General features: G+C 37.4%; 4 protein-coding genes and 1 long non-coding RNA gene across 13 annotated transcripts; 3 read left to right on the top strand and 2 right to left on the bottom strand.

Annotated features, from left to right (window-relative positions):
• Positions 1-27713: 27713 nt before the first annotated feature.
• Positions 27714-32163, top strand: LOC112702760 (uncharacterized). Of its 3 annotated transcripts, XR_011863815.1 has the most exons (4): positions 27714-28518; positions 29079-29228; positions 29380-30974; positions 31457-32163. XR_011863815.1 is itself a non-coding variant. In XM_025753929.3 (3 exons), exons 1-3 carry the CDS (start codon positions 27919-27921, stop codon positions 29401-29403), a joined length of 774 nt encoding a protein of 257 aa, XP_025609714.1. In that variant the 5' UTR covers positions 27714-27918; the 3' UTR covers positions 29404-32163. The 3 variants fall into 3 exon arrangements, 1 of the variants encoding a protein (XP_025609714.1); XR_011863816.1 differs by lacking the exon at positions 31457-32163 and having other exon boundaries at positions 29058-29228; positions 29380-29603; XM_025753929.3 differs by having other exon boundaries at positions 29380-32163.
• A 705-nt stretch (positions 32164-32868) lies between these two features.
• LOC112704029 (uncharacterized) lies at positions 32869-38581 on the top strand. 6 transcript variants are annotated; one of them, XR_011863810.1, is made up of 7 exons: positions 32869-33036; positions 33133-33223; positions 33674-33739; positions 34149-34264; positions 34621-34705; positions 35365-35572; positions 35685-36457. It is a non-coding gene; the product is annotated as an uncharacterized lncRNA (long non-coding RNA). The 6 variants fall into 6 exon arrangements; XR_011863812.1 differs by lacking the exon at positions 33674-33739 and having other exon boundaries at positions 32955-33036; positions 33133-33207; XR_011863814.1 differs by lacking the exons at positions 32869-33036; positions 33674-33739 and adding an exon at positions 37382-38581 and having other exon boundaries at positions 33064-33223; positions 35685-36203.
• A 14519-nt stretch (positions 38582-53100) lies between these two features.
• On the bottom strand, positions 53101-54608 carry LOC112701270 (uncharacterized). Its single transcript, XM_025752049.2, has 2 exons — positions 53567-54608; positions 53101-53347 (listed from the first exon to the last, which is right to left on the bottom strand). The coding sequence occupies exons 1-2, from the start codon at positions 54186-54188 to the stop codon at positions 53196-53198; spliced, it is 774 nt and encodes a 257-aa protein (XP_025607834.1). The 5' UTR covers positions 54189-54608; the 3' UTR covers positions 53101-53195.
• On the bottom strand, positions 54201-55555 carry LOC112701269 (serine/threonine-protein phosphatase 7 long form homolog). The gene is made up of 5 exons (XM_025752048.1): positions 55529-55555; positions 55097-55483; positions 54870-55045; positions 54709-54786; positions 54201-54471 (listed from the first exon to the last, which is right to left on the bottom strand). The coding sequence occupies exons 1-5, from the start codon at positions 55553-55555 to the stop codon at positions 54201-54203; spliced, it is 939 nt and encodes a 312-aa protein (XP_025607833.1).
• Positions 55556-56864: 1309 nt separating this feature from the next.
• On the top strand, positions 56865-59768 carry LOC112702759 (UDP-glycosyltransferase 87A1). 2 transcript variants are annotated; one of them, XM_025753926.3, is made up of 2 exons: positions 56865-57731; positions 58663-59768. In XM_025753926.3, the coding sequence occupies exons 1-2, from the start codon at positions 57227-57229 to the stop codon at positions 59541-59543; spliced, it is 1386 nt and encodes a 461-aa protein (XP_025609711.1). In that variant the 5' UTR covers positions 56865-57226; the 3' UTR covers positions 59544-59768. The 2 variants fall into 2 exon arrangements, with proteins under 2 accessions (XP_025609711.1, XP_025609712.1); XM_025753927.3 differs by having other exon boundaries at positions 56878-57731; positions 58669-59768.
• Positions 59769-71899: the final 12131 nt, after the last annotated feature.

The raw sequence follows: 71899 nt of genomic DNA, 5'->3' as shown, positions 1-71899 counted from the left end.
GTTTGAACAGTGCATATTTTTTATCTTGTTGTTTATGAATATTAAAATTGTTGGCTCTTGAAAGAATGATAAACAAAGAGAAATGTTATTGATAATCTAAAAAATCATGAAATTGATTCTTGAAGCAAGAAAAAGCAGTGAAAAAGTAAAAGCTTGAAAAAAAATTAGAAAGAAAAAGAAAAAACAAGCAGAAAAAGCCAATAGCCCTTAAAACTAAAAGGCAAGGGTAAAAAGGATCCAAGGGTTTGAGCATCAATGGATAGGAGGGCCCAAGGAAATAAAATCCAGGCCTAAGCGGCTAAATCAAGCTGTCCCTAACCATGTGCTTGTGGCATGCAGGTCCAAGTGAAAAGCTTGAGACTGAGTGGTTAAAGTCGTGATCCAAAGCAAAAAGAGTGTGCTTAAGAGCTCTAGACACCTCTAACTGGGGACTCTAGCAAAGCTGAGTCACAATCTGAAAAGGTTCACCCAGTCATGTGTCTGTGGCATTTATGTATCCGGTGGTAATACTGGAAAACAAAATGCTTAGGGCTACGGCCAAGACTCATAAAAGTAGATGTGTTCAAGAATCAACAAACTTAACTAGGAGAATCAATAACACTATCTGAAATTCTAAGTTCCTATAGAAGCCAATCATTCTAGACTTCAAAGGAAAAAGTGAGATGCCAAAACTGTTCAGAAGCAAAAAGCTACAAGTCCCGCTCATCTAATTAGAATTAATATTCATTGATATTTTGTAATTTATAGTATATTCTCTTCTTTTTATCCTAACGGATTTTCAGTTTCTTGGGGACAAGTAACAATTTAAGTTTGGTGTTGTGATGAGCGGATAATTTATACGCTTTTTGGCATTGTTTTTAGGTAGTTTTTAGCATGATCTAGTTACTTTTAGGGATATTTTCATTAGTTTTTAAGCTAAATTCACATTTTTGGACTTTACTATGAGTTTGTGTGTTTTTCTGTGATTTCAGGTATTTTCTGGCTGAAATTGAGGGATCTGAGCAAAACTCTGATAAGAGGCTGACAAAGGACTGCTGATGCTGTTGGAATCTGACCTCCTTGCACTCAAAATAAATTTTTTGGAGCTAAAAAACTCCAAATGGCGCTCTCTCAACGGCGTTGGAAAGTAGACATCCAGAGCTTTCCAGAAATATATAATACTTCATACTTTATTCGGAATTGACAACGTAAACTGGCGCTCAACGCCAGTTCTATGCTGCATTCTGGAGTCAAACGCCAGAAACACGTCACGAACCAGAGTTGAACGCCCAAAACACATTACAACTTGGCGTTCAACTCCAAGAGAAGCCTCAGCTCGTGGATAGATCAAGCTCAGCCCAACCACATACTAAGTGGGCCCCGGAAGTGGATTTATGCATCAATTACTTACCCCTGTAAACCATAGTAGCTAGTTTAGTATAAATAGAACTTTTTACTAGTCTATTAGATATCTTGGATTGTATTATTCAATCTTTGAACGTTTAGTTCTTAGATCTGGGGGCTGGCCATTCGGCCATGCCTGGACCTTTCACTTATGTATTTTCAACGGTGGAGTTTCTACACACCATAGATTAAGGGTGTGGGGCTCTGCTGTACCTCAAGTTTTAATGCAATTACTACTATCTTCTATCCAATTCGATTTATTCCTGTTCTAAGATATTCGTTGCACTTCAACTTGATGAATGTGATGATCCGTGACACTCATCATCATTCTCACCTATGAATGCGCGTGACTGACAACTATTTCCGTTCTACCTTAGACTGGGCGCATATCTCTTGGATTCCTTAATCAGAATCTTCGTGGTATAAGCTAGAATTGATGGCGGCATTCATGGGAATCCAGAAAGTCTAACCTTGTCTGTGGTATTCCGAGTAGGATTCCGGGATTGAATGATTGTGACGAGTTTCAAACTCCTGAAGGCTGGGCATTAGTGACAGACGCAAAAGAATCACTGGATTCTATTCCAACCTGATTGAGAACCGACAGATGATTAGCCGTGCTGTGACAGAGCATTTGGACCATTTTCACTGAGAGGATGGGATGTAGCCATTGACAATGGTGATGCCCTACATACAGCTTGCCATAGAAAGGAGTGATGAAAAACTAGAAGGAAGAAGTAGGAAAGCAGAGATTCAGAAGGAACACAGCACCTCCTTACACCTATCTGAAATTCCCACCATTGAATTACATGAGTAACTTTATCTTTATTTTCTATTTATTTTATTATCTTTATTTAAACCAATAATCTCTTAATCCAGTTAAATCCGCTTGACTGGGATTTACAAGATGACCATAGCTTGCTTCATACCAACAATCTCTGTGGGATCGACCCTTACTCACGTAAGGTATTACTTGGACGACCCAGTACACTTGCTGGTTAGTTGTGTGGAGTTGTGACAAAGTGTGATTTATGTTTGAGAGCACCAAGTCTTTGGAGGCATTGTTGATGATCACAATTTTGTCCACCACACTCCAACAAGCATAACTTGAGCTACAAACGTTTAATTGATGCGTCTTTAGTGGCATTAAAAAGCTAACTTTTAGAGCTTTCGAATGATATATAATAGTATACACTTTTTTTCCAAACCATATGGCCTTAGTGGTGCCCAGGGTGAAGGAAAGCCTCCATGCATGCTGCCTTAGTGGCGCCTAACTTGGGATTCTCCAAGTTAGGCGCCTGGATCATTGCAAGCCTCCAAACCACGTTGCCATAGTGGCACCTAACTTGGGATTCTTCAAGTTAGGCGCCTACCTTGAAGAATTGGATGGTCCCCACGCCCAATTGAAGCCAGCAATGAGATCTTTTATTAATTTTGATTAAAACTTTATTTTATTCAAAAATAGGAAAAGATATTATTTAGGTTTAGAGAATATATTTTACATTAATTAGGATTTGATATAAAAGGTAAAAGATCAGCCCTTCGGGCACTCTTCTCTCTTACGGACCTTATTCTGCACTTTACAAGTTTTAGAATCCTAGTTTTCTCTCGGAGCCATAAGTAACTAAACCTTCATTGTTAAGGTTAGGAGTTTTGTTTATTCTATGGATTGATACTATTACTCTTCTATTTTAATTAACGTATTGATTTCAATTTCAAGAATTTTTTTTTCATTCTTTATTTTAAGGATTTGGGTAGATCGGAAGAATAACCTTTATTCTAATTGAGTTCTTGTAAACCTTAGAAAAGCAATTTATTTGAACAACAGCTTGAAAATAATTTCTCCGAAATCACTAATTATCTGGACTTAACGAGATACGTGACATATAATCCTCTTATATTTGGGTAATTAGGGTTTTTGTGGCTAATAAACTAGAATTGGACTTAAACCTCTAATTGACATTAAGTGACCAAGGAACATTAAGTGACCAAGGAATTGGCAGTTAACTAGGTTAGAAAAGACTAAATTACTAAGGAATTAGGGTTTAGTCAAATATAGTTTGCCATAAATTGAATCTTGCATGATTAAAATAGTTGGTAAGAAATAGAAATCCGAAAGATAAACAACTCTGAAACCTTAATAGTTTTCTTCCATATTCCTCACGTCAATTTATTGTTTGCCTTTAATTCTCTAAATTTACTATTTAATGCTATTAAACTCGCAACACCATTTTCTCCTTGTCTGACTAAGTAAATCACTCAACTATTGTTGCTTGATCCATTAATCCTCGTGGGATCGACCCTCACTCACCTGAGGTATTACTTGGTACGACCCAGTGCACTTGTCATTTAGATTGTGAACTTTAAAATCCACACCAAAAGCTATCACTTGACTCACTCTCCTCAGGTTCTACTTTTGATTTTAAAGCTATTCATTTTTTCTTTGTGTCTTAGCTTGTGTGTGTGGTTTCATGGGCTAGAAGTTTTCCTCTTAACTCATCATATGTTACTGGACTCAGGTTGTTACTCTCAGCTAGGACAGTGGCTTTTGTGTCCCATTATTTTATAAGGCTTCTAATGACTTTTCTCACTAGAGTTTGTTTAGTGTGTGTCAAACCCATAGCATCAAGGTTGTTGATGATGATTGAGAATCTCTCAACCATCTCATCAATGCTTTCTCCATCCTTCATGGTGAATATTTCATACTCTTTTCGTAGCATATCAATCCTCGTTTCTTTGACTTGTTTGGTGCCTTCGTGTATGACTTGGAGTTTCTCCCAGATTTTTTTTGCTGTCTTGCATCTAGACACCTTTCGGTACTCTTCAAAGCTGATAGAACAGTGTAGCAAGTTTATAGCTTTAGCATTCAGTTCCACCTTCTTTTTGTCATCATCATTTCATTCGGCCTCTTCCTTTAAAATCACCACTCCATCAACACTTGTCTTTGTAAGAATTTTAGGACCATTCATAACTATCTTTCATATGTTGTAATCAATTGATTGAATGAAGATTCTCATCCTTTCTTTCCAGTAGGCATAGTTATTCCCATTAAAGAAAGAATGGCATGTTGTTCGATTGACCCTCTGTTAGGGTATAGGCCACTGTGGTTGTACCCAAGTTATTTGCCATTGGACCTTTCCTCCAAGCTGTGAAGCTTGATTCTTGAGGCAGGGCTCTTGATACCAATTGAAGGATCTAAAAGGCTTAGAGAATGGAGGGTTGAATTTATGGTCTTCTTTAACTTTGAATAATTTACCCTTAAAATCAGAAATTAGAACTTGGCTTCTGATTTGTTTGCACAGTGGATAATGCAGGAGACAATTTTGTTTTGTCTCATAAAACCAGATAAACAGAATAGAGCAGGGAAGAAGAATGTGACACAGCCATATATCCTAGTTCAGTTGCCTTGTGCAATGCAACATACATCCAGTCTCCACCACAACGTTGGTGGAATTTTCACTATCATTTAAGTATTACATACACCAATTCTCTAGGACTCAACATAATCCTATCTGAGACTCATCAAGCTTTAACGTAAAATTGATTTGGTAATACAACTACCTAAACTGGACATACTAAGTGCTTACCCAACTTAGCAAGGGATACCTCACAGGAATTTGATACAAAATAGAAAAATAACCAAAAGAAATCTGAAATCACTCTTGGCTTTTCTCTCAAGTGTTTCTCTTAGCCTTTTTTACTCTATGACTTTTTCTCAATACCTCTCTTTCTTGCCTTTTACCTCAGAATACAAAAAAAGATATACATTGAAACAGAAATACAAACAGTAAACAATGAAGGAGATGATAATTCACAGCCTTTGTGCTATAAGTTGAATAGGATTCAACTCTTTCTGAAGAAGCTCTTCATCCTGACAGAATGTTTCTTTGATGCAGAAATACTATTCAAAATGTTGAACTCTTTCAGTGAAGCTTTCAAAACAAACTCAGATTCTGGTTCTCTCTACTTAATTCTCTAATTAGAATCATTTTTCCCTTTTGTACCTTGCTCTAAACCAATGCTAAGGTTCCTTCAGAGGTCAATTTCTTGGTTCTTGAATCACATGTCATATTTTTCTTCTCTTTCTTTAATTAACCTAAAAAATTAGGGATTTTAACTCTGATTATTTGCTTGACCGAGGAGGACAGAATAGCAGAAATTTGTTTCTCAGTGATAAACCCAAATACAAACCTTTGAAATTGTGTTTTGGCTCTAAGTAATAATGTAAACCATTGATTTACAGTAGAGAAAATTCAACCACCACTTTTTTTTGTTACCCGAAATGGTGGTGCAGAGAGTTGGAGAAGAAGTGAAAAAACTAACTTGCATGCAAATGGAAACAAATTATCTTTAACCTCTGAATTAGCTTAACATGCTTTTGATTTGCTTGATTGGACATTGCTTTTTTGTTTTACTTTCTCTTTCCTTCTTCTTTAGTGTTTAAGTTCGAAGGCTCTCTCTCTCTCTCTCTCTCTCTCTCTCTCTCTCTCTCTCTCTCTCTTCTCTCTCTCTCTCTCTCTCTCTCTCTCTCTCTCTCTTCTCTCTCTCTCTCTCTCTCTCTCTCTCTCTCTCTCTCTCTCTCTCTCTCTCTTCTATATATATATATATATATATATATATATATATGGTGTTTGCCCAAAGTGAACTTGTGAAGCTTAGCTTCAGGTAGCTTGTCTTTGCTTGATTGATATTGGACTTAGTTTTTATTTCACTTGGATCACTTTGCTTTATTGGTTTGGACTGCAACAAAAACCAAATGGGCCTGCACACTTGAACCAATCCATCAAAAACTATTTGGGTTAACAACCCAACTTAATCATGTTTTTCATCTTCAAATTGTTAATTATTTTTCTAATTCAACATGTTTAATTTTTATTTGGAAATAAAAAATATTTTTATTTTATAATAGAAAAAATCCCCCTTAATTATGGTAAAAAGATAACACATCACTTCATACGTTTTTTATACCTAGATTTCGAATGTTTGACATTTAAATGTTTTATTTTTTTGGAAATATACAATAAAAATTAAATGAAAGCAAACAATACCTCTGTTAAGTTTTGGATATTTTTTTAAATAATTTTAGATATTTTTTCTCATTCAACATTTTATTTTATAGTTAATTTGTTAAAATGTTACCTAGATTTCTAATGTTAAGTATTTCAATTGTTATTTTGAAGACAAACTACAACATACAACTCCGATAACTCGGCCCATCTCATGGTTTTAAATGTTTCTTCCATTAAGTTGAATGTTTGTTGTTGGGAATTAAAAAAACAAAAAGAAATGACAAAAAAAAATGCGACATATATTACGAATGTTCTGTATTTGTTATTTTAAATACATCATATGCAACTAAACATAAAAAAATCAAAAAACAATATGCATAACCCCTACTTACAATATACTAAGAATTTCCAAAATAGTTTTAATAAAGACATGAATCCACCATATTGTTGGGGTCATTTATTATAATAGGTCCATTAAAGCATTCATTTACAATAGCTTGTGGAATGTTATTTTCTTCTATGTCAACTGCATCCTGAAAAAATTATGGAAAATTGAAAGAACATCCACAAGTTACATCGAGTAAGATTCAAAAACTGTAGAAAACATAAACATTCGAAATAACTAACGTAGACGCAAATCACGGATGCATTTTTCTTCTTTTTTTTCCATGGCTTTCTTGATTGATTAGTCCAAACCTGAAGGTTGTTGTAAGTCGTCTACCTGACAAGGATGCATTTTTCTTCTTTTTTGTTGCATTCATACGGAATATTATGAGTCACAGAATCAAACACAACTCCATAAGTACTGCACACAACCTCATTAGAAACTAGTTTCTGCTCATCCATTTTCAAACAAAATGCCTCACCCTCTTGTAACACAACACAGAACCTGCAATCACCCTTCTTTATAAATTTCACTTGGTGAGTCTAAACATATTGTAACTGTACTCTTGTTAAAATTAGTTCTCAATGGTAGAGCTAGATACACAAAGAATAACCCTTTTAAAGTCTGTGACGTCGTCCTCCAATTTATTTTGCTCTTTGTTTCCAGGAATATTATCATACTTATGGACAAACTGAATCAAGCTACTCTTGCCATGTAAAAACCCACCATAAAATGTGTGTATACTTTCACTTCCTTGAATACTCCTTATACCAGCCCAAAATCACCTTAGAATTGAAGAAGATTGGAATCCACACCCCTCAATTGTTATAAAAGTCTACACCAAAAATATAATTGAAAGAAACATTGTCAACTGTGCAAATAGAAACATCCAAAAAATATAGAAAAAAGAACATCTAAAATATGCAAAAAGAAACATCCAGAAGTAATTAGCAAATAAGTTTGATCAAGGTAACTAGCAATGAACCTGAAATCCATTTGTTGTGACCTAAGTCATAGGTTTATATGAATTTGGGTCACTCACTCTTGAATGAGGCCATAAAACCAGAGTTTCATATGTTATCACTCATGTCAGCATGCAAATCTTTGTAGCGAGAGTCACCTACACAACAAGAAAAAGCAATATTTGTAACAAAAAAATTGTTACAATAAATCAAAATTTTGAAACAAAAGAATTTTGTAACAAAAAAAGGGGTCGTTGTAGTATGTCCCGTAACAAAAAGTTTTTGTAATAAAAAATGGAACTATTACAATTCAAAGTGATATTTTGTAACAAATTTTTCTAATACAAAAAACCAGAAGTCGTTACAAAAGTGGTAACAAATTTTGATCTTCAAGGAATTTTTAGTGACAATCTATTTTTTCCTATCATAAAATTTTGTTACAAAATGTAACTTGATTTTGTAACGTTTTTTCTTTAGTTACAAAAGCAAAATAATTATTTTGTAATAATTTTTTTAATACAAATTGCATGCGTAATTTACTAAATTATTTTTTAAATTAACTAATATATTTACTATTTTAATAAGCAAGTCTACATTTATATATTATGCAAAAACATACATAATTCAAACATGCCTCATTTAGCTAAAATTGTTTTAAAACAAAATAACTTTAGTGAGTACATTGATTAGTTCTACAAGTTATATGTCTTGCATAAGTTTAACCAAAAATTAAAAGTTCTAACATAGATTAATGTCTCTATGAATCAAAATATTCTTGAGCCCTCAAGGTAGCATGTGGTCACCATTTCAGCACTCCTGTAAATAAGAAAAACCAAAACAAAAAATTAGAAACAAGATATAACACTAATTATAATTTTTTCCATTAAGTTTTATCCAAAATGTTTAGAAAAATTTTGGCAGAACCTCTCCTAAAACTTGGATATTTCCACCGTCTACAGTTCCAACAAAAACAACCAATTCACAACTTATTTTTCAGCCAATACAAAACCAAATTTATCAAACCAAATAATAGGACATTTGTCATTTCTCAACCGTGACACAAGTAAAATGTCATAAATAGATTCATATACAAATTAAACTATACTAATAATATAGGAATCATCTAGAAAAATGTATTAAAACCATAAGCAATTTTAGGAGTACCTTTAGGGTCTAGTTTCTTTCATTGTCAAAGCGCGCTATGAAAGAGTTCACAACAGCTTGTTGAGCTTCCAATTAAGCTTTCATTTGAGCTAATTCTTCCTCTTTTTGTGTTCGTTGCTCTTCAAATTTTTCTTTGAGCACTTCTATTTCCTTTGTTAGCTCCTCACGGTCTTGTATTGCCTCTTCAAGTTGTGCTTGAATCCTTAACTTAGATTATGACACCTTTATGCCATAACTTGCACCAATTTTCTCACCTCTCACAAGTAAAAAAACTCCATTTGGAGTGAGAGAATTTTTCGAATCATAGGATTCATTGATCATACAGATAATATCATCCTGCACAATCTAATTTGTGATTTAAAAATGAAGATAAAATTTAACTTACATGCAACAGTAAAAGGAAAATGTTAGTAATGTTACATCAATTTGTTTAGAAACCAACGAGCTTAGTATCTTTGAACTTGTACAAATTTTACTACATAACCTCAATTAGGCTAAAATTTAGTTTGGAGATTCCTAACTTATCTGGAAACAAGTGTGCCTTGGTTGCAACTCAATCGCTGTTCAATTTTAAGAGTTGCAAGCATTGAAAGTTGATGCATATTTTGTTGAAAACTGGTTCTTTTCAGCTTTGATCACCAATTTTCAAAAATTCACAACTCCCAATCCTTAACTTCTAAAATTCTGAAATTTTAGATCAATAAAACAAGTTAATCAAATTTTAAAACAAAATTTATTTTGCTCCAAAACTCAGCTCGGAGGAGCCGCAGCAAAACAAACAAGTTGCTGCCCTCTTTGAACTATTCTGCTGCAAGACAGATTTGATGACTCAACTTTAAAAATTTTCCATAAATTGTGTATTTAACGAAAAGACCTCAAATTTTCTAGTCTAGCTCCACATATTCCCAAGTTTAATCTAGACTTGGTCTCAAGCAATTATGATCACCACGGAATCAGTTATAGCTTTTCAAAGTTTTTGACTTCATTTAAAAGTAAAGCAGAAAATCAGATTTTATAATTCAATTTTAAAAAATCATAACTAAGTTCCAGTTAATATGAAACCTTCAAAATTGAATATTAATAACTATGCTTGTTGTAGTTTGCTTAGCTCTTAATCTTATACCATTCCAATCTCTATTAAGTTGCTGGTTATTTTTCAAAGTTGTCGTTTCATTTCAAAACTCAGATTTTCAACAAGTAGTTTAGTGTTTCAAAATTCAACCACTTTAGTACCTATCAAAATCAAATCTCAAAGCAATCACCAATCAATTCCACCACCATGCTAGGAGCTTCTGGGGTATCTTCTTCATGATGTGTCATATGCATTGTCTGTTATGAGTATGTGGTAAGACCTTTTTTAATTGCACCAAACATGGCCTTGCATTGGTCCATGATGATGCCCTATGGCACAACTCCCATACATTTCACCCAATGTGTAAGTATCCATTCAAAGCTTGGGATATCCTCATTTCCTAGAAGAGCATAACCAAAAAAAGTAGACTTCTGGTGCGGAATTTATAACCACAAACTAATCGACAACTGCACCGAGTCGTACCAAGTAGTACCTCAGGTGAATGAGGATCGATCCCACGAGGATTGATGTGTAAAACCCGGTTAATTAACGGCTAATTAACCCATAAATGAGAATTTATTCTAGAAAGCCCAAAATGTGATTTTTGTGGCTAAATATGATAGAGAAGATTGAGACGAGAATTTTGGTACCAATTTTATAGAATTCGGACCAAGATTGGACCGAACGGGCCAAACCGGGCCAATTGGATCCAAAGTGGGCCCTTGGCCCAACATAACTTAACCAAAACCCTAGTTTTCAGCATTCTCTCTCCTCACTAAACACACTCACATGCTGAAAATGGAGGCCATGGAGGGAAGAACACTCTCTCAAGTTCTTTCTCTCACTTGATCTTCAAATCACCATAACTTTTGATCTAGAGCTCCGATTGCCGCTCCGTTTGCGGCCACGCGTTCACCGCGGAGAGCTCTACAAAACCCATACAACCAATCTTGAGGTAAGCTACGTGTTTCTGTTCGAAATTCCAGCCCTTATTTTCGAGTTTCATGGGTAAAATGTTGAGATTTTGGGTTCTTTGATATTATAGGACCCAACTCTCTTGAAGGAGAAGGTTAATCTTGTCTCCTTGGACCTTGGGTGTGGTAAGGTTCTTAACCCTAGTGTAATTTTGTTGTTTTATGATGTTTGGGTTTTGAGATGTTGTGTATGGGTATGATGGTTGTGGCTTAGGTTGTGTATATGTGAATATTGGAGCTTGACTGGTGATTTTGAAAAGCTTGGAAAGGGTTTGGTGGTGAAAAATCTGTTCTTGGAGGTGTTGAGGCCTTGAGAGCTTGTGGATAAGTGATTTGGAAGTGCTCCGGTTAAGCTTGGGAAATCGGCTAAGGTATGGTTTCGGTTTCCCGTATCTAATATGTAATGTAGTAGGAAATACTTAGGCTAGAGGCCCTAAGATAGGCATTGAATGGTTGATGTTGTTGAATTATTGATATATATGTTGTGGTCATATATGTAATGATGATTAATGATGCCTTGATGGCATGATGTATGAGAGATATGCATGTTGTGATGTATGCTTGATGATTGGTTATGGTTGAATTGTGGGTTGAACCATGTTGATGGTGAGTATGATATTGATTGTGTACAATGATGATTTATTGGATTTGGTGTTGTTGAGAATTGGCATGAGGAAGAGTATATGATATGTCAATATGTTTGAGTTTGAGCCACTTGGGTGAAGTGGGTTAAAATGATGAGATAGTGATTTTGTAAATTGTGGTAATGTGTCAATGTGTGAGTTGAGGAGGCTTGATGTTGAATTTGATATATTTTGATTGATTTCAAAGAAAAGGGATGAAATTGGCAAGTTTTGATTGATTTTGAAAAGAGTTGAAAATGGCTTGTTTTGAAAATGGCATATTGTGGTTTTGTATGAAAATATGGTTTTTGGGCATACTTTGGTGGGACATAACTTGGACTACGGATCTTTGTTCTGTGTCAAACCTATTTAGAAATGAAATTTGATCCGGGAAGTCCATGCCGTTCGAAGAACGGGTGAAAAACGATTTAAAATGAGGAAGTTATGTCCGTTGGAAGATTGGGGTTTAAATTGGTGAATTCTGCAGCTTTTAACTTAGAAAATTTTTAGCAGAATGACCCCTTGCGCGTAGGCGCACCTGGCGCGTACGCTCCGATCTTCCAGAAAGCGTCATCCACGCGTGCGCGTGATGTGCGCGGGCGCGCCGATGGTGCTGCACCCAATGCCCAGCCATTTTCCAGAGAGTCATGCCAGAACTGTGCCAGTGTTGTGCCTGGGGCACGAGAACACCCACGCGTACGCGTGGTTGACGCGTACGAGTCGATTGGGAAACTTTTAACCCACGCGTTAGCATGCATGACGCTTGCGCGTCGATAAGTTTTTGAGGCCGTCCACGCGTGCGCGTGGAGTGCGCGTGCGCGTGGTCCTGTTTTCATCCCAAAGTTGATTTTTGAGTTTTAAAAGCCAAATCTCATACTTCTAAGCCTCCGATCTCACCACTTATATCTTAAATCATTATGATATGCCTAGCTATTAGAAAAGGGCTAGTGAATGAGGTAACTTGCGAGTGAAGCAAGGGGAAAATGAATAATCAATGAGGATCATTGATGATTATGTGAGATGGGGAGGATGGTGGTGGAAGTGCTTGTTATGCCATTGGCCGAAGGGCCGTAATTGTTTATGAATTGGCTGGTTCTGGATTGAACCGTGAGCCGGAATAGCTGTGTATGCTATGAATATTGGCTGGTTATGGATTTAACCGTGAGCCGAATGGCTGATATGGATGTTGATCCATGGATGAGAATTCATGCATGTTTATGCTGAATTATTGATAATTGTGATTTGCACTTCCACTATCTGAGATACGAGTTTCCCTGGGTAGTAGCAGTGGCTAGCCACCACGTGCTCCAGGTTGAGACTTGATACTCTGTTGACCCTATGTCGTAAGTGTGGCCGGGCACTGTGAAAGACCCGGATGAGCTCGCCCCCGTATATATTCACCAGTGAGGGTGATGGATATAGATCATGATTATGATCAAGTTTATGACGAGTATAACTCGAGTTGGGGATGCATGACAGAGGGACAGTCCAATGGTTAGCGACCAGGACTTGTCGGGTTGGCTCTATAACCGACAAGATGATATCATCAGCCACTAGGGGACAGGCATTCATCATATGCATACTATATGAATTGTTTGAGATTGCCTATTTGACTGCACATTACTTGCTAATTGTCTAAATGCTTTACTTGTTCCTATTTGTGTATTCCTTGTTTGATATAACTATGATTGCTACACTATACTCTTGCTGGTGGTTGGGAGGTTTGAAGAAATTGGAAAGGGAAGTATTAGTTAGACTGAAGAACCTTTAGTCAGATGCCCTTTATGGTTTAGCTTGTTTATAAGCTTTGATATTATCTGGAGGAAGTTCTAGGATTGCCTTTGGCTTTCCTCCATTATTATGTATTATATATGTGGAAGCTGTTACCATGCTGGGGACCTCTGGTTCTCACCCATGCGGATTTTGTGGTTTTCAGATGCAGGACGTACGGTTTCCCGCTGAGGCATGCTGGAGACTTCTAGAATTGCGAAGATCCTTTGTTCTCGGGGCTATGTTTTGGTTTATATGTTTTGCTTAGATATTTTTATCTCCAATAAATAATACAAACTGTGATGACTCCTCTTATGGGAGATTTTGGAGATTAGGTTTTATGTATTTGTGTCCCTTTGGGTTTCCTTTGGGGTTTTCTTTATTATTATCATATGTATATATCGCTATGCTCGGACCGGTTATCTTCGCAACTGGATCTTGAGTCTTGATATTCCTGTTTTTGATACTCCTTTGTATATATATATAATCACGCGTTGGTTATCCTTGTTCGTTACGTTATCGATCGGAGTGTTGCGCTTTAAGGTTGCGGTTTTTGTTTACCCCTTTTTCTACAAAGGCTCCTAGTTATAATCAATCATTCATACTACTATACGTACTAAATTTTTATTTTAGAGGTCGTAATACCTTGCCATCTCTGAATTATGACTTAAGCATAAGACTCTGTATGGTAGGGTGTTACATTATGGTATCAGAGCAGTTCGTTCCTGTAGAGCCTGAGGGATGGACTGATTATGCTTCTGTGCATTCTCTGTGTGTGTGTTATGTGCTATTAGTATATCTGCTTGATATAATTGGCATAAACGTTCATGAGCATGCATTTGGGACTTTGAAGCACTAGACTTCCGATATTGAGACTGATCAACTTAATATCGATTGTTTGGTGTGTATAGGAACCAGATGGCGCCTCGTGGACGCGGTAGAGGTAGTGCGAGAGGTCGTACGAATGCTCGTGCACCGGAGAATAACCCTAATGACCCGGTGAACTTTATGACTGCGTTGGAGAACATGACTGTTGCTATGCAAGCCACTGCTGAGGCTCTTGGTCAACAGATGAACAACCATGGTAATGATGGAGGTGGAGTTCAGGGCCCGATGACACTGGCAAACTTTTTGAAGGTTAATCCGCCTAAGTTCAAGGGAACTACTAGTCCGACTGAGGCTGATACATGGTTTCAGGCTATAGAGCGAGCGCTGCAAGCGCAAGTGGTGCCTGAAGGACAGCGTGTCGAGTTTGCTACCTATATGCTTGTCGGTGAAGCGTCGCATTGGTGGCAAGGTATCCGACGTCTTCTGCAGCAGGGTGATGACTATATCACTTGGAATGTCTTCCAAGAGGAGTTCTATAAGAAGTACTTTCCGACTTCTGCTAGGACGGCTAAGGAACTTGAATTGTTACAGTTGAAGCAGGGTACTATGTCCATATCAGAGTATACTGACAAGTTTGAGGAGCTGTTCAGGTTCTCTCGTATGTGCCAAGGGACTCCGGTGGAATATGAGGAATGGAAGTGTGTTAAGTATGAAGGAGGACTCCGGAGTGATATTTTCAGTTCAGTGGGACCAATGGAGATTAGGACCTTCTCCGAGTTGGTAAACAAGTGTAGGGTTGCTGAGGAGTGTGTGAAAAGGGCAACTACTGAGAAAGGGATTCACAGAGGATCATTCCCACAGAACCGAGGGAAGAGCTTTGCACCTAGAGGCCCGTCTTTCAAGAGGGGAAGCTCTTTCAGGAGGCCCAACCACAACAACAATTTCCAAGGGAAGAAGTATGGGAAGTAGCCTCAGAATGATCAAGCTTGTACTAGGTGTGGAATTCACCATCCGGGAGCACCATGCAAGACCGGATGGGGCTTGTGCTACAATTGTGGGAAAGCGGGGCATAAAGTCGCAAACTGCCCGGAGAAGCAGAAACAAGGTGCTGGGAAAGCACAGCAGACTGGTCGAGTGTTCACCACTTCAGCTGTAGGAGCTGAGGGATCTGAGACACTCATTAGAGGTAACTGTGAAATAGCTGATCAAACTTTAAATGCTTTATTTGATTCGGGAGCATCACATTCATTCATTACATTTGAGAAAGCCCATGAGTTAGGATTGAAGATTGTAACTTTAGGATATGATCTAAGAGTGTACAATGCTACCCATGAAGCCATGGTAACTAGGCTAGGATGCCCGGAAGTTTCCTTTAGGTTCAAGCAGCGTGATTTTGTTCATAATTTAATCTGCTTGCCGATGATTGGTCTTGATCTTATCATGGAATTGGACTGGTTATCTAAGAACCATGTTCTGCTTGATTGTTCTACAAAGTCGGTGTACTTTATGCCGGAAGATACTGAAGGGCCGGTCGTGGTGAATAATTATTACTTGAATTTGATGATGGTGAATTGTTCCGGAACCGAATGTCAGGGTATCATGTTGTTAACAGCGGGTGTTTCGGGTGATGATCAAAGGTTGGAACAGATTCCGGTTGTGTGTGAGTTTCCGGAAGTGTTTCCTGATGATATTGATGAGTTTCCACCTAACCGAGAGGTTGAGTTTGCTATTGAATTGGTGCCCGGGGCGGGACAAATCTCAAGTGCTCCTTATAGGATGTCACCGTTAGAGATGAACGAGCTAAAGTCTCAGTTAGAGGATTTGTTGGGGAAGAATTTTATACGACCAAGTGTCTCTCCGTGGGGTGCTCCAGTGTTACTGGTGAAGAAGAAGGATGGGAGTATGCGGCTCTGTGTGGATTACAGGTAGTTGAACAAGGTTACAATAAAGAATAAGTACCCATTGCCGAGAATTGATGATCTCATGGATCAGTTACAAGGAGCTGGAGTTTTCTCCAAGATCGACTTGCGATCCGGTTATCACCAGATAAGGGTGAGGGGTGAGGATATCCCTAAGACCGCTTTTAGGACTCGTTATGGTCATTACGAGTACACTGTAATGTCTTTTGGGTTGACGAATGCTCCTGCAGTGTTTATGAATTACATGAATAGAGTTTTCCGTCCGTTTCTGGATAAATTCGTTGTTGTCTTCATTGATGACATACTGATTTATTCCAAGACTGAAGAAGAGCATGCGGAACACTTGAGGACCGTGTTGCAGATTCTAAAGGAGAAGAAACTTTATGCAAAACTGTCTAAGTGTGAGTTTTGGAAGAGTGAGGTGAAGTTTTTGGGCCATGTGGTGAGTAAGAAGGGAATAGCCGTAGATCCAACTAAGGTGGAGGCTGTGATGGATTGGAAGCAACCAACCACCGTGACGGAGATAAGGAGTTTTCTGGGTTTAGCTGGCTATTACCGAAGGTTTATCAAAGGCTTTTCACAGATAGCTTTGCCAATGACAAAGTTAACCCGCAAAGACACTCCATTTGTTTGGACTCCTGAGTGCGAGGAGAGCTTTCAGACATTGAAGAAAAAGTTGACCACTGCACCTGTGTTAGTGTTACCCGAGCCGAATGAGCCATTTGAGGTGTATTGTGATGCCTCATTAAAGGGTTTAGGGTGCGTGCTGATGCAGCATCATAATGTGGTGGCGTATGCCTCACGACAGTTGAGACCTCATGAAGTTAGTTACCCTACGCATGATTTGGAACTCGCTGCGGTTGTGTTTGCCTTGAAGGTGTGGAGGCATTACCTCTATGGGGTTAAGTTCCAAGTTTTCTCTGATCATAAGAGCTTGAAGTATCTCTTTGATCAGAAAGAGCTCAATATGAGGCAGAGAAGGTGGATGGAATTGTTGAAAGACTACGACTTTGAGTTGCATTACCATCCGGGAAAGGCGAATGTAGTGGCAGATGCGTTGCGTCGGAAGTCGTTATATGCGGCTTGGATGATGCTTCAAGAGGAGAAGTTGCTCAAGGGATTTGAGAGTCTGAAAATTGGTGCTCGAGAAGTATCCGGAACCTTATATTTAAGCCGATTAGAAATCTCAAGTGATTTTAAATCCGAACTCCTAAAGGCTCATCAGAATGACGAAGCATTATGGAAGGTGTTACCGGCTATTGAGCAAGGAAAACAGTGGAGAGTGTCGGAAGAAAAAGATGGGTTATGGAGGTTCAAGGGTAGGATCATTGTGCCGGATGTTGGCACTTTGAGGCAAGATATTTTAAAGGAGGCACACAAAAGCGGATTCTCCATTCACCCCGGAAGTACTAAGATGTACCATGATTTAAAGGCGATGTTTTGGTGGCCGGGTATGAAGAATGATGTGGCGGAATATGTTTCAAAGTGCTTAACTTGTCAAAAGGTAAAGATTGAACATCAAAGACCTTCCGGGATGTTGCAACCTTTACAGATCCCACAATGGAAGTGGGAAAGTATTGCAATGGACTTTGTGTCGGGATTGCCAAGGACTAGGGCTGGTTTTGATGCTATTTGGGTGATTGTGGACCGACTAACGAAGTCAGCTCACTTTTTACCCATTCGGATGACTTACACCCTTGAGGAGCTAGCACGGTTATACATAAAGGAGATTGTGAGACTTCATGGTGTACCTGCTACTATAATCTCTGATAGAGATCCTCGTTTCACTTCAAGGTTTTGGGGTGCATTTCAGAAAGCTTTTGGAACCCGATTAAGCTTGAGCACAGCTTACCATCCTCAAACCGATGGTCAATCCGAGAGGACGATCCAAACACTAGAGGATATGTTGAGAGCTTGTGTTTTGGACCAACCGGTGAGTTGGGATCGGTATATGCCATTAGTGGAGTTTGCATACAATAATAGTTATCATGCGAGCATCGGAATGGCTCCGTATGAGGCCTTGTATGGGAGGAAATGTCAATCTCCGCTATGTTGGTATGAAGCTGGAGAGAAAGGCTTGTTAGGGCCGGAAATGATAGCTGAGACTACTGAACAAGTCAAGAAAATCCGTGATAGGATGCTTACGGCGCAGAGTCGTCAAAAGAGTTACGCCGATCAGAGGCGAAAGCCCTTAGAATTTGAGGAAGGAGATCATGTTTTCCTTAAGGTTACTCCGACCACGGGAGTAGGTAGGGCGATTAAGGCAAAGAAGTTGAATCCTTGATACATTGGTCCATTTCAGATCCTGGAGAGGATTGGACCGGTGGAGTATCGGATGGCTCTACCACCTCATCTATCGAACCTGCACGACGTGTTTCACGTGTTGCAGCTTCGGAAGTACACTCCTGATGCTAGCCATGTGTTGGAACCTGAGTCGGTTCAGTTGAGGGAAGATTTGACGCTTCCAGTGGCTCCAGTCAGAATTGATGATACTAGTATCAAACGGTTGCGTGGAAAAGAGGTTTCATTAGTCAAAGTGGCATGGAGTCGAGGCAGTGTTGAGGAACACACTTGGGAACTTGAGTCGGAGATGCGAACGGATTACCCGCATTTATTCTCAGGTAATTGCATTTGAATTTTGTGGGCAAAATTCCCAATTAGGTGGGTAGAATGTAAAACCCGATAAATTAACGGCTAATTAACCCATAAATGAGAATTTATTCTAGAAAGCCCAAAATGTGATTTTTGTGGCTAAATATGATAGAGAAGATTGAGACAAGAATTTTGGTACCAATTTTATAGAATTCGGACCAAGATTGGACCGAACGGGCCAAACCGGGCCAATTGGACCCAAAGTGGGCCCTTGGCCCAACATAACTTAACCAAAACCCTAGTTTTCAGCATTCTCTCTCCTCAATAAACACACTCACATGCTGAAAATGAAGGCCATGGAGGGAAGAACACTCTCTCAAGTTCTTTCTCTCACTTGATCTTCAAATCACCATAACTTTTGATCTAGAGCTCCGATTGCCGCTCTGTTTGCGGCCACGCGTTCACCGCGGAGAGCTCTACAAAACCCATACAACCAATCTTGAGGTAAGCTACGTGTTTCTGTTCGAAATTCCAGCCCTTATTTTCGAGTTTCATGGGTAAAATGTTGAGATTTTGGGTTCTTTGATATTATAGGACCCAACTCTCTTGAAGGAGAAGGTTAATCTTGTCTCCTTGGACCTTGGGTGTGGTAAGGTTCTTAACCCTAGTGTAATTTTGTTGTTTTATGATGTTTGGGTTTTGAGATGTTGTGTATGGGTATGATGGTTGTGGCTTAGGTTGTGTATATGTGAATATTGGAGCTTGACTGGTGATTTTGAAAAGCTTGGAAAGGGTTTGGTGGTGAAAAATCTGTTCTTGGAGGTGTTGAGGCCTTGAGAGCTTGTGGATAAGTGATTTGGAAGTGCTCCGGTTGAGCTTGGGAAATCGGCTAAGGTATGGTTTCGGTTTCCCGTATCTAATATGTAATGTGGTAGGAAATACTTAGTCTAGAGGCCCTAAGATAGGCATTGAATGGTTGATGTTGTTGAATTATTGATATATATGTTGTGGTCATATATGTAATGATGATTAATGATGCCTTGATGGCATGATGTATGAGAGATATGCATGTTGTGATGTATGCTTGATGATTGGTTATGGTTGAATTGTGGGTTGAACCATGTTGATGGTGAGTATGATATTGATTGTGTACAATGATGATTTATTGGATTTGGTGTTGTTGAGAATTGGCATGAGGAAGAGTATATGATATGTCAATATGTTTGAGTTTGAGCCACTTGGGTGAAGTGGGTTAAAATGATGAGATAGTGATTTTGTAAATTGTGGTAATGTGTCAATGTGTGAGTTGAGGAGGCTTGATGTTGAATTTGATATATTTTGATTGATTTCAAAGAAAAGGGATGAAATTGGCAAGTTTTGATTGATTTTGAAAAGAGTTGAAAATGGCTTGTTTTGAAAATGGCATATTGTGGTTTTGTATGAAAATATGGTTCTTGGGCATACTTTGGTGGGACATAACTTGGACTACGGATCTCTGTTCTGTGTCAAACCTGTTTAGAAATGAAATTTGATCCGGGAAGTCCATGCCGTTCGAAGAACGGGTGAAAAACGATTTAAAATGAGAAAGTTATGTCCGTTGGAAGATTGGGGTTTAAATTGGTGAATTCTGCAGCTTTTAACTTAGAAAATTTTTAGCAGAATGACCCCTTGCACGTAGGCGCACCTGGCGCGTACGCGCCGATCTTCCAGAAAGCGTCATCCACGCGTGCGCGTGATGTGCGCGGGCGCGCCGATGGTGCTGCACCCAATGCCCAGCCATTTTCCAGAAAGTCATGCCAGAACTGTGCCAGTGTTGTGCCTGGGGCACGAGAACACCCACGCGTACGCGTGGTTGACGCGTACGCGTTGATTGGCAAACTTTTAACCCACGCGTTAGCGTGCATGACGCTTGCGCGTCGATAAGTTTTTGAGGCCGTCCACGCGTAAGCGTGGAGTGCGCGTGCGCGTGGTCCTGTTTTCATCCCAAAGTTGATTTTTGAGTTTTAAAAGGCAAATCTCATACTTCTAAGCCTCCGATCTCACCACTTATATCTTAAATCATTATGATATGCCTAGCTATTAGAAAAGGGCTAGTGAATGAGGTAACTTGCGAGTGAAGCAAGGGGAAAATGAATAATCAATGAGGATCATTGATGATTATGTGAGATGGGGAGGATGGTGGTGGAAGTGCTTGTTATGCCATTGGCCGAAGGGCCGTAATTGTTTATGAATTGGCTGGTTCTGGATTGAACCGTGAGCCGGAATAGCTGTGTATGCTATGAATATTGGCTGGTTATGGATTTAACCGTGAGCCGAATGGCTGATATGGATGTTGATCCATGGATGAGAATTCATGCATGTTTATGCTGAATTATTGATAATTGTGATTTGCACTTCCACTATCTGAGATACGAGTTTCCCTGGGTAGTAGCAGTGGCTAGCCACCACGTGCTCCAGGTTGAGACTTGATACTCTGTTGACCCTATGTCGTAAGTGTGGCCGGGCACTGTGAAAGACCCGGATGAGCTCGCCCCCGTATATATTCACCAGTGAGGGTGATGGATATAGATCATGATTATGATCAAGTTTATGACGAGTATAACTCGAGTTGGGGATGCATGACAGAGGGACAGTCCAATGGTTAGCGACCAGGACTTGTCGGGTTGGCTCTATAACCGACAAAATGATATCATCAGCCACTAGGGGACAGGCATTCATCATATGCATACTATATGAATTGTTTGAGATTGCCTATTTGACTGCACATTACTTGCTAATTGTCTAAATGCTTTACTTGTTCCTATTTGTGTATTCCTTGTTTGATATAACTGTGATTGCTACACTATACTCCTGCTGGTGGTTGGGAGGTTTGAAGGAATTGGAAAGGGAAGTATTAGTTAGACTGAAGAACCTTTAGTCAGATGCCCTTTATGGTTTAGCTTGTTTATAAGCTTTGATATTATCTGAAGGAAGTTCTAGGATTGCCTTTGGCTTTCCTCAATTATTATGTATTATATATGTGGAAGCTGTTACCATGCTGGGGACCTCTGGTTCTCACCCATGCGGATTTTGTGGTTTTCAGATGCAGGACGTACGGTTTCCCGCTGAGGCATGCTGGAGACTTCTAGAATTGCGAAGATCCTTTGTTCTCGGGGCTATGTTTTGGTTTATATGTTTTGCTTAGATATTTTTATCTCCAATAAATAATACAAACTGTGATGACTCCTCTTATGGGAGATTTTGGATATTAGGTTTTATGTATTTGTGTCCCTTTGGGTTTCCTTTGGGGTTTTCTTTATTATTATCATATGTATATATCGCTATGCTCGGACCGGTTATCTTCGCAACTGGATCTTGAGTCTTGATATTCCTGTTTTTGATACTCCTTTGTATATATATATAATCACGCGTTGGTTATCCTTGTTCGTTACGTTATCGATCGGAGTGTTGCGCTTTAAGGTTGCGGTTTTTGTTTACCCCTTTTTCTACAAAGGCTCCTAGTTATAATCAATCATTCATACTACTATACGTACTAAATTTTTATTTTAGAGGTCGTAATACCTTGCCATCTCTGAATTATGACTTAAGCATAAGACTCTGTATGGTAGGGTGTTACATGATGGATCAAGCAACAATGATTGAGTGATTAGCTTAGTTAGACAAATAGAAAATGGTGTTTGAAGGTTCAAAAACATTAACAGTAATTCAGAGAATCAGAAAAGCAAGCAGTGAACAAGTTGTGAGTAATATATGGGAAAAACAGTTAAGGCTTCAGAGTTATCTATTTTCTGGATTGACTTTTCTTACTAACTATTTTAATCTAGCAAGATTTAATTCATGGCAAACTATATGTGACTAAACCCCAATTCCTTAGACCTTTTTAGTCTCCTCTAAAGTTCATCAACTGCCAATTTCTTGGTCACTTAATTCCAATTAGAGGGTGAAGTTCAATTCTAGTTTATATGCCACAGAAATCCTAATTACCCAAATATAAGAGGATTATATGTCACGTATCCCGTTAAATCCAGATAATTAGAAATTTAGGAGAATATGTTTTCAAGCTATTGTTCAAGTAAAGAGCTTTTCCAAGTTATACAAGAACTCAATTAGAACATGGGTCATACTTCTGTTCCACCCAAATTCAATAAATAAAGAACGAAAATAATTCTTGAAATATAAATCAGTACATGAACTAAAATAGAAAAATAATAGTATCAATCCATACAATAGATAGAGCTCCTAACCTTAACAGTGGAGGTTTAGTTGCTCATGGTTCAGAGAAAAAACTAGGATTCAGGTAAACTATAAAGTGCGGAAGCTAGAAGAGAAGAGAGCCCCAATGGCTGATTCTTTTCCCTTTTATATCTAATCCTAATTAATGTAAAATATATTTTCTAAAACTAAAATAATATATTTTCCTAATTGTAAATAAAATAAAAGTTAAATCAAAATTAATTTGATTGATCCGTGCAGGGCTTGAGGAGTGTGGGGACCATTGGATTCATTAAGCTCCACGCTGAACTTGGCTTTTTCCAAGTTCAACATGGAGAAGGCAGCAAGTGCTTCAGCGTGTTTCTTTGAATCCACGCTGAACTTGGCTTTTCCCAAGTTTAGCGTAGAGAAGGCAGCATGTTCTTCCTTGGAAGTTCTTCAATCCACGCTGAACTTGGTAGGAACCAAGTTCAACATGGAGGATATAGAGGTTGCTGGAGAAGAAATGTGCACTATTATATATTATTGGAAAGCCGTTGAAGTTAACGTTCTAATGTCACTGAAATCACGTCAATTGGACCTCTGTAGCTCAAGTTATTCCAGTTTGAGTGCAAGAAGGTCAGGATTGACAGCATCATTCGCTTTCTCCCTTTTCTGCTACAAAACTCCGTCAAATCCCTCTGGATGCTACCTGAAATAAATAGAATTGTGCACAATTTAAAGTAGCATCCATAGTGGCTAAAAGATATTTAAATTTTGATTTAACTTAGCAATTCAAGTGCAAATTCACAAGGAAAAGATAGATAAAATGCTCACGCATCAACTTCCCATGGTAGTTAACACTGACAAAAGATGTAAATGGTAGTGCATGCCTACAATAAAGCCAACCACCAATAATAAAATAACACATTTAAGAAACCATAATGTGTTAATGAATAAAATTAAAATATAAACAAAAGTATACATACTTATTTTTTTGTATGTGGTATGAAAAGATACCATATCGCCAAAGAATTCATACGATGCTCTACACATTTCATCTACCCAAAGTTCACTTTTCAACTTGTAACTCTCATCAATGTCTATTGCATAAAGAAGTTTGGGTTGATATCTTTCATTCACAAGAAATACTTTAACATTTTTTCCATGTCAGCATTATCATCAGTAGAACGGAATTTGCTTATAATATAATTCCTCACATCCTTTTTTGAGAAACACAAGTTTGAAGAACCATCCACTTCATTAGCGAGTGCAAAGTAGGTTTTGTTGGGTTGTATGTCAGTCTCATCGTTATCATCAATGACACACTTAGCATGGATGGTAAACTATTTCTATTCATGGTATTTAATCGATTTTTTAGAAGAATAAGGATGGGAATGCCTAAACTCTAACCTCGACACTATCCAATTCCCTTTTTCCTGTCGAACATAACACACATCCTTGCTTTGCATTTTGTAGCAGTTATTATATTTTCTTGAGCTGTGCCCTCACACAAGACATGCGATAACCTTTTCGACTACAACTAATAGATTGGTTAATTGGTACCTTTTGTTTCTTATTCGTCTTATCAAAATTTTTATTTTTTACTTTAATAACAAACCCTACTTTCTTTGCACAATTCGCATAAAATTCATGTTCCCGCTCTAGCAAATCAAAACACATTCCTATAGTTGGAATTTTCTTTTAATGAATATCAGTGTGATCAGACATCTATAAAATAATTTAAACACAAAAAGAGTGCTTATGAAACTTTAGGCTGATTTTTAAGTGTTTCTTTGTGTAATCACAACCTAAACATATATTCGGATAACATAAAAAAATAACCCAAACATAAAAAATCAACTTTTGAAAGATGAGTAAAAAGAAACATCTGAAATCTAATAACTAATAAACGTTCAAAATCATACTAAAATCCACTATATAATAAAAATAAACATCCAAAATGCATGCTAAATAAATATACGAAATATACTAATAGAAAAAAGAACAAAACTACAACCAAAACATTGAAAAAGAAACTTCGAACATGACATAAGAGAAACATCCGAAATCTAACAATCAACAAACACATAATATCATATTTAAAACATTCAATATATAACAAAAAGAAACATCCAAAATGCTTAAAAAATGAAGATACAAAAACTGCAAAAAAATGTCCAAACTCAACTGAAATATGAACCATTAGATAACACAGAAAAAAATCCAAAACATTGAAAAAGAACATCCAGAAAAAGAAAAAAATCCAAAATCAACCAACCAATAAACATGTAAAAATCATACTAAAATTATCCATTATATAACCAAAAAAAATCCAAAACGCCTACTATATAAACATACAAAATCTCATTAACAAATCATACAAAACGAAGTACATGAGACTACTAGAAAAAAAACTGAGTAAACTACTATTTCTATTCATGAAAGTTCAGAATGCTGAAAAATCTACCCATAAAAAAATAAAATTGACTTTATACCCACAAAAGATAGACTTTTGCAGACAAAATTATCCGTCCTAAAAATTAAATAAAATTTTTAAACTACTTTCTAATATAACTTAACTCTAACATCTAATATTATTCTACACTACCACTCTCTTCAAACCCTACCACCATTTTTATCCCCAACTACTACCATCACTTTCGCCATCACCATCACCAACACCATCTCCACTTCTCCTGGACCGGTCCCAAAGCACCAATTTCTTTCCGGTCCGGTTTGCCAAGAAGCAAACCCTGTCTCTGCCTACAAAAATCTTGAACTTGATAGACTCTCTAAAGCATCAGAATATCTCTAGCAGAATTCTACCTGTCTCCTCCCACTCCATCATCGTCAAATCAAACCATGAAATCAAGATCGTTGAGAACGGCGCGTTCAGCGAAAACATCGACTTTAATCCACCAACCATCAGCACCGTCGCGCAACATCCATTAGCCACTGCAAGTCAAACTTGCAGAGCATGAGGACGCGGTCTCCATCGAAGACTAAACTCCACGATTTTACGGGAAGATTAGAGGAGAATTTCATCCATTGGTGGTTGTTGTTGTCGGAGAAATAGAGGGCGACGAGTTTGGTGAGGACCATCACCAATGGCTTCAATGTCTGGTTTTACAATGGTACTTTTTAAACCCTTCATCTCTTCTCTCATTTTTTGTTACCCATTTCTGATTTAACGCTAAAACCATAAACAAGTTTTGAGCTTTTGAAGCTTCGGAGGAGGATAGGAACTCTAGTGTGTTTTGGGTTAGTTGTTTACTTTGCGATTTGAAATTTTTGGAATGAATATTTGTGCTTTGAAGGATGAAACAGAAAGGGAGGATGCGACGGAGTTGGAGTTTTGGAGGGGGGGAAGGCGAGGGAAGCAGAGTTTGCAGTTGAGGTCGGGGTCGAAGAGGTGGAGGGAGGAGAAAGGGTGGTGATGGCAGTTATGGTGATGGTGATGGCAGTAGTTGGGGAGGAGAGTGGTGATAGGATTTGGGATTAGGGTAATGGCACATGGAGTTAAATTAGAAGTTAGAGTTAAGTTATATTAGAAGGTAGTTTGGAAATTATATTTAATTTTTTAGGATTCGGATAATTTTGTCTGCAAAAGTCCATCTTTCATGGATATAAAATCAATTTCATTCATGGATAGATTTGTCAGCGTTCTGAACTTTTATTGGTAGAAATAGTAGTTTACTCAAAAAAAAGAAAGAAAAGAATAACCAAAATGTTTAAAAAAGATCTGAACATGACCTGAAAGAAACATCTGCAATCTAACATCTAATAAATATCCAAATTTAGGATAAAAACATATATTATACTACAGAAAGAAACATCCAAAATGCGTACAAAATAAACACGAGATCTGGAAAACAAAATCCAGAATTAATAACTATCCACATTTATGTTGAAAACTAACAACCAATAACTATCCACATTCATATTGAAACATACAAAATATAATGAATAAATCCAACTTATTCGCTACATAAACATACAAAACCTAACAAAAACACATTTAAATTCAAACAATACAAACATTTAAATCAACAGAAAAAAATCATCCAAAATTTTAAATATTAGATAACATAAATGATCATTATGTTGACAAAGAATAAGATTAACACCCTCAACATTGTCTTCAACAGAAGGATAATTCACAGACAAAGAGATTAATTTTGAGTCTCCTTCGTCAATTGATGAAGTTATTGATGCTATAAAGAAGAGTTCTAGGTTGCGTTCAACATGACTAATTTTGATGGAGAGTTGCCGCTAACCACTCATGCATCCATGAGAAACAACAAGTAGTGGAAGCGACATATCTGGGAACCAAAGAATATGCAACTCCGCGACAAAGAGAGCTCTAGAACATGACTGGGGAAGCACAAACGCAGCGACCAAGGCCACCACATTTGTGGTAGTTGTGGGAAGACCGGCGCACCAAGGTTGCAGTGACAACAGCAGAGAAGCATTCCACTACGACTATGAGAAGAAAGGTGAAAAAGAAGCGTATTTTAGATTTTAAATTTTAAAATTAGGACTTTTTAAATAGTTGGTGCATATTTAAACGTTTTAAATTTTAAAATTAGGATTTTTTAAAAAATTAACTGCTATATTAAGTTGGCTATATAGAGTTAGTTCTTTATATTTTTCGATATGTCTATTTATCCTTCTATGCATATGTGGATTATCTATTTCCTCCACTAATTGACCATGCTTATTCTTCTTGTTAGAGGTTATATTATTATTATTATTATTATTATTATTATTATTATTATTATTATTATTATTATTATTATTATTATTATTAATGTAACATTCCTCTGGCTGACAGCATATTGATAAATTTGCCAAATATTGAGATAGTGTGTTATCATTTGACCCCCCTAAGAAGATAGTTTTTATAATTATAGTAGTCATATAAATATAGATATAGATATAAACAAACATCAGTGTAATGCATTATTATGCAAATAGAAAGCGAAGAGGAGACACACAAAAACACAGAAGGATAGAGAAAGAGAAACAGCCGTTTTCAGAGATAAGATGGGATACACTTCACTGCTTAGAAGTCCAAAGAAAGAGGAAGAACAAGAAGTGCCAGAAGCTACTTTCTCCTCCTCCATATTACCCTTTTCCAATAACCACCAACTACTATACCACGATAATGATGATGAAGAATTCAGTATCTTGGAGCAACTTGAAGGAGTCTTGGACATTGAAGAAGAAGAAGAAGAAGAAGAAGAAGAACAAAAGTTGTTACCATCTCCACAGCAGGGAATGGTAACTAGTTGTAGTGGCGATGATGAAGAGCTTCATTGGGATTTCATGGAATGGGAGGAGGATCATCATCAATTCCCAGAAGCAGAAAATGAATTGAAGGTAGTAGTAAGAGATGATAGCAGAATAAGCAATAATAACAAGTGCCTAATGGAGGAGGAGGTGAAGAAGATGGTAGTAAAGAGGGAAGAAGAAAGTAATAACAATAATATTTTTGGGTTTTGGGAAGTGGAAGATGAAAAGATGGTGGCTTTGAATTTGAATTTGAACTATCAAGAGGTTTTGGATGCTTGGTCTGACCGTGGCTCTCTCTGGGCTGATGACTACTCACTTTCATTGGCAACCACCAACAATGGCTACTACTATGTTAGTCTTCTCATCTTCTTCACTCCCTTAATCTTCATATTTGTTTTTCACTGTTTTTTCGTGAAGGTATGCTTGCAAGTTTATGTGTAGAATATGTTTGGATTCACTCATAATTTCGAGTTCAAATATATCTTGTCATTATTGATGTTTTCCTAAGATAACTTTAGAATATAATTACGGTGAGTATTTCTCTGGAATAATCATAATTATTGTTCAGATTTCTATATTGTTACTCTCTAATGATATATCATTATTAGTCTTTCTTTTTGGTTGAAATTTAATTTGATCTTCTTTCTTTGATATAACATTTTATGTTGTTTCAAAATTTTGGGCTATTTCACTTGATTTTAGCAATTAAGATGTTGTTATTTGATCTAAATGTTTTAATTAAGAGTGATAATTTTTTCTTTTATTATTATTATTATTATTATTATTATTATTATTATTATTATTATTAAATTCTCACTTGCAAATGAATTCTTAGAACATATTTTCATAATTATTATACTCTTATTATTTTGTTAATTAGATAGTATTAGCCTCATGACTATTGTGCTTAGATGGGAGAAGTGCCAGTATTAGAAGAAGAAAGAACAAGAAGGGAAGCAAGTGTTCTAAGGTACAAAGAGAAGCGCCAGAACAGATTGTTCTCCAAGAAGATAAGATACCAAGTTCGGAAACTAAACGCAGATAAAAGACCAAGAATCAAGGTCACTTTTTGAATTTCAATTTTTTTTCCCATGTTATTTATTTGCTTCTCTTCTATTGGTTATAAATTTGCAATTTGGGCACTTTTTTGTTTTCTGATGAGGAACAGGTTTTTTTTTTCTTTTTTTTTTCCTTGATATTTTTGGTTTGTAGGGTCGCTTTGTGAAGAGACACTGACGTAGAAGATCCCACTTCGCAACTCCAAAAATATCTTTCATAAATATCTAAGATGACAAGTCGTACAATTATTTTTAATTGGTTCTAAATGAAATATTCTTGTATTTATCCATTCTAATTATTATCATCTTCTTTGCAATTCATATTAATTTGGAAAAAGAAAAATATAAAATATATATGCTCCTAATTTCTGGTCCAAATACTTTGTTGTCCTTTTTCAACTAATGAAAATTACTTAGTTTGGGGAAATTTTAATGTTTGGTGGACTTTGTATTGGTGAGGTCCACCAGTTTCGTCATTAACTTCCATTTTGTGTTCTTTTTGGTGTCTTTACCCTTTTGTGCATTTTTTAAAGCATGGCCTGAAATTGTCAGTTAGTGATGGACTTTACATCAAAAGGTTCGCTAAATGGGCACATTGCATGGCTCTTATGTAGAAAATCGAATTGACCTCCGATTTTGATTTTTTCCCCCCTTATTTTACATGAAAAGCATATATTTAATTTCGAAATCGACAAGAAAAAAAGAGGGGGGATATTTTGTGAGTTAATTTAATAAGCATGAATACTATAAATACAAAACGCAACAAGAAAACTAGAAAAAGTTGACATTATAAATGTATAATAAATTAATAATACAACAGTTTGGTTTTGCTGATATCTTATGTTTATTACTATAAAATTGAAGGGACACCACTTAGATTACCCAAGAATAATATTATGCGTGTGTTTCGAAATGTCGAAATTGTTAAAAGGCTTTATAATTTTTTGTATGTGCACAAAATTCATTAGATAAATTGTGTTTAAGGTAAAGTATTGTTTAATTTTTAAAGTTTTTGTCTGAATTTAAAATCTTTTTTAATTTTTTAAATCATTTTTAACATTACAATAAATTTTAAAATGTTTCTTTTATTAAAAAAATTAATTTTTGAATAGATTTACCTATAATTTATAATTAATTATAAAATAAAATTCTTTTCCTATTCCTAGTCTATCCACTTGTGACTTTTTTTTCACTATCTCCAACCCTAATTTTTCTAACCATTTTCATCTGACCATAGATATGGTAATGGATCTTTATGAGATGGAGACTCCTTTTCGATCTTTCTTTTTTATTTAGTAAAATATCCCTTGTTTTTGTTCTATTTAAATCAGGGATCCCTGTTTATTTTCTCTTACGGGAGAGAAGAATATCCACGGGTATTCAAAAATCACTACTACATTTTAGACTTTTAGTAATATTTATATATCTTGTAATATTTATTAAAATATTAATAATTATCGTAAAATTAAATATTAAATAACATTTATACTCAAATGTTAGTAAATACCTTTAACTTTTTGAAAAACTTACAAAAAGTGTTGCCTATTCTCAACTACATCTCGCTCTTAGTGCTTTGTAATGGTGAAATCACCTCTCTGTCCTCCTGAATTTCTCGCTCCACCTCTTCAATATGTTGCTCCCCTCATCAATTTCATGCTTCGCAAATGAAAATCACAAATCGGGTGCTCTAGGATATCTCGAGTTCAATCTAAAATCTCTGCTCTAGGATCTGAATTGGAAACTCTCAAGGTACGTAGATCCTAATCTATTATTTCATGACAAATAGAAGAGAAATGATTGAAATTACTTTTCCTATTTTTTCCTGAAGTAGTAATTGCATGAGAAATGAGAATAGTAACTTGTGTAGATCGATAGTAACAATTGTATTTCTCACTCAACTAATTGAAACTTCTCATGATCTGCAATTGAAAAATGATATATAGTTACTCACAGGTAACATTTTTTATGAAAGTTCTTTGTGCTTTTGGGAGTGCATTTAAGGTGTTTGAAGAAATGCTTGATAAACCACTATTTTATGGTTTATCTTATGCTCAATTGAGTGATTTTTATCAAATCTTTACCCACTTATTCATACTATTTGCATGAGTTTACGTTTTCCTTCCGGATTTTGTGCTATGATTGAAAATATGCTTCTTTGGTCTTATATTTGTTAATATTAATCCTCTTTTATTACCATCAGATGCCATGATATGTGTGTTAAGTGATTTCAGGGATTACAGAGCATGAATGGCTCAGAGGATGGAAAGGAAGCACGCAAAAGTGGAAGGAATACAAGAAGTTGAAGAAATTGCTAAGCTGTCCAGCCTGACCTCTTCACACTCAAACGACCATAACTTGAGCTACAAAGGTCCAAATGAGATGGTTCCAGTTGCGTTGGAAAGCTAACGTTTGGGGCTTCGCAACGATATATAATTTTTCATAGCTGCCCCGATGCCAGGCGATGCAAATGCGTGGATCACGCAGCCACTTGACCTGGCAGGAACACAACCCACGCTAACGCGTGGACGACGCCTCCGCGTCACTCTTCCGCGACCTGTACGGACCAGAAAGCACTGGGAGTGATTTCTAGGCTATTTTTGACCCAGTTTTCAGCCCAGAACACACAGATTAGAGGCTATAAAGTGAGGGAATGCATCCATTCATAATCATGCTTTTCATAATTCACTTTTCATGATTTAGATTTTGTTTTGAGAGAGGTTCTCTCCTCTCTCTCTTTAGGATTAGGATTTAGTTTTAGGATTTTATTTGCTTCAAGGATTATCTTTTTACCAGGTTCAATGTTCTTTTGCTTGACAGTTATCACTTATTTTCAGATACCATTAATGCTTGTTTGTATTAGTTATGTTGCCTATTTGGCTTATGCTACATTCATGTTATGATTTTCTTATTTAATGTTACTTGAGGTATTTCAGTTGAATATTGCTCTTTTTATTCATGTTATTGATCATTCCCAATTTGAAGATATTCTTATTCTGGTAGATTTAATTTCCTTCCCTTTTGGTTTTGGTTAAGAAATCAGTAACTCAGGAGTTATCTTAGCTCAACATAATTGATAACTGTTATCTTGCTAATTGAACCGAACTTTTATAATCCCAACCTTTTCTTAGAAAATAAATAGGATTCGAAGGTCTAACTAATTAGTCCCTTGACTTTCCTTTGCTTTAGCAAAGGTTAACTAAGTGGAATTAAGATTCAACTTTCATTATTATTGATAAGAATAACTAAGTCTGGACTTCCAATTTCTCATACCTTGCCAAAAGTTTGCTTTACAGTATTTATTTATTTTAATTGTCATTTAAATTACTTGTCATACTTCTTTCTTAATTCCAAAATTCCCAATTTTACCTTTTTCATAGCCAATAATAAGAACATACCTCCCTGCAATTCCTTGAGAAGACGACCCGAGGTTTGAATACTCGGTTATCAATTTCAAAGGGGTTTGTTACTTGTGACAATCAAAACGTTCTGCACGAAGGAATTTCTGTTGGTTTAGAATCTATATCTACAATGCGACTATTTTTGTAAAATTCTTTACTAGCAAAAATCCTAACGTCAATGCTTCAAAGAACTTTATGTTACTATATATCTTATATCTTAAAACTTTTCAACTGTGTGTTTGTTTGTTTTGTCCCATATCAACTTAGCCCCAACCAAATGTGTCCTCGTTGTATTTGAATAATTGTAAATTCTCTTGTTGAAGATAATAATTCAAACTTAAACAAAGATGCAAAACATTAAGAACAATTGTTTGGAGTAGCTGTCAAAATCCAACTTCTAAGTGAAATAGCTGGTTACTGTCTTAACTAACTATTTATTTGGTTAAACTTATGCTTTGTATCTGCATTTGATTCTAAGACTTACTCTTTCGAATGGAAGCCATATGCAGGTCAATACCATTGGAAGAGCGCTCACGCGTAGTGGCATTTGTGTTTGGTGGCTTGAGTGTTGGAAGTGTTATGGGGTATGCATATCTCATGGTACTGATGTTTTCTATTTTATTTCATTCTCTACCTTCAATTTTGATATTGTACTATCTGTCAGGCTTCTTAGAACTCCACCCCTTATCCAAAGTCCTGGCTAGGAATCAGTATTCTATTTATTTGGTTTTTTGGGGGTTACAGGTTTCCAAATGCCTATTAGTTCAAAGTAATGAAGTTCTTCCAATAAATTTCTTGAGCTGCAAATTTAATTAAAATCGTGGCTTGTTTGTTGAGTTGAAATTTGAAGGTTTTTGGCATTTCAAGTTCTTAAAGGAGGTGAGGTGCAGTTAAATGCTGGATCTCTTTCATATGAGTACTCATAGTTTTTTATTTTTGTTTTCTTCGTGTACCTTTCATTACTTTTTACCCCTTTTTCTTTTGACTTATTATTTTGAGCCTTATGGTTTATTGGGTTATTGTCACTTCTTTTGCCTTCAATTGTCTCAGTCACAAGCGTCCAAGGTACCATGACCCAATCATGGAAACTCTAAGGTATTGAACAGCTCTTTGAAGGTATGTTCAATACTTGATGACAATTTCTGAGCTTCTACTTTGTCTTCTTGAAGGGAGGAGTGACTTTTTAGTTCTCTTTGGCTGGGATTATGATATTCTAACATTTAATTTTTTAATAATTAATTGTTGGATCTCATTTTGTTTTGCATCATGTTACCCTTCTAGCATCTTCTTTTATTTCCTCCTCTTAAAAATATCTAATTTTCTAACTTCAAACACTACAACATCGGATTAGGTCCTTATTCTTGAGTGGAATATCATAGGAGTTTGCACCAAGTATAACAACCCTAATTGTAACTGTTGAGGATATGTGTGTGAGAGAGAATGCAACAGACGAGGTGTTATGTGTTTGTGCTGTAATATAGTTTTGGAATGGACCTCTGTTTCATGTCTTGTTTCTCAAATGCAGGAGGTGCCTTGGAAGTCCTTTTTCCGAAGCCCTGCTGTATGAAAAATGATATATGCTCACTTCTGTGGTAGCTGGGGTCACTACACTTGTCTATCATGGCTCCCAACATATTTTAGGTACCCTTTGATAATTTAATTATCCACGTGTCACTACTTTTTGCTTTTCTTCATTGCAATCCAGCTAACGAGGGAATTAGTTAACACTTACATAATTTTGTTCTTTCATATACTGTATTTTTACGCATTGTTTATTGTTGACCAGAGGTCAATAATCACTGACAGCCATTTCACCTTCTTTTTTAGTTTTAGAATTATTTACAGGTTTGACCCAATGGAGAATCTAATTCTAGTCCAATAGAAATAATTTAGAAATTTTTTATTTAAAAAATAGAAGAATAATTAAAAGTCTAGAATGTGATTTGTATCTGAGTTTTGCTCTTGCAGTTTATGATTATTTCTCAAATCATTTTCAGGCATTACTTAACAAGTAGTCATCAAGATCTTATCCACATCTGAGATTGTCACATAAAGTCAGTGACTCAACATCTTCTATGTTAGGTATATATTATTTAGAATCTTAAAATTTTGTTCATTGAAAATTTGGGATGGATAATTGGCTTTGGAGTGCCTGCAGGACTAATGTTCATATCTGCTCTTAGTTTCATCATCGGTTTGCCGTTGTATGTTAAAGTTAAACCAAGGAGTAGCTTATTTACTAGCTTTGTTCAAGTGGCTGTCGTCGCCATGAAAAATCGGAAACTCTATGTTCCTGATTCAAACTTTGATCACATTTGATTAACTTTTTTCATTATATATTGGTTAATGAAATCTTTTGCTAACATCTTCAAAGGCAATTTGTTAGTACCTTAAGTAAAGGTTCATTTTGACTTTTGAGATTGCAGCCAAATTCAAATTAGTCCTCCATATTTTAAAAATAACAATTCACTCATTGAAGTTAAACTTTCTAATTTATGACCATGATAAAGAGTCAAAGCGAATCACACAAATCGCAACTTTAGGGACTAGATTGCTAGTATTCGAATCTCAAGGATTAATTTGAATCATGGTCACAATCTTGAGGACCAGACTGAATATTTACTCATTTGATCTCCTTTTGCAACATTCTACTTTTATAAGAATGTAGAGTAATTTTGTAATTTAGTACTTGTATGTCCTAAATTTGAAGAAACCATTATCATATTATTATTCCTTTCCAGATTTTTAAACAAAGCTTGCATAATAAGAAACCTAAAGAATGACTTAAATCAAAATGGTTCAATCAAAGATCCATGGAGCCTATGCACCGTAGGACAAGTCGAGTCGCTGAAATTGTCGCTTCGAGTCCTTCCCATGTGGACTACTGGCATCTTCATGATGGATTCCCTGAGCTCCTTCTCCACTCTCCAAGAAAACCCCATGGACACAGTTGAGTCTTCAAGTTTTAATTTTTTTCATTGTTTTACTTTGTGATTGTATGTTGATATTGAATGAGGAGTGAACCAAGACATGCTGATAAATACATTTTTCATCTGACAAGCTATGGGATGAGTTCAGACAGTTGGCAACCTCCCATTTCACATGAAGCTAATGATGTGAAAGCGAGAATTCTAAAGAACGACAAATTTTGGGGAAATGGATTAGGCCTCAAGTTATAACCAAGAGCAAGGATAAGGACCCATACTCAGATATCCTAACATCATTAACATCACCACATGTACCTCAACCATCTACCCACCAATTATTGATTGAGCTCACTGAGAAGATAGACCGGTAAGGTCAAAAAATGAGGAGATTGCGTGACACAACAAGCGCCATTATGACTACTTAAAGAAGCTCATTGGTTGTACAAACCCACCTATGGAGGAACCCGACACTTCGAAGTCCACTTCGGATCATGGCGAAGAAAGCAATCAAGAGGTGGACATGGAGACGCCCTTGTCCCACCATCCTATGGCCATTGGAAGTGGCAATTTCGAACCCATTTTGCTAATCACAAATGGTATGGAAGACTGTACAAATTTTTAAGTGTGGGGAGGTCGATGACTGACTTCCATAGGTAACAATCCCTCTTTCCAATACCTAGATCTTAATTTTCTTTTGTTAGTTAGGATAATTTGCATTTTGTAGTTAGTTGTTTGCATTTGAGTACTTTTTACATAGTAGTTGTTTGTAAATATATTTAGAGTTTGTACATATCTTACCTATGCTTGTTAAGTGATTGGATGCACATGAACTAGATGAATTGATTTTCATCCAACCACTTTTTACTATGACTACTTGGTTGAAGTAATGATTTCTGTTCCAAGAAAACTGTTTTAGGGCATCCCATTAATTGGAGCTAAATTTTTTGTTGAACTTGCTTGAAAAAATTAATTTTGGAATATAATTTTAGAGCTAGAACACACAATCCTAGTGAGATTTTGACCCTAGATGATTGGTTGCATCTTTTCAACCAATATTTTGTTTGGTGTGTGTTGTTCTCTCTAAGATTATAATTTTTGGATTGCTTGATTCTATATGTCCATTGTTTAATGTGTGAATTCATTTATGTGATTGAGGCCCTTGTTCATTAAAGCTCACATACTCAAAATGGTCTTACCCTTTTATCAATCCTTGTAAACTAATGTTGAGCCTATTTGACTCCTTTTGTTCTTTATAATAGCAAATCACTAACTCTAAGTGAAAAATAATAAATGTCCTTTATTTGAATATTTGGTCAACTTAGACTAGTGAGAATGTGCATGATTTAAGTAGAAATTGGAATTGGAAACATTGGTTGGGTGAATTGGGTATTTCATGAGTCTTGTTGAAAATTTTTAGAAAATTTGGGTACATATTTATGCATTCATTACTTAAAAATATGTATTAATATCTTATGTATATACCATAAAATAAATAAATAAATAAATAAATGTAGAAAAATAAAAGAAATATATAAAAAAAGTAATAAAAAGAGGACAAATTGCCACAAAGTAAAGTAGTGATGACAATGCATATGTGTTGTACTTAACAATAGGATGCATGAATATGTAGAAAAGGATAAATAATGGGTGGTTAGGCTTTACATTATAGTTATACGAATTGTCTTAGGTTAGGTGGGAAGTTTAGGTTAATCAAAGATTCAAATTTTAGTCCACTTGACCAAATACAATCCTACCTTGACCCTAACCCCATTACAACTCTTGGAAAGACCTCTTGATATGTGTATTCATGCATTGAACATATGTTGATTAGTAGAAGAAGAACAAGCCTTAGAAAGCAAGATTATATGAGATTTGAGAGAATCGACCCTCAAACACGAGTGATTACAGTACAACTTCCGGTGAGGGTTCAATCCTCAATCCTATGTTCTCCGCTTTCATGAGGTTTCATCTTGTAAGTTCATTCATGCTTTATTTTGAAATTTGAATTAGTGGAATTTATTGATCATCATAATACTTTAGCCCTATATGTTCATATATGTTCTTGGAGATTGATTTACTCTAACCATGTAAGTAGAAGCATCTGCATTAGGTACATTAGTTGCATCCATATAGATAGGTTGCATTCCATAAGTCTTCCCAATCCCTATATTCTTTGGTATTATAATCTTTAGCATGAGGACATGCTAGTGTTTAAGTGTGGAGAGATTGATAAATCCCAATTTTAGGGTTTATCTTGTGTTGAATTTGGTGGGTTTTATCAATACTTTTTACACTTATTCATATAAATTGTATGTTTTTATGATTTCTTCCTAATTATGCTTCATAGTTCAAAACATTCTTCTTAGACCTTAAAAATGCTAAATTTTAATCCTCTCCTATTATCATTCGATATCGTGATATGTTTGTTAAGTGATTTCAAGATCTATAGGGCAAGAATGGATTAGAGGATGGAAAGGAAACACGTAAAAGTGGAAGGAATATGAAGAATAGAAGTTGTGAGAAGCTGATTCTCACACGTATGCATGACAATTGCAAAGTTTGACTGACGCGCACACGTGACCTTCTGCGTACGCGTGACTTGTGCAGAGTTCAGCCGACGCGTACACATGACGTTCAGCACGTGACTCACTTAAAGAAAATATGGCTGGCGATTTCTGAGCTAATGCAGGCCCAAATCCAACATGATTCTGAATGGAAAAAGGCCAATAATTGAAGTGGGAAGGAGACGACCAAGCATAGAGACAATTAGACTTAATTTTAGCTAGTTTTTTTTCTAGAGAAAGAAACTCTCACTTCTCTCTAGGTTTAGTGCCTTTTGATCATTTTCTTGTTTGAATTTATGAGTTGGAGCTTGTTGATTCTAGTTTTATTGTCTTGATTTTAGTTTCTTTAGTTCTAATTTTACTTAATTCCTTTGTTAGTATTGTGTTCTTCTCCTTAGTTTTCTTTTATTTCTCATTTTGTGAACCTTGTTAATTTTGAATTCTCATTAATGCATTGATGTTTTCCATGTTTTATGGTTTTAGTTGAGTTGATATTGTTGATAATTGTTAGTTGATAGCTTTAATTTCTATTTAATTTTGCAATTTGGTTATATCTTTGGCTATTGCACATCAAGTGTTTGATGAATTGTTTTCACTAGTTATGGAGTAGTTTTTCATACTCTTGGCCTAGGCTAAGGGAATTGAGTGACCTTGAGTCACTGAGTCTGATTGGATTGATGATTTGGAAACCTTTGTTGGTCAATTTGATACCCATTAACACTAGTCTACTACTAAGTTAATTGGTAGCTAGGTTGACACTTATGGGTTGATGTTGATCAAGTCTATTTGACATACTTTAAGAACAGAAGTAGACTTGATAGGATTGTTCCCTCATAATTGTCAATATATGGTTATTTGACAAAGATAGTGATCTCAATTCCTATACATTAGCCAAGAGTTCTTTTGCAATTCATACTTGAAAACCCAAATTCTAATTGCTTAATTCTTGCTTTAGTTAATTTTAGTTGTTTAGTTAGCTTTAGAATAGAATTAGATTCATATATTATCTTGTTAGATTGCCATTTACTTAGATCTTACTTTAATTTTCTTGATTTAATTTACTACAATTTAAGTTTCTTGTATGCTAAGCTTTACTAGTTCAAATTCATGCTTATGCCTTTCAATTCTGGATTTCTAGCCAACCTTGATACACACACTTGCCCATTCTCTTGAGGACGACCTGGGAGCAATACTCTCGGTCAATTTTTATTGGGTTAAACTTGTGACAACCAAATTAAACTTTAATTGAGAGTTAGTTATTGATGAGCGGATAATTTATACGCTTTTTGGCATTGTTTTTAGTATGTTTTTAGTATGATCTAGTTGGTTTTTAGTATATTTTTATTAGTTTTTAGTTAAAATTCACTTTTCTGGACTTTACTATGAGTTTGTGTATTTTTCTGTGATTTCAGGTATTTTCTGGCTGAAATTGAGGGACCTGAGCAAAAATCTGATTCAGAGGCTGAAAAGGACTGCAGATGCTGTTGGATTCTGACCTCCCTGCACTCGAAGTGGATTTTCTAGAGCTACAGAAGCCCAATTGGCGCGCTCTCAACGGCGTTGGAAAGTAGACATCCTGGGCTTTCCAGCAATATATGATAGTCTATACTTTGTCCAAGATTTGATGGCCCAAACCGGCGTTCAAAGTCACCTTCAGAATTCCCAGCGTTAAACGCCGGAACTGGCACAAGGATGGGAGTTAAACGCCCAAACTGGCACCAAAGCTGGCGTTTAACTCCAAGAAGAGTCTCTACACGAAAATGCTTCAATGCTCAGCCCAAGCACACACCAAGTGGGCCCGAAAGTGGATTTTTATGTCATTTACTCATCTCTGTAAACCCTAGGCTACTAGTTCTCTATATATAGGACCTTTTACTATTGTATTTTCATCGGGGTAGCTATCCTTGTTCTTATGCTATCTTAGATCATTGGGAGGCTGGCCTCTCGGCCATGCCTAGACCTTGTTCTTATGTATTTTCAACGGTGGAGTTTCTACACACCATAGATTAAGGTGTGGAGCTCTGTTGTACCTCGAGTATTAATGCAATTACTATTGTTCTTCTATTCAATTCCGCTTGTTCTTGTTCTAAGATATCACTTGTTCTTCAACATGATGAATGTGATGATCCGTGACACTCATCATCATTCTCACCTATGAACGTGTGCCTGACAACCACCTCTGTTCTACCTTAGATTGAGTGGATATCTCTTGGATTCTTTAACCAGAATCTTCGTGGTATAAGCTAGAATTGATGGCGGCATTCAAGAGAATCCGGAAGGTCTAAACCTTGTCTGTGGTATTCTAAGTAGGATTCAATGATTGAATGACTGTGACGAGCTTCAAACTCCTGAGGGCTGGGCGTTAGTGACAGACGCAAAAGAATCACTGGATTCTATTCCGACCTGATTGAGAACTGACAGATGGATAGCCGTGCCGTGACAGGGTGCGTTGAACATTTCCACTGAGAGGATGGGAGGTAGCCACTAACAACGGTGAAACCCTTGCATACAGCTTGCCATGGAAAGGAGTAAGAAGGATTGGATGAAGACAGTAGGAAAGCAGAGAGACGGAAGGGACCAAGTATCTTCATACGCTTATCTGAAATTCCTACCAATGAATTACATAAGTATCTCTATCTTTATCTTTATATTTTATTCATCATCCATAACCATTTGAGTTTACCTGACTAAGATTTACAAGGTGACCATAGCTTGCTTCATACCAACAATCTCTGTGGGATCGACCCTTACTCGCGTAAGGTTTATTACTTGGACGACCCAGTACACTTGCTGGTTAGTTGTGCGAAGTTGTGTTTATGCCATGGTATTGAACACCAAGTTTTTGGATTCATCACCAAGGATTATTTGAGTTGTGAAAAGTATTGATCACAATTTCGTCCACCAAGTTTTTGGCGCCGTTGCCGGGGATTGTTTCGAGTATGGACAACTGACGGTTCATCTTGTTGCTTAGATTAGGTATTTTTTTTTCAGAGTTCTTAAGAATGAATTCTAGTGTTTCAAGGTGATGTTCTTATCATCACCAAAGCTGATTGATCATCATCAATTTAGCTCTTGAATGCAATGTCCTGCTGAAGCTTGGCTAGCCATGTCTAATTTCTTTAGACTAAAGCTTTAGACTAACATTGCATGATTCCTGGAATTCTCATTAAGAATTTTGATACCTTTATTTTCTTTTTCCACTTAATTTTCGAAAAAGCACAGAAAAAATTACAAAATCATAAAAACCCAAAAATATTTCTTGTTTGAGTCTAGAGTCTCATGTTAAGTTTGGTGTCAATTGCATGTTTCTGTTCTTTTTGCATTCATGCATGTGTCTTCATTAATCTTCAAGTTGTTCTTGATGGTTTCATTGCTCTGATTTTTAAATTCTCTTGACTTGAGTATTTATGTGTCTCATATGCATTCTCATTTTGTTAGTGTCAATAGTATACAAACTGCTAAGTTTTGTGTCTTGCATTGTTATTTGATTTTAGTTGCATATTGATTATTCCTTATTATTAAAAATCCAAAAATATTTGTAATTTGTGTCTTTTCAAGTCAATAATACAGAGAATTGAAGATTCAGAACATACAGCAGAGGAATTATACAGAAAAAGCTGGGCGTTCAAAACGCCCAGTGAAGAAGGGCAAACTGGCGTTTAAACGCCAGCCAGGGTGCCTGACTGGGCGTTTAACGCCCAAAAGGGTAGTAGTTTGGGCGTTAAACGCCAGTAAAGGGCAAGAATCTGGCGTTAAACGCCAGAAAGGGGTACCAGCCTGGCGTTTAACGCCAGAATTGGCACAAAAGAGCAATTTTGCTCGCCACTTGGTGCAGGGATGACTTTTCCTTGACACCTCAGGATCTGTGGACCCCACAGGATCCCTACCTACCCCACCACCCTCTCTCTTCTTCACCCATTCACCAATCACCTCAACACCTCTTCCCCAAAAACCCCTCACCTATCAAATCCCATCTTTCTCTTCACCACTCACATCCATCCTTCATAAAACCCCACCTACCCCACCATTCAAATTTAAACCACTTTCCCTCCCAAACCCACCCATACATGACCGAACCCTACCCCTCTCCCCACTCCTATATAAACCCATCTTCACTCCTTCATTTTCACACAACCTAAACACTACTTCTCCTCCTTTGGCCGAACAACAAAGCCTCCTCCATCTCCTTCATTTCTTCTTCTTCTACTCTCTTCTTTCTTCTTTTGCTCGAGGACGAGCAAACCTTTTAAGTTTGGTGTGGTAAAAGCATTGCTTTTTGTTTTTTCATAACCATTGATGGCATCCAAGGCTGGCGAAACCTCTAGAAAGAGGAAAGGGAAGGCAAAAGCCTCCACCTCCGAGTCATGGGAGATGGAGAGATTCATCTCAAGGGTGCATCAAGACCACTTCTATGAAGTTGTGGCCTTGAAGAAGGTGATCCCCGAGGTCCCTTTCAAACTCAAAAAGAGTGAATATCCGGAGATCCGACATGAGATTCGAAGAAGAGGTTGGGAAGTTCTTATCAACCCCATTCAACAAGTCGGAATCTTAATGGTTCAAGAGTTCTATGCCAATGCATGGATCACCAAGAACCATGATCAAAGTGTGAACCCGGACCCAAAGAATTGGCTTACTATGGTTCGGGGGAAATACTTGGATTTTAGTCCGGAAAATGTAAGGTTGGCATTCAACTTGCCCATGATGCAAGGAGATGAGCACCCTTACATTAGAAGGGTCAACTTTGATCAAAGGTTGGACCAAGTCCTCATAGACATTTGTGAAGAGGGCGCCCAATGGAAGAGAGATTCAAGAGGAAAGCCGGTTCAATTGAGAAGGCATGACCTCAAGCCCGTGGCTAGAGGATGGTTGGAGTTTATCCAACGCTCAATCATTCCCACTAGCAACCGGTCCGAAGTTACTATAGACCGGGTTATCATGATTCATAGCATCATGATTGGAGAAGAAATAGAAGTTCATGAGGTTATATCCCAAGAACTTTATAAGGTGGCGGACAAGTCTTCTACCTTGGCAAGGTTAGCCTTTCCTCATCTCATTTGTCACCTCTGTTATTCAGTTGGAGTTGACATAGAGGGAGACATCCCCATTGATGAAGACAAGCCCATCACTAAGAAGAGGATGGGGAAAACAAGAGACCCCTCTCATCATCAAATCCCTGAGATGCCTCAAGGGATGCACTTTCCTCCACAAAACTATTGGGAGCAACTAAATACCTCCCTAGGAGAATTGAGTTCCAACATGGGACAACTAAGGGTGGAGCACCAAGAACATTCCATTCTCCTCCATGAAATTAGAGAAGACCAAAGAATCATGAGAGATGAGCAACAAAGACAAGGAAGAGACATTGAGGAGCTCAAGCACTCCATAAGATCCTCAAGAGGAAGAACAAGCCGCCATCACTAAGGTGGACCCATTCTTTAATCTCCTTGTTCTTTATTTTCCTGTTTTTCGAATTTTTATGCTTATGTTTATCTATGTTTGTGTCTTGTGATCATTAGTGTCTTAGTGTCTATGCCTTAAAGTTATGAATGTCCTATGAATCCATCACCTTTCTTGAATGAAAAATGTTCCTAATTGAAAAAGAGAAGAATTGCATGAATTTTGAATTTTATAACAGTTTAATTATTTTGATGTGGTGGCAATATTTTTGTTTTCTGAATGTATGCTTAAACAGTGCATATGTCTTTTGAATTTGTGGTTCATGAATGTTGGCTCTTGAAAGAATGATGAAAAAGGAGACATGTTACTGAGGATCTGAAAAATCATAAAAATGATTCTTGAAGCAAGAAAAAGCAGTGAATACAAAAAAAAAGAAGAAAAAAAAGAAAAAAAAAGAGAAAAAAAGGAAACGAAAAAAAAAGAGAAGAGAAAGAGAAAGAGAAAAAGAAAGAAATAAAAGTGTGATCCAAGGCAAAAAGAGTGTGCTTAAGAACCCTGGACACCTCTAATTATGTGTCTGTGGCATGTATGTATCTGGTGGTAATACTGGAAGACAGAGTGCTTTGGGCCACGGCCAAGACTCAATAAGTAGCTGTGTTCAAGAATCATCATACTTAACTAGGAGAATCAATGGCACTATCTGGATTCTGAATTCCTAAAGAAGCCAATCATTCTGAATTTCAAAGGATAGAGTGAGATGCCAAAACTGTTCAGAGGCAAAAAGCTAAAAGCCCCGCTCATCTAATTAATATTGATCTTCATAGATGTTTTTGGAATTCATTGCATATTCTCTTATTTTTATCTTATTTGATTTTCAGTTGCTTGAGGACAAGCAACAATTTAAGTTTGGTGTTGTGATGAGCGGATAATTTATACGCTTTTTGGCATTGTTTTTAGTATGTTTTTAGTATGATCTAGTTGGTTTTTAGTATATTTTTATTAGTTTTTAGTTAAAATTCACTTTTCTGGACTTTACTATGAGTTTGTGTGTTTTTCTGTGATTTCAGGTATTTTCTGGCTGAAATTGAGGGACCTGAGCAAAAATCTGATTCAGAGGCTGAAAAGGACTGCAGATGCTGTTGGATTCTGACCTCCCTGCACTCGAAGTGGATTTTCTAGAGCTACAGAAGCCCAATTGGCGCGCTCTCAGAGGCGTTGGAAAGTAGACATCCTGGGCTTTCCAGCAATATATGATAGTCCATACTTTGCCCAAGATTTGATGGCCCAAACCGGCGTTCAAAGTCACCTTCAGAATTCCCAGCGTTAAACGCTGGAACTGGCACAAGGATGGGAGTTAAACGCCCAAACTGGCACCAAAGCTGGCGTTTAACTCCAAGAAGAGTCTCTACACGAAAATGCTTCAATGCTCAGCCCAAGCACACACCAAGTGGGCCCGAAAGTGGATTTTTATGTCATTTACTCATCTCTGTAAACCCTAGGCTACTAGTTCTCTCTATATAGGACAATTTACTATTGTATTTTCATCGGGGTAGCTATCCTTGTTCTTATGCTATCTTAGATCATTGGGAGGCTGGCCTCTCGGCCATGCCTAGACCTTGTTCTTATGTATTTTCAATGGTGGAGTTTCTACACACCATAGATTAAGGTGTGGAGCTCTGCTGTACCTCGAGTATTAATGCAATTACTATTGTTCTTCTATTCAATTCCGCTTGTTCTTGTTCTAAGATATCACTTGTTCTTCAACTTGATGAATGTGATGATCCGTGACACTCATCATCATTCTCACCTATGAACGTGTGCCTGACAACCACCTCCGTTCTACCTTAGATTGGGTGGATATCTCTTGGATTCTTTAACCGGAATCTTCGTGGTATAAGCTAGAATTGATGGCGGCATTCAAGAGAATCCGGAAGGTCTAAACCTTGTCTGTGGTATTCTGAGTAGGATTCAATGATTGAATGACTGTGACGAGCTTCAAACTCCTGAGGGCTGGGCGTTAGTGACAGACGCAAAAGAATCACTGGATTCTATTCTGACCTGATTGAGAACCGACAGATGGATAGCCGTGCCGTGACAGGGTGCGTTGAACATTTCCACTGAGAGGATGGGAGGTAGCCACTGACAACAGTGAAACCCTTGCATACAGCTTGCCATGGAAAGGAGTAAGAAGGATTGGATGAAGACAGTAGGAAAGTAGAGAGACGGAAGGGACCAAGCATCTTCATACGCTTATCTGAAATTCCTACCAATGAATTACATAAGTATCTCTATCTTTATCTTTATATTTTATTCATCATCCATAACCATTTGAGTTTGCCTGACTGAGATTTACAAGGTGACCATAGCTTGCTTCATACCAACAATCTCTGTGGGATCAACCCTTACTCGCGTAAGGTTTATTACTTGGATGACCCAGTACACTTGCTGGTTAGTTGTGCGAAGTTGTGTTTATGCCATGGTATTGAACACCAAGTTTTTGGATTCATCACCAAGGATTATTTGAGTTGTGAAAAGTATTGATCACAATTTCGTCCACCAGTTATCGGTTTGGAACTATACTTGCAACACAATTCTCATTGATAAATTATATACCGATGATCGCCCTCCATCAAATCTCTTTAGGAGTAAATCCTCGACAGGTGAAGTCATGGAAACCGATTATAGATAAGGTGGAAGAGAAACCCAGTCTTTGGAAAGCAAAGGTACTTAACAAAGCTGAAAAGTTAGTTCTTATCAAGTTTGTGCTTAATAGCTTGTCAGTCTGCTATCTTAGCTTATATAAGATGCCAAAAAGGGTGGCAGAGAAGTTGATTGCATTGCAAAGGAGTTTTTATGGATTAAAGAGGATGGAAATAATGGTATGCCACTCGTGAAATCAGAATTAGTACAGGTACCAAAAAAGCTAGGGGGTTTGGGAGTGGGGGATGCGGTGGTTAGGAATACAACACTTCTGTTTAAGTGGTGGTAGCGTTTTTCAAAGGAGGATTGTTCATTGTGGAAGAAGATTGTATATTCTTGTAATGGATTAAATCCAAATGTAATGTTAGCAAATCAGTCACTAACTTCAAGAGGTGGTTCGTGGAAAGATATCTGCCAATTGAATTTAGCAACACGTCAAAGACAAGATGATTAGTGGGCTATCTATGGAAATAAGGGACAGGAGGAGAATTCATTTTTGGGAAGATAATTAGTTGCAAGGTGGACCCTTAAAAGGGAATTTTCCGAGGTTTTTCTCTATTTCAAACCAGCAAGGATCTGTTATAAGAGATTGTGGGTTTTGGGATGGGTTAAAGTGGATATGGAACTTCCATTAGAGGAGAGAATTGTTTCAATGGGAGTTGGCACTTGTCAACCAACTCCATGAAAGGTTAAGGCCAGTTAAATTATCACCTGGTAGAGAGGATAGAGTGGTATGAAAATTTGATTAAAAAAAGGTATTTTTTCTACTAACTCTTTTGTGCAGGTATTGCAGACATAAACTATTTCAGAGGAAGTCACAAGTTACAATTTCACTAGTTCAATTTGGAGAGGCTTGGTTCCACCAAGAATTGAGCTCTTTGCATGGTTTGTTTTAGTGGAAAAGGTGAATACCAAAGAAAGATTGAGTAGATTAGGCATCATTCATCAAAGTGATAATACCTGTGTTATGTGGAAAAAAATATAGAATTTGTTCATCATTTGTTCCTTCACTGTGAGTTTACTTGGCAGGTGTGGTGGCTTGGTTGACATTCTTTGATAGGGCTTGGGTTATTTCGGGTACGATCAAAGAACTGTTTGAGAGTTGGAGAGGAGAACCTGACAGAAAAGTTATGCAGGATAAGTGGTTGGTTCGATTCTTTGCAGTAATTTGGAATATTTGGAGGGAACGAAATGCGAGAATATTTATGAATGAAGAAGGTTGCATTGAGGACATTAAATTGAAGTCGGTGCAGAGCTGCAAAGAATGGTCTGGTGCTGATCCATGTGGTTGATGATGGCAATGTCGGAGATGACAATGGATTAGTCGTTTTTTATTTTCTTTTGTTTTTACATTGTTTGTTTGTGTCTTGTTTCTTTGTGTTGTTCCACTTTAGTGTGTTGAGTTGTTCTTTGTTAAAAAAAAAACGAACAGAGCATTGACCTTCGAAGACAGCGAGTTGGCAATAAACACGATGACGGACGACGGCGAAGAGCTGCAAAACAGGACTGGAGAGCAAACATTGGTGAACGACGGGATCGAAGGCCCTCGAGAACGATGAACCATGAGGATTGCAAACGACCACGACAAATCTAGTGGCGATCTTGAGCGCGACAGGCGGCGACGGTGAGATTGATGGCAGCGCGATGGAGGCTAAGGTTTTTACAACCCTTCAAGGAAGAGCTGTGAGATAGACGGATGGCGGCAGAAGCGCGACTAAGGACGACGAGCAGACGAGTAAGACGGTGACAATGGCGCACGACGACGAGGGCACAATGACGAGGAGATTGGAGAAGCGGCTAGGGTTTTGTTATTTGGTGCTTGTGTAGGAGAGAAGGAATGAATGAGAGAGTGCAGGGTTTCCATGATGAAAAAGAAACAAAAAAAAACTCACTAAGTGTCCTATACACATGTATTTGGCGTTTTTACATTAGGTAATGCTTTTAAAACGCACTCAAAACATAACAAATATGTTACTCTTCAAAAACGTCCCCTTTGGTATGAAAAGTGTACCCATGGATATCAACATAAGGCTACAATTGTATTTCTATTCTCTTATAAAAGGAGAACACGGAGAAAAGCGTAGCCTATCCTATAAATAGGCTACGCTTTTTAAATATAGCTTAAAAAAGTGTGACTAAATAGATGTTTTTCTTGTAGTAAAATCATAAGATTTACTTGTCCTCTATCGCTCTTCTTTTATTTTTTGATTAAATTGTTAATTTGTAAATTAAAAAGCTACTTTGAATTTATATATACTTTATGAATTTGAATACTAATTTTCTATGCGTGTTTTTTTAAATTTTAATTAAAGTTGAATATGTTTTTTTTATTTAATTATTTGTATCATAATAGAGAGTAAAGCTAGTCTATTATCTAGTATGATTTAGTATTAATAGAGAATTTTTTTTATAATTATTAGTCAAATATGTGAACCTATTCTTCTTTAACCTATTTGAGAGGAATAAAAATCAAAGAAAACTATAAAATAAAGATAATATCTGTTATCTATTTTGCATATTTATTAATTTTTATGATCTAATTTATATATAAAATTAATTACAAAATTTAATATGACCATATGAATTCTAGATATTCATGTCCAAGTAATAATTTGAAGATGATATGAGATTCTTTAGTTTACACAATTAATTAGTTTAATAATAAAAAATAACACAAATTTTTAATTAATGATACAAAAGGTTTATTAAAAATGATACCAGAATTTCCCTTTTCCTTTTTACTTTTTTCTTTTTGTTTTGCATTTTCATTCATGCAACGATAATATAAAATATTATATATATATATATATATATATATATATATATATATATATATATAACATTATAATCATTTTTTTAAATGATTATTCACACAATTAATATAAAATAATTATTATATATAAAACGATTTTATATTAATAATGCATTAAAATTAAATTTTTTTATTTTATCTTCCTAACAAAAATAAAATAAAAAAATTAAATAAAGAAATAAAAATTACTGAAATAATTATTCGAAAAAAAATAGAGCAGCACAACATTAGGCTGATTTTTTAATATATGATGCAGCGTTTGGTGTAACGCCCGGTTATGGACATGGGAGGTGTTTAACAGAGTTATGACGGCGGTTAGTTAACGGACTGAAATCGGACGGTCCGATTTCGATCAGGGGTCAGGGGGCACAAATTGGACTGTCCGATTTGTGCGTGGTAAGGTCGCGTGCATGGTAATCGGACCGTGCGATTTCATGCGTGAGGAGATTTTAGTTTTTTTGGCCCAAGGAAATTGGACTGATCGATTTTAGGCCTCATTCAAAAAGAGCACCAAATCGGACCCAGCGATGTCTGGGTTTCAAAATTTTTGGGCGGGCTTCTTAGTAATCGGACTGTCCGATTTTCTTGATCAAAAAATTTCGAAAGAGGATGCAAGCGGTCGGATGGTCCGATTTGAATGTGATGTGTGTGTGTGTGTGTGTGTGTGTGTGTGTGTGTGTGTGTGTGTGTGTGTGTGTGTGTGTGTGTGTGTGTGTGTGTGTGTGTGTGTGTGTGTGTGTGTGTGTGTGTGTGTGTGTGTGTGTGTGTGTGTGTGTGTGTGTGTGTGTGTGTGTGTGTGTGTGTGTGTGTGTGTGTGTGTCCTTCTCAGGCTAAGCAGCTCATTTCATTTTCTTCTTCTCCGGTGTTACAAGTATCTAAACTTCTTATCTCCGGATCTCTTCTTTTAGTTTGTATATCTGCTATTCTCTATTATCATGGATGATAGAGTAAGATTAAAAGTGTATTACCATGGCCAAATTTTATTACAAACATCAGAAGGAGTAAAGTTTGTGTGTGAAAATCCGTTGGATATTATTATTCCGTTCACACTTTCATTTGAAGAATTAAAAGGTGTCATTTCTGAGAAGATAGATTCTCAAATATCTAGCAGAGTGTCGTGTGTTCTGTACAGATATCCTGTACCTGTCTTTGGTGGGTTTGTGGAATTTCAAACGAAATACGTGACCGACGAAGCGAGCATGCAAGAAATGTTTTCAGTGTATCTTGAAAGTCGGTCGCGAATATCGTTCATTGAACTGTATGTCGAGTTCGAGCAATCTGTAGTGGACCGAGACATTGAATTGGAAGATTACAACAGTGATAGTGAAGAAGAGTTCGAAAGTAACTACGAGGTTGTTAATCCGGGTGTAGACAGAGATCAAGCTGACGAGGCTATGGTGGTAGATGTGGCGGATGTGGCAAATGCACTAGCAAACCAGCAGCCTTTTGTGGAGCCGAGTTTCATGCGGTCGTTGGATTTGGAGGCTATGCATGAGCCGGAGTTTCCTCAATATGTAAATGCAGGTGAGCCATCAATTTAAATTAAGATTTGTTATAGTATGATTTGAGCATGAGGTTTGAGTTTATGAGAAACAGTAGAGACAACGGTAAATAGGCCAAATATAGCATGTAATAAGTTAGTCTTCTGTTTAGTAAGTCAGCCGGACCTGGCGGTTCAGCCGGACCAACCTGTTCAGGATAATCGACCGGTTCAGCCAGACCGACGGGTTCAGCCGGAACGAGGGGTTCAGCCGGGCCGACCGGTTCAGCCGGGCCGACGACATCGTTCTGTGATTATTAGTTTTAGATTATTACTTCTGACAACTCTAAAATTTGTGATGTGATTGCAGCAGAGCTTCCCCTTATGCCAGATGGCGAATTTACTGTGGGAATCGAGTTCAGTTCTAGGGAGGCAGTAATTAAGGCGATGAAAGATTATACAATCCGCAGAGGTGTAGATTATCGGGTGTATGAGTCAGAACCGACGAAATTCTATGCTAAATGCACCCAGTATGGTGCAGGATGTGATTGGCTGATCAGGGTGACCAAAATGTCCAGAAAGTTCTGCTGGGAGATAAGGAGGTACAATGGAAGTCACACCTGTACTAGGGCCACCATTTCTCAAGATCATTCAAAGCTGGATTCCAACACAGTTGCAGAAGCAATAAAGCCATTGGTAGAAGTTGACCCGTCTATAAGGGTGAAATCAGTGATTACGGAAGTACAGGCAAAGTTTAACTACACCATAAGTTATCGCAAAGCATGGTTGGCAAAACAAATGGCAGTGGAGTCAATTTTCGGTGGGTGGGAAGCTTCGTACGAAGCCTTGCCGATATGGTTTGAGGCTATGTGTCACAAGGAGCTATCCGCAGTCGTTCATTTTGAAACGATGCCTGCGTATCAGGGAGATGACTTGGTTCCTAATATTCGTGTACTACACCGAGTCTTCTGGAGTTATTACCCTTGTATTAGAGCATTCAGACATTGCAAGCCAATAGTGCAGGTAGACGGAACTCATTTGTATGGAAAGTACAAGGGTTGTTTGTTGGTTGCAGTCTCACAGGATGGCAACAACAACATCATGCCGATTGCATTTGCGATAGTTGAGGGAGAGACATCTGAGGCTTGGCACTTTTTTCTGAGTAACCTGAGACAACATGCTGTGACACGTGATGGTGTCGGCCTTATCTCTGATCGGCACGATTCCATTAGAGCTGCTATTGCTCGTAGTAATGGAGCTTGGTCTCCTCCAAGAGCATTACACATGTTCTGTATCAGACACATAGAATCCAACTTTCTCAGGAAATTCAAGGCTCCGTATCTGCAGAAACTAATCGTCAACATCGGTATGATAGTTATGATTACATTTACTCCTGAACTCAGTTATTATGATGAGCTTTTTTTAAACGTGGGTCTTTTTTGATTTGACAGGATACTCGCGAACAGTTCGCGAGTACGAGACACGTTATCAGCCTTTACGCGAGCGGGGTGAGGCTTATACCAACTGGTTGGATCGGATTCCGCGTGAGTAGTATGCGTTAGCGTTTGATGGGGGATATCGATGGGGTCACATGACAACCAATCTAGTGGAATGCATCAACTCGGTTCTGAAAGGGGCTCGCAATCTTCCAGTCACGGCACTTGTTAAGGCAACGTTTTATAGGCTTAATGAGTTGTTCACCCAGAAAAGAGCCGAGGCCGAGGCTCGAATTAACGCAAGACATGTGTTCTCTGAGCTTGTAACCTCCAAACTGCATGCGAATCAGCGGGCAGCGGGTAACATCCAAGTTAGTTGCTTTGACTGACAGAACGAGGTATTCGAAGTGCGTGAGTGTCCCAGTGGTGTGGAGTATGAAGTGGACCTCCGTCGTCAACGGTGTGACTGTGGTGAATTCGAAGTGGACCGTGTTCCGTGTCGACATGTGTTTGCTTGTTGTGCAAACCAACGGCTGGATTGGCAACTGTATGTGCATGATGTCTACAAGATGGACCAGGTTCGATGAGTGTATAGGGCTAGGTTTAGGCACCTCGGGAATCCCACAACATGGCCTGTTTATCATGGACCTCGATTCGTAGGTAATCCATTCCTTAGACGGGTGTCTAAAGGTCGGCCAAGGATGACCCGTTTTTTGAATGAGATGAACATTCGGATGTTGCGTGCTCCTAGGCGATGTAAGCAGTGCGGGGCCGAGGGCCACAGTCGTAGTAGATGTCGTCAACGTGGTGGTGCAGGTAATCCGGATGCGACAACCCAATAGGGCTCCAGTTATAGTGTGACTTTCAATATTTTATGTATGGTATGAATTTCAGATGTGACTTTATTGTATGACTTTCATATGTGACCTTATTGTATGACTTTCATATGTGACCTTAATGTGAGTCGAACACCTAAAACATAAATAAGTCATACAATACAAATAACTAAATCCAAGACATGAACCATAAACGAGTCCAACACATTCTACTTAAACAAGTCCACTAAATGCACAAGTCCAACACCTGATAGATACATAATAAATACGATACAAATAACTAAATCCAAGACATGAACCATAAATGAGTCCAACACATTGTACATAAACAAGTCCACTAAATGCATAAGTCCAACACCTAATAGATACATAAGTCATACGATACAAATAACTAAATCCAAGACGTGAATAACTCCAACATCATTTTCTCATTGCCCATTTTACATCTTTGACTAATTTCTTGCATTTCTTTGCAACCTTTTTAAAAGCGGATGGGGTATACCGATTGGCGCTCCGACGAGGGGGGTCAGCTCTAAGGTTGTATCCTTTTTCTTTTTCACCAGTGGGTGTACCTAACCAACTCAATTAATCAATATACAAAGTAACAACTAATCAAATCAATAAATTCGACCACCAAATAACCAAGTCAACTAATCAACTCAAATAATCAATATACAACTAATCCGATAAACAACTAATCAAATCAATAAATTCGACCACCAACTAATCAAGTCAACTAATCAACTCATATAATCAATAACCAAATCCAATCAGGTAACAAATTCTTTTACCTGCCGTAGGCGCTGAACCATCATCCAGACCATCACCCCCATCATCTTCATCCTCACCATCCTCCTCATCTTCATCGTCGTCCTCATCATCATCCTCATCCTCATCCTCATCCCCATCTGGATGGTCAACCAGATAGTCATCATTGTCCTCATCAACTGGCTGGTAGCTCTCTAGAATGAGATTCATCGGAACACGGCGTGAATTTCCACTCTGTATGATCCCCCTCGTGGCATCATGACTCATACTTGAGTCAACAGAAATCCTACCTCCGGAAGTACCAGACGAAGTGATCTGTCGAGGTCTCGCATCCAATGAAAATCTACCTGGAGCAATCCCACTCGGTTGGGCCATCTGGTCGGTGGGAATGTTTCCGTATGCTGGGTATGAGTAACCTGACACAGGAGCCATGAATCCAAGCAACTGGCTAAATGAACCATGTTCACCTAATTCTTGGTGCGGGACATTCCAGTACTGCTGGTGAACTGGAATACTCAAGTAATCCGCAGAATGCGTATCAGGGATGTATGGACTGAACTGCTCAGGCTCTTGTTGTGCATGTGTCTGTGAGGGGGGCGGTGGTGGTGGCGGTGGTTGTTCTTGTTGATTCTCCTGGTTAATCATAGGATCACCATGCTAATTCTCTTCCGGTCCGAGCTGTGACAGATGCAAGTGGTCACCATATGTACGTCGGTACCAATGCAAGTAGATATCTGACTGATGCTGTGATGGCACCGTGTCTTGAACAAGAACATGACTATACCGGTTCATCCAATGCATAACCCAGACTGAGTGGGTTCCAGACCAATCTTGATTCTTCGGACCTGTTAGAACTTGGCCGTGTGCTTCACCTAGGTCACGCTCTTGTTGAGGAACACCTTGAGTCAAGCCAAATTGCCTCCTCAGCCTATCAGATGCATGCCACTCAATACATTCAAAAGATATAAGCGAAATTGTGGCACTCCAAATAGCCAAATGCTGACGGATGTCAGCAGGAATCACGTTTGGATCGGTCCGACCTATTGCATAAGGCTCCCAAACAAACTGCACACATTATGCAAGTAACCGAGGATTACACAATGAATAATAACACGGCTAATTGAAAACAACTACGTATTTATTACAACAGACCTGTCCTTCTTACAGAGCATCCAGGTTTCCCCTAAGGTGCTCAAGTTTCCTCAATCTGTAAGGCCAATTCTCACGTTCCCAGTTATGCCACCTAACATCATGCAATTTGTTAATATACATTTATCAACTCAATTTAAGATACACTATTATAAAGCGTTTAGTAATTAAATTTACCTATTTGCAATCGGAAAGATTCGAGGATTGCTAAGAATCGGCGCAAGGAACGATAGGCTGATCCAAGCCCAGGCAAGCAAGAGTGTCAACAGACCATCAATCTCCTTACACTCGACACGAGTTGCCCTACACAAAGCTCTGTACAGGTGTGCCAGGCATGCCGAACCCCAACTGAACTGTATTATCCCGACAAAGTTATGAAGTAATGGGAGAAACTTCTAGTGCACCCCTGCTCCAGACTTATCTCCAAACATAACGGTTCCAAACAATAACATTATGTGGCACTTCATGTACCTCTGAATCTGGATATCATCAACCAACACTAACCGATCCTTCAATGCTCGAAACCACGTCAACTTGATGAAACTTCCCCTACAGTCTGCCTGCCTAGGTGCAACACCAAACTGATCCAAGCATTCAGCCTCTAACGCCTCATAACTACTCAGTGTCGGTCCCGTAACTGGCAAACCATTCGTCGGAAAACCATAAATTAACGCCACATCCTCCAGTGTCACAGCACACTCACCAACCGGAAAATGGAAGCTATGAGTCTCGGGGCGCCATCTCTCAATCAGAGCATTAACCAATGCCGCCTGACATTGGACAACTCCAATCTATGAAACATAATAAAAGTCGGTGTCCCGTAAAAACCCCTCCACTATTGGATTGTACCAATCCGGCGGCATGTAGTGGTCACATTGCAACATTCTAGATGCCTAAACAAAAACAATAATATTAATAAATTAACAAATTAAACTTAAAAGAATCAAATTTTCATTATCAAATAATCACCCACACATAAGCATCAATAAATATATTAATAACAACAATACAATACAATACTTTATACAAATAACTATTATATTATCTACTAATACTCAAATGACTAACTACTCTATTTTATTCTATTCTAACAGCAAACATACAATAATAAATTAATCACTAACCCTTCATTAATTATTTATATTAAACTTATAACATAAATAATTAATTCAACAATTTTTAATTCATAATATTTATTTACGAACGACTACTAATACAATATTAAGTAACTACAAAAAAATTATTTATTACTAACAATTAAAACTACTTAACTTATTTATATTCACACGTACAGCACATTAGCACTACTATATGTATTCTATTCTACTGATAGTTAAATTAAACGCTACTAGCAATAATAATAATTATTATTACAATAAGCGTTATAACAATTAATATTAATATTACTTATTCTATTTATTTATCATACATCCAAAATTTTATAATAACCGTATTATTATTAACAATATTATTATTATAATTATTCTATTAATAACAATAATTAATTTATTATTATAATGTAATATCTGAACAATATTAATACCCAATAATCTCTAATATCATTTTAATTGAACTCAAATATCTAAATATTATTCCTCCACTAATTCCTAACATTATCATTATAATAAACTATTACTAATCTCTAACATTATAATTATTATTTTAACTAAAATAAAAAATTTTAGATTAAAAACTTACATAATTAGGATAATCAAAATAATTAGCAATATAGAATTCTGGACGATTCACATCTTTTATTTTTCTTCTTTTAGGCATATTTTCTGTGTGGTCCAATTTTTTTGAGCTCAAACCTTCAACAATGGAGTGAACTACCGTGACTTGGGGGTAGGGTATATGGGAGAAGAGAAATGGAACAAAGTGAAAGTGAAATGGAAAAGGGAAAGTGAAATTGGTTTAAGGGAGCTCGGGTGGTTGGGATTTGATCATCTTTGCTGGACCAACGTGCATACGCGACACGTGGCTGGGAGCGCAAATCGGACGGTCCGATTTGCGTACCTGCCTACCCAGCTTAAAATCGGACCATCCGATTTCAGCTCCTCAAAACGGACCGTCCGATTTCTTCGATCTGGCCGTCACACTCCGGTTATGCACCATGCAGTCCCATATCGTTGTTATACACTACTTCTCTCTCAATATTAAAAATAAAAAAGTGCACAACATCAATAAAAGAACAATGCTGAAGAAGAACCGCGAGAAGAAGAACGGGAAGAAAAAAGAAGTGCGTGAAATACTGAAATAAAAAGCGAAAAAAAATATGTATGATTCACGCGAACATGAATATTGTTGTTTGAGTTCGGTCAACTTGGACTTGGTTTTGACAAAATCAGTTCGATGTATAGCGGGACCATAATTGTTTCTTCCAAATGGAAGTAAAATAATTTCCCAACTCAGATTAAAATATAAACCAAACAGATCAATCATTCATTAAACCATCTTTCAACCAAACTATGATGCACTCTTCACTGGCTACACAAATAACACGCTCACTTACCTACTTCTCCGGTTAACCGGCGATGCACACCTCCGAAGCCTGTGGTGATGGCCGAACGAACACGTGCCACGTGGTGGCGATGCCGTTTCCGGGAAGGGGCCACATCAATCCCATGATGAACCTCTGCAAAACCCTAGCATTACGACAACCGAAAAACATCCTCATCACCTTCGTCGTCACTGAAGAGTGGCTCGGATACATCGCCAGCGAGCCCAAGCCCGACTCGGTTCGCTTCGCCACCATACCCAACGTGGTGCCGCCAGAGCGCCTGAAAGCCGTTGATTTTCCGGCGTTCTATGAAGCCACGATGACCAAGATGGAAGCGCCATTTGAGGAGCTTCTGGACCGGCTTGAGCCGCCGGTGAGGGCAATCGTCGGGTGTGTGGAGCTGCGGTGGCCCGTAGCCGTTGCGAAGAGAAGGAATATTCCGGTGGCTGCGTTTTGGACTATGTCAGCGTCGTTTTACTCGATGCTGCATCACCTTGATGTGTTTGCACGACAGCAGAATTTGGTGGCTACTTCTCTAGGTAATGATAATGGTTTACAGACGTTCTTAATTTAATTTTTTTTTTCGCTAGTTATATTAATAATTTTTGGGCTAGGTATATTAATAATCGCAATAGACTGGTATATTTTTACAAAGTGGAATATTGAATCAGAAATTAAACTGCCGCTATTTTTATTCATGATTTGATTGTATTACTAGTGAGATTTTTCTGTTGAATCGGGATTAATTCGTAACTGAACTATAGAATATTCAAATTAGATGATTAATGGTTGAACTTGAATACAATTTTTAGAACATTGAGAAAACTTGCAATTTTGAGAAGTTCTATATAATCAAAAGATTATATTCAGAATTTTCGTTAGAAATTATGGTGATGATTAAATGATAAGAAGCGACGAAATCGTGAAGCTCGCTTTTTATCAAGTTTTTGTGATGTTGTCACTTTATTCTAGCATCAAATTTTCAGCAAAAATTCTGGTTATTCAGTATTTTTTCTTTGAAGTACAAATTTTTTCTTTGAAGTACAATGACTGAATTTTAAAAATTTTCTCAATTTTGAAATTTTTGTTTTCTCCTTTCATTTTTTTTCCAATGGAAAGAATAACGCTAATGTGTTCCCTGAGAAAAAAAAAAAAAAAAAACAAGAAATATTGAGCGAGGGAAAATTAGATGAATTGTAAGTTGCCTTCCTGTATTTTGCTGTACAGATGTTAGACATTCTCAGAACACCTTAATAAATTAGATCATGCAAAACTTCTGTATTTTATTGGAGACTACTAGCAACAATCTAATCTATTACCAATTATAGAAAGAATGCGAGATCTATATCAACGTGAGATTTTCTCCTTACATATAGTTCAAAGACTGTGTAAGTGGAATGTTATATTCATGCACCTATATATGATTGCTGTATGTCTAATCTGTGTGGTTTCAATTCATGATTCATGAAGATGCAGAAGCTGAGAACATCCCAGGAATTTCTTCAGTTCATTTGGCAGACATTGAAACGGTGTTACATCAGAATGATGACCAAGTCATGCAGCTTGCAATGGAGTGTATCTCAAAGGTTCCAATAGCAAATTACCTTCTACTCACCACAGTCCAAGAGTTAGAACCAGAAATAATTGATTCTCTGAAAGCTATATACTCTTTTCCAGTCTATCCTATTGGCCCTGCCATACCTTATTTGGAGCTAAGAGAAGATTATAACATTGGTGATCATAGCCCTGACTATGCAAATTGGCTAGATTCTCAACCACCTCAATCAGTGTTATACATTTCTCTGGGCAGTTTCCTCTTATTGTCTAGTACCCAAATGGACGAAATCGCCGAAGCGCTAAACAGCAGTGGAATTCGTTACCTGTGGGTGGCTCGGGCAGAAGCTTCTCGGCTGAAAGACAAGTGTGGAGAAAAGGGTATGGTGGTGCCATGGTGTGACCAGTTGAAGGTGTTGACTCATCCTTCCATAGGTGGATTCTGGAGCCATTGTGGATGGAATTCCACACTAGAAGCCCTGTATGCCGGCGTGCCAATGCTTACATTCCCTCTTTTCTTGGATCAAGTTCCCAACAGCAGCCAAATTGTAGATGAGTGGAAGAATGGGTGGAAGGTAGAGACATCAAATTTGGGGAGTGATAAGCTGTTGGCAAAGGAAAAGATAGAGGAACTGATTAAGAGGTTTATGGATCTTGAGAGCAGAGAGGGAATTAAAATCAGAGAGAGGGCAAGAGAACTTAAGGTTATGTGTCACAGAGCAGTTGCGAATGGTGGATCATCTGATGAGAACCTAGATGCATTTCTAAGAGACATTTCAAGGCCATTAGTGGATTGAAAAATGAAAATGCATCTCTCCCTCCGTAGTCACATAAAGCAATGGTGTTAAACTAAGGTCTGAATTGGAGACTCTATTCTTATACCAATTGCAAAATTGGGTGTATTTGACATTGTAAAATGCCACACAAGTGAACTTGGATATTCTGTTAGCTGTATTTGTCATTGTGCATTAGCAGTTTGAAGTTTGCAGATATAGCACAGCATTATGATTTGTGTGTGTCAATGAGGCTAATATCTAGACTTTAATGCATATACTGATAGAAGTAGCAATTGTACCTACATATCCTGATTAAGTTTGAAGTAGTAATCATACCATATCAAATGTACAAGTTATTTAGTTAAAAAGTAAAACTTCTACTCTAACTTTGAAATGAAAAAATACAGAAATATGCCATACTACATCTACCCAATTGAGTTTGCTTAGCCTAGATTTTGCCTTAATTTGATGCTATTGTTCTGTTTCTTGTTCTTTTCTCCCCTTTTACTGAGGACTTTCTCACGTCTTTTCAACTCTTCTAAATGTAATAAAAATGAAACTTGCTTAGTTCTTTGCGAATTGTTTCATGTATAATCACTTAATCAGACCAGTGGATAACAAAATTCCCACTTATTTCGCACCCTCCATTTGGCGTCACAGATAAAGACTCTCCTAATTTACAATCCTTCATTACAGTTTGAGACACAAAATTTGAGACACAAAATCAGTACCTATAAAATGAAAAATAGTACTTGTCTATTTCATGTCCACAAAATCAATAGAACATGTCTGTTTTAGAATTTACAGAAAAAAAAAAAAAACAACTTAAGTATGATTTATGTCTGTTATTTTGACTTTTCTAGATTAGATAACCTTCCGTTCATATTTGTATAAAATAAGAAAGTTTAAACTTTGATTTCTATAATTAATTATCAATGTGTTTGATTATATTTAACAAAAAGTTTATTATTTCTACAATTATTTCTTGTGAGGTTATAGATGCTCTGTTTATCACTGAATTGCAAACTTCTTTTATTTTTTATTTTTTTTAGATATGAGTTTTAATCCTAACCCAACTTCATTAGTTCTGTTCTAATTTTGTTTGAATTGGTGAGTCTTTTATTATTCAAGGGCATGATGTTTTGTATAAATAGCTTGAAAATTCTTTAGACTTGTTAAGCTACTCCATGTGATACAAGCAAAATCCGATCTTAGTGACTTGAAATAGGTTATTTTGTAAATATTCTAGTCCATGAAATTAATAGACTATGTTTTACATAAATATTAAAGTAGAATTTTCTGTATATATGTTGAGTATATTAAATGTAATGCATGAGCATGTGTTGCCTATTAGTAATATTGAAAATTCTATTTATTTTTCTTTCCTGTAATATCAAATTCTGAGACTTTCTAGGAAAGATTTTTCCAAACGCTAATCATAACCGAATTGGACCGTGACATTTAATTTGTATAAAAAATTAATGACAATATTTTACTGTTAATCTCTTGTATAAACAGAGATAGAGAATACGTAGCCTATAAACTAGAAGGTTAGTAGAGATGTACTTTCATAAGCAATCATATTTTATTAATTATTAATTTTATTTGTTCAAAAAGATAAAAAAAAAACTATATTGTTGAAGACATGAAGTTAATAATAATCAATGAAAGAGATTCATTCCCGTCCATTTTATTAGAATAATCCGTTTATATACCCTAAATACAAGAGTATAATCAGGCTATAAATAAAAAAATTAAATATACACTTAACAAAGATGATATATACAATCAGTCAGAATATATTTATCATATATTCTAACATACCCCCGCAATCGAAGTAGGAGGTCGCCGAATGTTGAGACTGTCTTGAAAATCCTCAAATAACACTAACAAAAAATCTGCAATCTGATAGCGCGAGGGGACATGTAACACACGAATTTGGCCACGAGCCACCTTTTTCCGTACAAAATATATATCCATCTCAATATGCTTAGTGCGTTGATGCTGAATAGGATTACCAGCAAGATATATGGCACTAACATTGTCGCAATACACCAGTGTAGCCTTTTGAATAGGATAATGAAGCTCCAACAGAAAGTTTTGCAACCAACATGACTAAAAAATCACATTGGCAACCCCTCGATATTCGGCCTCTGCACTAGAATGGGATAAAGTAGCTTGACGTTTAGTAGACTAAGAGATCAAGTTATCACCCAGAAAGACACAATAATCCGATATTAAATGCCGTGTATTAGGGCACCCATCCCCAAGCAACATCAGTATATGAAATAAAAGTAGATGTGGAAGATGGATAAAGATGAAGACCAACATCCATAGTACCCTGAATGTAGCGGAAAATGCGCTTAAAAGCGTGCATGTATTCTGCCCGTGGGTCATGCATGAATAAGCATACTTGTTGCACCGCATAAGTAATATCGAGCCTCGTGAATGTAAGGTACTGAAGTTCCCCTACAAGACTCCTATAAAGAGATGGATCCTCAAAAGATTTGCTTGTAGTAGCACCGAGCTTTGGTTTTGTATCAATCGGAGTAGGAGATGGCTTACATAATGACATGTCGGCTCGATCAATAATTTTAGCAGCATATTTCTTTTGAGATAAAAAAAATCACTTGTATGATGAGTGACTGCAATGCCCAGGAAATAGCTCAACAGGCCCAATCTTAGCAAATTCTGAGCTAAAAAGAGATATGATAGATTGACGGAGCTCATCTGACAAAATAGTCAAAATAATATCATCGATATACAATAAAAGATAAGCCAGAGAAGTACCACGACGATAAGGTAGCGTTTGTTTTGAGGTACTGAGACAGAGACTGAAAGACTGAGACTCAGTATCATGTTTATTAGCTCAAAGACTAGTACTAAAATTTCTGTCTCTGTCCCTAAAATTTCAGTATTTCAGTACCTTCAAACAGTAAGGACATAGGGGACTGAAAGTTTTAGGGACATAGACTGAAACTTTAATAACATTTTATACCTAAAATACCCTCATTTCAATTAATTGATTCTAATTTTACCTTTTGTACACATTAAATTAGAGTTTCATTCTTATTTTAATTTATGTCTCCTACTTTGCACCAAATAGAATACTGAGATTCATTTCTGTCTCTGTCTTTTAGTCTTTGTCTCTCAGTCTCAGTCTTTCAGTCTATATCTCTCCACCAAACGCTACCTAAATGAACAAAGAATGATCTAAAGTACTGTGAAAAAACCTAAGAGTATGGACATAGTCAGCAAATCTCTTATACCAAGCCTTTGGAGCCTGTTTCAGCCCATAAAAGAGATTTCTTCAGCAAACACACATGATCAAATCTATCAAGATCCCAGTACCCCAAAGGTTGATACATGTAAATAATCTCCTTGAGTTCGCCATGTAAGAAAGCGTTCTTTACGTTAAGTTGATGAATTGGCCAAGCCTTAGAAAGAGCCAAATTGAGAACTGTGCGAATAGTCGTCGGTTTGACTACCGGACTAAACTCTCAGCACAATCCACGCCCACCTGTTGAGTTTTACCATCACCTACAAGGCGAGCTTTATGCCTCTCAAAAGAACCATCAGATTTTTCTTTATGAGCAAAAATTCACATAGACCAAATGACATTAACATTTGGAGGACGGGGCACTAACTCCCACATCTTATTGTCAATAAGAGCATTATATTCATCCTTCATAGCCAATTTCCAATTCGGGTCACGAAGAGAAGACACGGAGTTACGGGGTAGAGGGATTTAGACACTGATGCAAGAAGGTTGAAAGACTTCCTTGGCTTATAAATCCCATGTTGACTCTTAGTAACAGACCTGTGGGTAGACTAGATTGAGAGATTGGAGTTGGGCGAGAAAGATAGATAGGTGGGAGAGTGGATGATACATGCTTCAAATGTTCGTGATATGAAGAGTTCAAGTGTTATTTAGAAGATATTAGCTTACTTTTTTAGAATATTTTAATTTAATTTGATATATTTTGATTTTGTTTTTTTAATTACTAGATTGGGATTTATGTTATGGGCTTTAGGATTTTCTTTGTTTTAACCTAATATGAGATTATAAATACTTCCTTATTTATTGTAGTCGTAGTACAGAATTATTTAGAGGTTTGAAAACCTTTTTTGGTTTCGTAATGAAACCATGGTGTGGACAATTGAGGTTGAGGAATCTTTCTCTTGTTGCATCAGGAAATTGAGTAGAAGGTTGAGGAGTCCCAAACTATGGTGTTGACAAGTTAGGTTGAGGGGTCCCTTTCTTGTTGCATCAAGAAATTGGATAAAAAGTAGAATGATTCTCTTTATATTCAATTTCAACCTATCCTTTTTGTTTTTATTTCAATTACAATTTATTATAAAAAATAGGTACATTGAAATTGAAATAGAAACAAAAAGGATAGATTGAAATTGAGTACAAAGAGAATCAATCTACCTTCTACCCAATATCTTGACGCAACAAGAAAGGAAATGCTCAACCTAACTTGTCAATGCCATAGTTTGGGAATTCAATCGAAGGAACTCCTCAACCTTCTACTCAATTTCTTGATGCTACAAGAGAGGGACTCCTCAATCTCAATTGTCCACACCATAGTTTCATCACGAAACTAAAAAAGATTTTCAAACCTCTAAATCATTCTGTACTACGACTACAATAAATAAAGAAGTATTTATAACCTCTTATTAGGTTAAAACAAAGAAAATCCTAAAGCCCATAAACATAAATCTCAATCTACTTATTAAATAAACAAAATCAAAATATATCATATTAAATTAAAATATTCTAAAAATGTAAACTAATATCTTCTAAATAACACTTGAACTCTTTATATTACAAATATTTGAAGCACTTATCAGTGGAAGTAAAAGCTGGGCTCGGTAAGACAGGTTCAGAAGAGGTAGGAAGGGGTGTGACCGGTGAGTTTGTTGAAGTATTGAAATGATGGATGATAAACCACTATTTTATGGTTTATATTGTGTGTTATTGAGTGGTTTTATCAAGCTTTTCACCCACTTATTCATATGATTTGCATGTATTTACAATTCCTTCCTAAAAATATCCTATGATTAATAACTTGCTTCCTAAGGACCTTTTTGTTGTATATTTTTATCGTCCTTTGTACCATTCGATGTCGTGATCTGTATGTTAAGTGTTTCAGGCTTCATAGGGCAGGAATGGCATAAGGAATGAAGAGGAAGCATGCAAAAATGGAAGAAACACAAGGAATTGAGGAGATGACCAGCGAGAAGTCACGCGGTCGCATGGCTCACGCGACCGTGCAAATTAGAAGGAATTACTGTGACGCGCTCGCGTGCCTGACGTGACCACGCGGATTGGAAGCTGCACGAACGAAGCGAAAGCGTGGACGACGCGCACGCGTGGTACGAGAAATGCTGAGTGATGCGAACGCATGGACGACGTGGACGCGCGACGAGCGCGATCTGCAGAATTACAGAAGTCGCTGGCACAAATTCTGGGCCGCATTTCAACCCACTTTTCGGCCCAGAAACACAGATTAAAGTCAGGGAACATGCAGAGACTTGAAGACATCAATTCATATCAGATCATAATTCAAGTTTAGGTTTTTAGATGTAGTTTTTAGAGAGAGATGTTCTCTCCTCTCTCTTAGGATTTAGGATTAGGATTCCTCTTAAAGGATTTAGGATTTCAACTCTTCATCAGGTTCAATATTCTTTTTACTTTATATTTCTCTTTTATTTTCAGATACTTTAATGCTTGTATTACATATGTTGCCTATTTGGCTTATGAGCCATTCATGTTAGGATTTTCTTTATTTAATATAAATTGAGGTATTTCAGACTTATATGTTATGGATGGTTTAGCTTTATCCAATTTATTTTCATTCGAGTGGATTTTCTTCCCTTTTGGCTTTGGTTGATTAATTGGTAACTCTTGAGTTATCAAACTCATTGTTGACTGAAAATTAGAATTCTTCAAGAATTAATTCGAGTTTCAATAACTCTATCCTTTCCCAAGGAAAGACTAGGACCTGAGGAATCAAAATTAATTCCTCCACTTGAGTTACCTTCATAGTTAGAAGTTGACTTAGTGGGAGAAAAATCTAATTCTCATCACAATTGATAAGGATAACCGGGATAGGACCTCCAGTTTTCATACCTTGCCAAGAGTTTTATTAGTTATTAATTTATTAATTCCCTGCAATCCCTTTCTCTTGTTCAAAACCTTTTCAACCCCCTAAAACACTGTTTTTCATAACCAATAATAAGAACATACATCCCTGCAATTCCTTGAGAAGACGACCCGAGGTTGAAATAGTTCGGTTATCAATTTTATCAGGGGTTTGTTACTTGTGACAACCAAAACGTTTGTACGAAGGGATTTTCTGTTGGTTTAGAATCTATACTCACAACGCGACTATATTTTTACAAATTCTTTACTAGCAAAAAATCCTAACGTCAAAATGGCGCCGTTGCCTGGGAATTGCATACGTGTGCCTTATTATTGATTATTGTAAATATTTTTATAAAAAAATATATTTTTCTTTTACTTGTTTATTTGTTTTTTTTTTCTCTTCCCCTTTATTTTTGATAACTACTATGAATTCTCACCCCTCTCGCTTTGAGTTTGGTTCTAATTTTGTTGCAAGGAATGGAAGCTATAACAGGACTATGCATCAATGTCTAAGCAATCAAAGATGGATGGAGCCAAGAGGATCTAATCACTCCTTTAGGCAACAACACCCTCCTAGATATCATGGACAGAGACCATTCTACAATGCATACCAAGCTGATAGATATGGTGGACCGCCTTGTAGCTACCAACAAGCCCCACCCTATGCTCAGAGACCATCCTTTCAACATAACCTTAACCCACCATACTCACAAGCTTCTTTTCGCCATTCGCCACCACATGATCCTTACCCGCCCCAACACCAATCCAATTACTCCCAAGAACCACCACTCTCCTACACACCATGTCCATATCCATCAAGCCAAAAATCACAGGTTCGCTTCGAAGAATCAGTAAACCAATTCAATGCAACTCTTCATCAACTGGAGCAAGCAATAAATCAATTATCTTCCAGACGTTCGGACACTCAACAGACTCCCATGGTTTCATGTGGAGAATCTAATGAAGAATGTATTGTGAAGAAGACACGAGAAGCTCCAATGGACAGCATAGAGCATAACTTCGTACTGGAACAAGTAGAGGACGCTGTCATTGTAGAAGAAGAAGAGTTGGTTGAAGACTTAGGAGATGCTGAACCTCCATGGGAAAGTCAAGTTATAGAGCCTCCTTCAAAGACGTTTGAAACTGATATTGAGGAGGGTGTACAACCTCCATGGCATCTCATGGTTGAAGACTTTGAAGGGGATGATCAAGAGATGGATTCAATCATTGATGAATTTTTATCTACATTTGAATCCTATCCCATTGGACTTGACATGGAGATTAAAGAAGAAGAAGCACAACCTCCCATGCCCTTGGTGAACAATGAAGAAGAAATTGAATCAGAAGAAAGCTACCAAGAGGAAGAGGTTGATATTAAAGAAGCTTGCAAAGAGGTGGTAGTTGTCAAAGAAGAACACAAAGGAGTGGAGCTTACAAGTTCATTAGAAACCCCTCCCCCTAGTTGTCAAAGAAGAACACAAAGGAGTGGAGCTTACAAGTTCATTAGAAACCCCTCCCCCTAAGTTGCCATCATCCTTCACAACATTCAAGTGGGTAAAATTCATATCCCTTAGCTTTCTAATTCCACTTGAATATGGGCTACTGGAGACGGATGGTCAGCTTAGAGCCCTTTGTGGCATTAAACGTAAGAGGGAGATGGTCAGTGGTAGAAGTTGTCAAGCAAGATTCAACATGGCTGTGTGCTCAAGGTTTAAATGCAAGGGTTGGTATAAAGCTCAACTGAATGGGTCTAGGAAATTGTTTGGCCGCTTTAGTGAGAATTCAGATTACTCACCACCCGACTGGAAAAATGCAGATCAAGACAAACATGGGTGTAAAAGTAGAGTTTGGGATCCTGGAATCTATTCTGACATCCAACACCCCGGGAGCCTGAAAACCTGTTTGAAACTGCTCAAAGGCTTTACATGCCTTGTTTGGGACCCCGGAGGATGCTGTCATTCCAAACACTGGTGGAGATTTTTGGACGAATTCAAGCACAAGCCACCATAACAGGATGCTCATCAAATGTCCAACTTAAGGACTTTAACTAAAAGTGCTAGGTGGGAGACAACCCACCATGGTATAATCGTTCATTTTTTCTGTTTTAATTTTAGTCTGTTTTTGAGTTTTGACTGAACCTGGAATCATGCATCATATTCATATTAAGCATTGCATTCTATATACTGCATTATAATAATAAAAATTTTGCACGTGACGCGACAGCGTCGCCGACGCGTCCGCATCATTTGTGCGTTGGGAAGAAAAGAAAATTGAATAGAGAGTCACGCGAAAGCGTGGCTGGAGGTGTGCCTTTGGCACAAATTGGTCCATGCGATCGCGTCACTGACGCGTCCGCGTCATGTGGGAAAAATGCCTCCTACGCGTCCGCGTCACCCACGCGAATGCGTGCCCTGAAATCAACGTAAAAAGGGTGTATGGCCGAAAGTTGAGCTAGAATTGGGCTGGACTCGTGCTAGAAGCACAAGCCCTGCCACGCGTACGCGTGCCCCACGCGTCCGCATCATTTTTCAAAATAGGCCATCCACGCGATCACGTCACCCAAAGATTTGGCAATATGCATTTCAAACAGAGTGTTGCGCGACCGCAAGGCTACCCTCGTGCTAATGGCACAAATCGATCCACGCGACCGCGTGGATGACGCGTCCGTGTCATTTCATAGAAGCGTTATTGGTGCACAAAATTGTGATCATCAATAGCGCCATCAACATGGTACGCTCAATTGCAATCTCAACTCTTTATCACAACTTCGCACAACTAACCAGCAAGTGCACTGGGTCATCCAAGTAATAAACCTTACGCGAGTAAGGGTCGATCCCACGGAGATTGTTGGTATGAAGCAAGCTATGGTCATCTTGTAAATCTCAGTCAGGCGGATTCAAATGGTTATGGAGGATTAATGATGAAAAGATAAATAAAACATAAAATAAAGATAGAGATACTTATGTAATTCATTGGTGAGAATTTCAGATAAGCGTATGGAGGTGCTTTGTCCCTTCCGTCTCTCTGCTTTCCTACTGTCTTTATCCAATCCTTCTTACTCCTTTCCATGGCAAGCTGTATGTTGGGCATCACCGTTGTCACTGGCTACAGTCCCGTCCTCTCAGTGAAAATGTTCAACGCGCTCTGTCACAGCACGGCTATTCATCTGTCGGTTCTCGATCATGTCGGAATAGAATCCAGTGATTCTTTTGCGTCTGTCACTAACGCCCCATAATCGCAAGTTTGAAGCTTGTCACAGTCATTCAATCCTTGAATCCTACTCAGAATACCACAGACAAGGTTTAGACCTTCCGGATTCTCAAGAATGCCGCCATCAATTCTAGCTTATACCACGAAGATTCTGATTAAGGAATCCAAGAGATACACATTCAAGCCTTGTTTGCATGTAGAACGGAAGTGGTTGTCAGGCACGCATTCATAAGTGAGAATGATGATGAGCGTCACATAATCATCACATTCATCATGTTCTTGGGTGCGAATGAATATCTTAGAAAAAGAATAAGCTTAATTGAATAGAAGAACAATAGTAATTGTATTAATACTCGAGGTACAGCAGAGCTCCACACCTTAATCTATGGTGTGTAGAAACTCCACCGTTGAAAATACATAAGAACAAGGTTTAGGCATGGCCGAATGGCCAGCCTCCCATAATCTAAGAACTAGACGTCCAAAGATGATCCTAAGATCTACAGTGATCAAAAGATTTCTAATACAATAGCAAAAGGTCCTATTTGTAGAGAACTAGTAGCTTAGGGTTTACAAAGATGAGTAAATGACATAAAAATCCACTTCCGGGCCCACTTGGTGTGTGCTTGGGCTGAGCATTGAAGCTTTCATGTGTAGAGACTTTTCTTGGAATTAAACGCCAGCTTTTGTGCCAGTTTGGGCGTTTAACTCCCATTCTTGTGCCAGTTCTGGCGTTTAACGCTAGAATTCTTGAGCTGACTTGGAACGTCTGTTTGGACCATCAAATCTCAGACAAAGTATGAACTATTATACATTTCCGGAAAGCCCAGGATGTCTACTTTCCAACGCAATTGAGAGCGCGCCAATTGGGCTTCTGTAGCTCCAGAAAATCCACTTCGAAGTCCTTTTTAGCCTCTGAATCAGATTTTTGCTCAGGTTCCTCAATTTCAGCCAGAAAATACCTGAAATCACAGAAAAACACAAAAACTCATAGTAAAGTCCAGAAAAGTGAATTTTAAATAAAAACTAATAAAAATATAATAAAAACTAACTAAAACATACTAAAAACAATGCCAAAAAGCGTATAAATTATCCGTTCATCACAACACCAAACTTAAATTGTTGCTTGTCTCCAAGAAACTGAAAATCAAATAAGATAAAAAGAAGAGAATATGCAATGAATTCCAAAAACATCTATGAAGATCAGTGTTAATTAGATGAGCGGAGCTTTTAGCTTTTTGCCTCTGAACAGTTTTGGCATCTCACTCTATCATTTGAAATTCAGAATGATTGGCTTCTATAGGAACTCAGAATCCAGATAGTGTTATTGATTCTCCTAGTTAAGTATGATGATTCTTGAACACAGCTACTTTATGAGTCTTGGCCGTGGCCCAAAGCACTCTGTCTTCCAGTATTACCACCGGATACATACATGCCACAGACACATAACTGGGTGAACCTTTTCAGATTGTGACTCAGCTTTGCTAGAGTCCCCAATTAGAGGTGTCCAGGGTTCTTAAGCACACTCTTTTTGCCTTGGATCACGACTTTATTTTTACCCTTGCCTTTTGGTTTAAAGGGCTATTGGCTTTTTCTGCTTGCTTTCTCTCTTTTTTTTTCGCACATAATCTCTCTTTTTTTTTTGAATTCACTGCTTTTTCTTGCTTCAAGAATCATTTTTATGATTTTTCAGATCCTCAGTAACATGTCTCCTTTTTTCATCATTCTTTCAAGAGCCAACATTCCTGAACAGCAAATTCAAAAGACATATGCACTGTTCAAGCATACATTCAGAAGTCAAAGTATTGCCACCACATCACAATAATTAATCTGTTATAAAATTCAGAATTCATGTAATTCTTCTCTTTTTCAATTAAGAACATTTTTCATTTAAGAAAGGTGATGGATTCATAGGACATTCATAACTTTAAGGCATAGACACTAAGATACTAATGATCATAAGACACAAACATAGATAGACATAAGCATAAAAAATTTGAAAAACAGAAAAATAAAGAACAAGGAGATTAAAGAACGGGTCCACCTTAGTGATGGCGGCTTGTTCTTCGTCTTGAAGATCTTATGGAGTGCTTGAGCTCCTCAATGTCTCTTCCTTGCCTTTGTTGCTCCTCTCTCATGATTCTTTGATCTTCTCTAATTTCATGGAGGAGGATGGAATGTTCTTGGTGCTCCATCCTTTTCTTAGTGATAGGCTTGTCCTGATCAATGAGGATGTCTCCCTCTATGTTAACTCCAACTGAATTACAGAGGTGACAAATGAGATTAGGGAAGGCTAACCTTGCCAAGGTAGAGGACTTGTCCGCCACCTTATAAAGTTCTTGGGATATAACCTCATGAACTTCTACTTCCTCTCCAATCATGATGCTATGAATCATGATAGCCCGGTCTATAGTAACTTCGGACCGGTTGCTAGTGGGAATGATTGAGCGTTGGATAAACTCCAACCATCCCCTAGCCACGGGCTTCAGGTCATGCCTTCTCAGTTGAACCGGCTTCCCTCTTGAATCTCTCTTCCATTTAGTGCCCTCTTCACAAATGTCTATGAGGACTTGGTCCAACCTTTGATCAAAGTTGACCCTTCAGTGTAGGGGTGTTCATCTCCTTGCATCATGGGCAAGTTGAATGCCAACCTTACATTTTCCGGACTAAAATCTAAGCATTTCCCCCGAACCATTGTAAGCCAATTCTTTGGGTCCGGGTTCACACCTTGATAATGGTTCTTGGTGATCCATGCATTGGCATAGAACTATTGAACCATTAAGATTCCGACTTGTTGAATGGGGTTGGTAAGAACTTCCCAACCTCTTCTTCGGATCTCATGTTGGATCTCCGGATATTCACTCTTTTTGAGTTTGAAAGGGACCTCGGGGATCACCTTCTTCATGGCCACAACTTCATGGAAGTGGTCTTGATGCACCCTTGAGATAAATCTCTCCATCTTCCATGACTCGGAGGTGGAAGCTTTTGCCTTTCCTTTCCTCTTTCTAGAGGTTTC

Source organism: Arachis hypogaea, chromosome 7 (genome assembly GCF_003086295.3).
Source record: "Arachis hypogaea cultivar Tifrunner chromosome 7, arahy.Tifrunner.gnm2.J5K5, whole genome shotgun sequence".
Classification (NCBI taxonomy): Eukaryota; Viridiplantae; Streptophyta; class Magnoliopsida; order Fabales; family Fabaceae; genus Arachis; species Arachis hypogaea.
The sequence above is the reverse complement of the archived record's forward strand: the minus strand, read 5'-3'. Positions and strand labels throughout refer to the sequence as shown.

Excerpts from the sequence above, each read along its gene's own strand:
- LOC112702759 (XM_025753926.3), top strand. The coding sequence starts at position 57,227 with ATGCACACCTCCGAAGCCTGTGGTGATGGCCGAACGAACACGTGCCAC. Across the intron at positions 57,732-58,662 it reads TTTGGTGGCTACTTCTCTAG|ATGCAGAAGCTGAGAACATC; the intron begins GTAATGATAATG and ends TGATTCATGAAG.
- LOC112701269 (XM_025752048.1), bottom strand. The coding sequence starts at position 55,555 with ATGCCGCCGGATTGGTACAATCCAATA. Across the intron at positions 55,484-55,528 it reads CGGATTGGTACAATCCAATA|ATTGGAGTTGTCCAATGTCA; the intron begins GTGGAGGGGTTT and ends TATGTTTCATAG. Across the intron at positions 55,046-55,096 it reads GAGATAAGTCTGGAGCAGGG|TTCAGTTGGGGTTCGGCATG; the intron begins GTGCACTAGAAG and ends GGGATAATACAG.
- LOC112701270 (XM_025752049.2), bottom strand. The coding sequence starts at position 54,188 with ATGATTAACCAGGAGAATCAACAAGAACAACCACCGCCACCACCACCG. Across the intron at positions 53,348-53,566 it reads TGGTTCAGCGCCTACGGCAG|GTACACCCACTGGTGAAAAA; the intron begins GTAAAAGAATTT and ends TGAGTTGGTTAG.
- LOC112702760 (XM_025753929.3), top strand. The coding sequence starts at position 27,919 with ATGGGATACACTTCACTGCTTAGAAGTCCAAAGAAAGAGGAAGAACAA. Across the intron at positions 28,519-29,078 it reads CCAACAATGGCTACTACTAT|ATGGGAGAAGTGCCAGTATT; the intron begins GTTAGTCTTCTC and ends TATTGTGCTTAG. Across the intron at positions 29,229-29,379 it reads ATAAAAGACCAAGAATCAAG|GGTCGCTTTGTGAAGAGACA; the intron begins GTCACTTTTTGA and ends TTTGGTTTGTAG.